This window comes from Culicoides brevitarsis, chromosome 3 (genome assembly GCF_036172545.1).
Source record: "Culicoides brevitarsis isolate CSIRO-B50_1 chromosome 3, AGI_CSIRO_Cbre_v1, whole genome shotgun sequence".
Classification (NCBI taxonomy): Eukaryota; Metazoa; Arthropoda; class Insecta; order Diptera; family Ceratopogonidae; genus Culicoides; species Culicoides brevitarsis.
Genome location: NC_087087.1, coordinates 34,165,826 through 34,237,914, shown reverse-complemented (window position 1 = coordinate 34,237,914; position 72,089 = coordinate 34,165,826). Strand labels below are relative to the sequence as shown.

At 24.2% G+C, this 72,089-nt stretch overlaps 2 protein-coding genes across 3 annotated transcripts; both read right to left on the bottom strand.

Annotated features, from left to right (window-relative positions):
- Positions 1-20,962: 20,962 nt before the first annotated feature.
- On the bottom strand, positions 20,963-41,763 carry LOC134835548 (inhibin beta chain). The gene is made up of 4 exons (XM_063850427.1): positions 40,683-41,763; positions 24,978-25,237; positions 21,593-21,784; positions 20,963-21,385 (listed from the first exon to the last, which is right to left on the bottom strand). The coding sequence occupies exons 1-4, from the start codon at positions 41,761-41,763 to the stop codon at positions 20,963-20,965; spliced, it is 1,956 nt and encodes a 651-aa protein (XP_063706497.1).
- A 22,939-nt stretch (positions 41,764-64,702) lies between these two features.
- Positions 64,703-71,067, bottom strand: LOC134834534 (uncharacterized). 2 transcript variants are annotated; one of them, XM_063849251.1, is made up of 4 exons: positions 69,967-71,067; positions 69,356-69,904; positions 66,900-66,997; positions 65,364-65,496 (listed from the first exon to the last, which is right to left on the bottom strand). In XM_063849251.1, exons 1-3 carry the CDS (start codon positions 70,031-70,033, stop codon positions 66,942-66,944), a joined length of 672 nt encoding a protein of 223 aa, XP_063705321.1. In that variant the 5' UTR covers positions 70,034-71,067; the 3' UTR covers positions 65,364-65,496; positions 66,900-66,941. The 2 variants fall into 2 exon arrangements, with proteins under 2 accessions (XP_063705320.1, XP_063705321.1); XM_063849250.1 differs by lacking the exon at positions 66,900-66,997 and having other exon boundaries at positions 64,703-65,496.
- Positions 71,068-72,089: the final 1,022 nt, after the last annotated feature.

Below are 72,089 nucleotides of genomic sequence, written 5' to 3'. Positions count from 1 at the left end.
ATTGTTCAATGTCGTTCGGTTTGCTGTGTAAGAAAATCTGATCGGATCGGAGAATTTATTATTATTTGTATTTATATATCCCGATAGTAAAACATTTCATATAAAATGCATGTCACTTTCATATGAACGACGTATATTCTCTGCGATTACCGGATTATCTTCGTCTCAGATGAAGATATTGTCGGGGCGCAGAAGGGTTTTTTTTTATCATTTTTTTCAAAGTTTTGATTGAAATCTAACCAATTTTTTATTTTTCTTATATTTACAGATGTTGGCAAAAAATGGAAAATCCGTCAAAAGATGATAAATTGACTCAAAATTCAGGGTTGAGATGATTTAAGGTAATCTAAGGCTTTAAAATTTTTTTACAGATTTCATTAATTCATGAAAAATTTTGAGTTATTCGATTTTCAAATTTCAAGTCACGTGGTTAAAATTTTCAAAAATGTGCATTAGGTCAAATTTTTTGAATATGAATCGGGTTGCAAATTTTAACTGTGCATTGGGACAATTTTTAAAATTATCAAATGGGCAAAAAAAAATGATAAAATAATGGATTTCATATCTCACGAAGTTTTGTAGGTCACGTGGTTTTAAAAACAAATAATATTTAAAGTTCAAAATAAATTAAACTTCCTTTCAGAAATTTTTTTAAAGTTATTTTAAATTTACAAAAAAATTTCTGAAAGGAAATTTAATTTAAGCTTTATAAATTATTTTTTTAAAAAAACCACGTGACCTATAAAACTTCGTGAGATATGAAATTCATCAAATTTTGAAATTTTTTAGCCCATTGGATATTTTAAAAATTTGTCCCAATGCAAATTTTAAAATTTTCAACCCATTTTATATTCAAAAAATTTGACCTAATGCACATTTCGAAAATTTTAACCACGTGGTTTGAAATTTTTTTTCAATAATTAATTTTATTCGAAACCCTTCAACTCAAAATTCCAACCCTGTTCTTTTGAATCGAATTCCTTGACAATATAACAACAACAACAACGGCAAAAACTCGGCATGATCACAATGATGGATTACTTAATCGATATAATCAAAATGTATTGTGTGTGTCGGCAAATAGTCCCCATTTGTGTGATGATTTATTTTGCGTTGTCGTACTTGTTCTCTTGTCGCACAACTAAATCACTCAAATCTTAATTTTATTTACTTTCAATCCTGATATCCAATGTTGACCCAGTGATAAACTCTTGGAATGAACTCAATTCGACACTTTTCAACCTAAATTTGTTGGCAATTTGTTATGTTTATCTTTTTAATCAACTTCGTCATTGTCGTTAAATTATTACCTTTTTTGTGGATTATTTTTTTTTCCGCCGCACAGTTACTTTTTATTTATTTTCATTTTGTATCTGAGCCATTTACATGCAACGAGCAACTAAAAATTTTCAAATTAAAGCCACAAAATTGATGATACGCTGGATAGGTTTGTGGTTAGTGTGCCATTGAAGCGCGCGGAGCAATCAAGCAACGCGCTACTGTGTTCGGAGTCACACAAAAAAAAAATTGTGCGTTCAACAAATATCATTATTATCATTATTGTGTTAACTGTTTTTTTTTTCTTTAATTTGATCTGCTAAACTACTTCCAAAAGGTGTGATGATATTGTTTTTTTTTCAACAGTTAACGAGTTGATGATGAGTTTTTATTTTGAGTTATTGACTGAATGAGTGGGTTAAATGTGTGGAGTGGCTTGAAAAGATGAGCAAAGAAGTAATTAATATTGAAGGTCGATGTAAATAGTAAAAAATGTTTCAAATTTCATCTCAGTTCAATATTGTAAAAAATTTTTTTTTTTCTATGAAAAATTTTTAAAAAATTGAACGTTAAAAAAAAAAATTTTTTTCATTAAAAAATAATTTTTAAAAAAATTAAATTTCATAAAAATTAATTTTAAAAAAAAATTTAAATGTCAATTCAAAAAAACAATTTAAAAATTTTTTTTAATTTCTAAAAAAATTTTAAAAAAATTCAATTTCAAGAAAAATCAAAAATAATTTTATTAAAATATAAAAATTTAAATTAATTAATTTCAAGAAAAAATAAAAAAAAATTAATTTTATTCAATTATAAAAATTTAAATTAATTTAATTTCAAGAAAAATAATAAAAATTAATTTTATTCAATTATAAAAATTTAAATTAATTTAATTTCAAGAAAAATAAAAAAAATTAATTTTATTCAATTATAAAAATTTAAATTAATTTAATTTCAAGAAAAATAATAAAAATTAATTTTATTCAATTAAAAAAATTTAAATTAATTTAATTTGAAGAAAAATAAAAAAAATAATTTTATTCAAAAAAATTAAAATTAATTAAATTAAAATATAAATTAAAAAATTATGAATTATTTCCAAAGATAATTTTAAAAAATTAAAAAAAAAATGAAACTGCTCACAAACACACAAGAACCTCGAATTAGCTGTTAAATATCAGTCAATCAAGTCACTCATTCGTTCCAACATTAAACAGAAATTAAACTTATTTACATTCATTACTGCATGTGTTGTGGTCGACTGAAAAAAAAAATATATAAAAAAACACAACTATTATTAAGAGGAAACACTTATATGCTTGACTCGTTTGTGTGTCTCTCTGCTGCTCTCTCGCTCTTTCTCTTTGTTGATGCAACGCACCACACAAAAACACTGAAGACACATATATAAATTAAGATAATTAAAATAATTTCTCATTCTATTGTTCTGCGCGATGTCTTCCTCCTTCATTGCTGACTAAACGATCAAGATTTTATAAAGTTGTAATTTTTTTTCGAGCCAGTATTGTTTCGTCTTTTAATAATAAATATTCAAGATTTTTTTTTCATAAGTGACGAAGTTCTTTTGTTGTTACATTAATAACAAAATTTTTAATAATAATAAAGAAAAAATTATTAAAGAAGCAGGAAATGTTCGAAAAAAAAATCTTCAGGTATTTTTTTTACTACTTAACTCAACAAAAGGTCACGTTAAATTTCAATCGAAGTAAAAAAGTGAACTTTAAAGTCATTTCTCTTCGAGTGTCGAGTGAATCTTCTCGCGTCAAAAATTTAAATAAATTAATAACAACATTAAATGAACAACACACAAAAAGCGATTCTACTTAAAAGGGCTCATCATTAAAAGTAACGGTTTGTGGCGTTTTGTTTGTTTGAATGGTTAAATACTCGGTTTGAAGAGAACAATGTGTGCTTAAAAGTTGTTAAAATGTACAGGAAATGCCTCTCAAAATATAAATTAAATAGAAAAAAAAAGTTGGAGAAATTAAAATGATTTAACGGGAGTGAAAGTTCAAGGTTCAGAAATTGTTGAAAATGTGTCTTTTTTGTGTGTTTTGATAGGAAAATGTCCTCAAGTGAGGATTTTATGGATGAAAAAAATATTATAGTAATTTTTAGATATTTTTTTTGTTACTATTTTAGTTTATTTTAAGCTTGAAATAACAAAAAAAATATTTTTTAATTTTTTTTGTCAAATTAAAGGAGAAAATTTACAATATTAACAAAAAAAATAAAAAATTTTATTTTTTTTAACTTAATTTAAAATTATATTTAAAAAAAATTAAATTAAATTAAAATTGATTTCTAAAAAGTTATAATTTTTTGTAAATTTTCATAAATTTCTTGGAATTTAATTAATAAAAAATATTTTTTTGAAAATTGTAGAATTTAAATTTAAAATTTTTATTATTTTTTTAAAAAATTAAAAATAAAAAAATATGAATAAATTCACAAAAAATCAAAAATATTTAAAATTTTTAATTTTTTCAAAATTTCGAGCCTTATTTTGAGAATTAATAATCATGGTTAAAACTTTATATTTAGAATAAAAAAAGTTAATTTTGTAAAAAAAATATTTAAATTAAATTATTTTATTTTAAAGTAAATATTATTTAAAAAAATAAATTAAATTAAAAATATTTTAATTTTTTGTAAATTTTCTTAATTTTAAAATTAAAAAAATTTTTAAAAATTTTATTTAAAATTTATTATTTTTTATTATTATAATTTAATAATTAAAAAAAAAAAAATATGAAAAAATTCTCAAGAAATCAAAAATATTTAAAATTTCATAATTTTCTCAAAATTTTAGCTTTTTATAAAATTTTTAAAATAATTCAAAATTTAATAAAATTTTATAAGTTAATTTTATAAAAAAAAATTCAATAATTATTTTTATTTAATAATTATTTATTTAAAATTTTTTCAAAAAAAAAAAAAAAAATTTAAAAAAATGATTTTTTTAGTAAAAAAAAATAAATTACTTTAAATTTATTTTAAAAAAGTATCAAATTTCGAGGTCATTTTAATTAAAAAAAAATTTAATTGAAGACAAACTTTTAATTAAAAATATTTCGAAGCTCTTCAAACAAAAAAAAAATGATGTAAAACTGAATTTTTATAACATTTAATAACATTTGAGCTTATTCAAAAAGTTATAAAAAAAATAATCCCAAAAAAGCATTAAAACTTTTTTTTTTGTAAAAAATTCTTTTAACTCATCATCGCCGTAGCACCCTCATCTACTAATCTAATCCCATTCCCGCCTCACATGCGAGTGAGTGACTTACATTTTTAATCTGATAAATAGATTACGTAATTCGAAAATTATATACGACAGACCTAACTAATAATAATGATAAAAATAATATTAAATGGCACAAACATGCAAACTACATTCCCCCAGCAGAGCAGAGCAACGCAACATAGGTCGGTCACAAACTCGATGTTTTTGTTGTTGTTGTTGTAATTTCGTTGTAGGTTTCGTCGTGTACTGAAAATGATTTGTGACCGCAAAACAGTTTTACCATTTTTTTTTTCATCCATTCGTACGTTTAATAACCTTTATGGCAGTCTTTAGTGTTATATGCATAAATTTTATATTTATTGGAATCTAACAACGGATTGAACATAACAACAAAGTATGTCGCTGTTGACCTGTATCCCGTTGAGAATAATCGACAAGAATTTATCTAATTACGATTATTATTTCGGCAAACATTTTCCAAATTAAATTCACTTGAGGGGATTTCTTTCATTTCATTTCTCAAAACTATTAGAAAAAAAAAAATTTTTTTTATGGCACTCGTTCATGTTAGAGTAAGGCACGGCGCTAGAAATCATGAAAACACCTTTTTTCGTGTAGAAATATTTTTAAAGTCAGAAAAACATGAGAGATGACACGCGTTTCTGCCATTAAGGAAGTTCTAACGTGTCTCAATGTCTTCGAGAGTGCGAAGAGAAAAGTGTGTCAAATTCCGATCGTTAAAAAAAAGTCTCAAGCCTCCATCGTCGTCTAATTGATAATTCATGACATTATTATATTACATGTACTTCAAAAGATGTCATCGAGAAGAAAAACCGCACTCTGTTATCGAAAGACGAGCGTATCGTGTCTCATCATCTCGTCACATCACACTTACGTAATGAAATTGTGTTTCCTTGAAGACAGAAAAAAATCTGATCAATCTTTTGTTTGACGCTTGGTCTTCACTTCACTTCACGACGACGACGACGACGATAACAACAACGGGAAACGAACGACAACGACGTCGATGAATATTACTGCAATAAATTACTATTCACACAAGAAATCCACAAAGAGTTTCGCACGACACAAAGGACATTTTTGATGTTTTTCCGCCGTTTGAACTGATTTTTGATGTTTGAAAGTCGTCTGTCTGTGAAAATTTAAAAAAAAATTATAAAAATTAATTTAAAAAAATATTAATTACGGAAATTCAAAAAAAAATTTTTTTTTGTTTTTGGAAAATTTTTAAAAATTATTAATTTTAACAAAATTAAAATTAAATAAAAAAATTAAATTATAAAAACTATTTAAAAAATTCTTGAAATTAAAAATTTTCCAAAATATATTTTTTTTTAATTTAAAAAAATTTTCCAAAAATTTTTTTTTTAGAAAAAATTTTACGTAGAAAATTTAAAATTTTAAAAATTGAAAATTATAAAAAATTCATTAAGAAGGAAAATTTTTTTCAAAAAAGATTAAAAATTAAAATTTTTAAAAAAAAAAAAAAAAAAGTTTAAGAATCAAATTAAAATTTCCCATATACTTGAAAAAAATTTTGAGTTATTTTTATAAAATTGTTAAAAATTCAAAAAGTATGAAAATTTTTATAAAAAATTTGATAAATTAATTTTCAATTAAATCAATAAACTTTTCTTCTAAAAACTCAAGAAAATTCAAAAAAAATTAAAAAATCAAAAAGTTAAAAAAAATAAAAATTTTAGGAAAATTTTGAATTTTTTTTTAAATTGAAAATTATTCAAAAAATTTTAAAAATTTGAATATTGAAAAAAAATTTCAGGAAAATTTGGGTTTTTAATCAAAAATTGTACAAAGTTCAAAAAGTTATGAAAATTTGAAATTTGTGAAAAAATTTTTTTAAATTATTATATGGAAATTTTTTTTGAAAAATCATTGAAAATTCAGAAAAATGAAAAAAAAAAATAATAAAAAATTTCACAAAAAGTAAAAATTTCATGAAAATCTAAAATACGTTTAAGCTCTTCGTTCAAAACGAGTCCTTTTTCGCTGTGACTAAAAGGAGCCCATTGTACATTATATGAAATATAATAAATTTTGCTGACATTTACGAAAATTTCTTGATTACGAGCAATGATAGCGTTCTCAAGCACACATTTCAAAGAAGAACAAAAGAAAGACGAACCACAATAGAAGTCTTAATGCCTTGTTGAATGTCGTCCTTTTTTTACATCAATATTCTAATCGCTTCGTGGGTGTGTGTTTGTATGACTCACCACTCATCAAAGTCACACAAAAAAAAGATAAGAACCTGTACTTGTTTGTTCGCTGTTGGTAAAGTAACAACCGCATAATAAATTGATGTGACGATGAGGTAAGTTGATGTGTGTGTGTGTGGAAAAACATACGGAAGCGCTATATTTAAACAAAAAAAAAGAAAAAAATGACGTAAAATCGCTAACAGCTGGTTTTACATTTACTTACACGAAAAAAAAAAATGAAGAAAAATTGGAGTGAAAGAAGTCGTCGACAGAATTGGGGTCATCGGTCACAGCTAAAAATAAATCTACACGGAGTTAAGCAACAATTGGAACAAACAAAAAAAAACTTGGAATGGATTTTTTTTTGGGAGAGAGAAAAATTTTTGTTTTGGAAGATATGACATCGCAAAAGTTATTTAGAGACAGAATGGAATGATGCCAAAATACCACTTGACTGACATCGACTCATGAAAAACTTGTAGAATTTCACATCGTTTTGGAGTGTGCGATTTATCAGTAAATGTTTGACCAACAACTGGAAATGTTGTTCAAAGTTTTGGACATCAATCAAAAATATTTTGTAAGTTTTTCATTGAGTGTTTTTTTTAATTTTTTAAAGCTAAAGAGCTTAAATATTTTTTAAAGGCAAAAAAATTTCACAATAATTTAGAATAATCTGAAATTTTTAATTTAATTTAATTTAAAAAAAAATTAACAAAAATTTTAATTGAAAAAAAACTAATAAAAATTTTATTTTAATTTAAAAAATAAATTAATAAAAATTTTAAATTTTTTATTAATTTAATTTAATTAAAAAATGTTATTTAATAATTTTTATTATCATTAAATTTATTTTTATTGTATTATAATTTATAAAATTCTCAAAGTACATTTTGAAATTTTTGCACAAAAAAAAAATAAAATAAAATAAATATTTTTTTTATTAAAATTCATTATTAAAAATATTAAATTAAATTATAATTAATAAAATTTTAATTAATTACTTTATTTTTTTTTTAATTTATTATTTTTTTTTTAATGCATTTAAATTCTTAATAAATTTTTGAATTCAATTTTTAGCTTCTGATTTTAAAATTTTATCAAATTTTCAACAATTAATGACTTTTTAAATAAAATAAAATAAAGAATCAAATTAAAGCCATCGTCAATTCTATTTCGAGATCAAATTTTTATAAAAAAAAATTAAAAAAAAATCTTTAAAAAATCATTAATTTTATATCTTTAAAAATTCTTTCAATCTCAATCAATTCTTTAAAAAATTCATAAAAATGCAATTTAAAAGAAATTTTCTAAAATTTAGGTCACTTTAAATGCCTTTTAAAAAATTTTTGACCAAAAATAGCAAATAAAAATCCATCCTACCATCATGCCGTTAGTTGTCTTCTCCCCTCTTGTTGTCCAAAAGCACTCCTAAAACACAAAAAAAAACCTTCACAAAGAAAAAATATAATTTGGGTGGGTGATCGCGTGTCATCAATTAACAAAATAAGTATAAAAAAGACAGAAAACAGCACAAATGAGGTTTCACATAATTTTTAATTAGTAAATAAATGAAATTAATTTCATTTTCTGACAATGAAGACGGCATTTATTGATTTTCCATTCCAATCCGCATGATTCCGTTCTAATGACTTTCGTACAATTTTCGTAACGACGAATCGAAGTAAAAAAAAAAAGATAATCGATAAAACATCGTTTTTGGACGAAATGTGCATCAATGTATCTCTGTGTGTGTGTTTATTAAATTAACGCATTAATTTAAACTTAAATGCGATAATAATTGAATCTACTTTTTTCTGAACTACTGCTGTTATTAATAAATTCTTCTTTTTACTCGCAGATAGAGTCGAGTCATGTTGGCGTGCTTTTATTATTAAAAGGGGTCGGCTAAAATAAATGAATTTTGATCTGTGTGATGACTTTTATTTAATTAACATTTGATTGACCCACGTTTAGAAGAGAAGTTTTTTTCTGTCCTGTTCATGTTGCACCAATAATTAAATTCCTTAACTACTCAATTACTCAAGCTCGTTGTCTTGAAACATAAATTTTAATCGCCTACCTTTCAAATTTTATAGCTACAATTTTTTTTCCTTCGTCGTCGACGACGTCGTTACTTCTGGGCTCGGCAAAATCATGCAACTCACATTTTTTTTTCGTGTTGAGCAATTAATTAGGTTGTTGTTGTTGTTCTATCCAGTCTAATGTCTCTAAAAAAAACAAAAAAAAAATTTAGAGACCAGTTTATGATTAACTCGGAAAAGCGTCGAATTTTGTGGCAAATTCCGGTTTGTGATTCATTCCCTTATCTCGTTTCAGCTGCATTTATTTTGCAAAAAGGTGAATTTGTTGTTCGAGACTCGGAGAGTGGGATTAAAATGTTTGTACACATGCAATGACGAATAAATTGTTCAATTATATTCTCAAGTGTTTGTTTTGCGCGTCGAGTACGATAGTAATAATGGCATTAAAAAGTGATTAAAACTCGTTGGATTTTGCTTGTAGTGCTTCATGCTTCTCTCTCTCTCTTCTGTCTTCTGCTGTGGAAATGTTGCGAAAATTTTTGCATATATATTACAATGTAACGCAACGCAATGCGGGGGAAATCGTATTTTCTCAGAAATTTTGACAGTTTAGACGTGTGTTTGAATTTGTGTCGCGCGAAAAAACAAATATTGTGTCATTTGGGAGTAAATTGCTTTTAATGTTGGTAATTCGTGAAAATGAGCTTTTAATTTGTTTGATTTTTAGAATTTTTTTAAAAATGAAAATTTTTTTCTTAAGTGCTTAAGTTTATAAAAAAATCTTAAGTTTTGTTTAGAGTTACAAAAATTTAAAGCTAAAAATTTAGCTAAATTTAAAAAAAAAATTAAATTTTTGAATATTTTTGAAAAAAGAAAATTTTAAACTGAAATAATTAAAGAAAAATTACAAATTAAGATTTTTTTGTATTTGACTTAAAAAAAACTTATTAAACAACTTAAAAACTTATGAAGCTTGAATTTGAGTAAAAACTTGAAATTTTAGGGCTTTAAAATCTTAATTTTAAAAATTAGTCAAAATTAAGCTTTTGAATATTTAGAAAGAAAATTTAAATTTCGAATTAAGTTTTTTTTATGTTTGACTTAAAAAACTTAAACAACTTAAGAGGCTTAAGTTTAAATAAAAATATTAAATTTTGTGATTTTAAAATTTTAACTTAAGAAATGAGTCGAAAATTAACTTTTTAAATTTTTTTGAAAAAAAATTTTTTTAAAAAATCAAAATTATTTTTTTTTTAAATATTAAGTTTTGTGACTTTATGAGTTTTAATTTAAAGTGAAGTAAAAAACTACTTTAAAATTAAACTAAAAATTATTAATAAAAAAATTGAAAATTTAAATGAAGAAAAAAATTTTAAACTTAAAGAAAAATTACAAATTAAGTTTTTGACTTAATTTAACTTAATATGATATATTCTTAAGTTTTAAGTCAAAAGTCAATATTTTTTGACTAAAAAGAATATTTGTTGCCTTTTAATCTTATTTATTTTTTAGTTAAAACTACATATACCTAATAAGAATGAAAAAAAATTTAAAAAAAATTTTTTTTTTGAATTCAGAATCTTAAAATTTATACAAATTTTGTAACGTTGAAAAACTTTGTAATAAGTAGCTCTAAATATTAGAGGTTTTTGTAAAGAAAATTTTTAAATATGTCCTTTAACTTTGAAGAAAATTAAGAAAATCTAATGTAAGCTTCATTGCATACCACAAGGAGTCAAAAAATCAAATTTTAGAAAAAAATATTTTAATTGCATAGTTTTAGGAGAAAATTTCTTAAATAATAAAAAATATTTTTTGGTAGAACGAAGTCGACAGGTCCTTTAGTTTTTAACATTTTCTTCAATTTTATCATTTAAAAAAAACTAAAAGCCTTTAAAAACATCTTTTACCGCGGATATGAATAAATCAATTGTAATCCCGTTATTTAATCACATTTCATTTCGTTACATCAACCATTCGTAATTAATTAAAAATTCATAATTTCCATGGCAATATTGTTGCAACACCCGCCGATAGTGATCTCCATAATTTTTCACATTCTGTTAACGCAACGATGTCATTTAATGAAAAACGGGAGTTAATTACAACTTAATTATGAACTGCGAACTGTAATTCGGTGAAATCCTGCGTTTTCTTCGGCATATAAGCGACGCTTCTTTAATTAGGTCAACGCAGCTCGATTCCATTAAAACGTAACACAAACCCGCTGTTATTCAGCTGAGAATAATAATAATCAAATAATTACAACAAACGACGACGATGACGACGAACAATATATAACCACACATTCGCACTATTGTTAGAGACAATTTCGTAAAAATTCCGTCAGAACAAAAGAACAACATTTGAAAAAAAAAATGAATAGGAACGAACATCATTCAGTTGCGCCACGTACATATGACATTGTTTGATATGCAAAATGATACAGAGACTCGGTCATGCATAATTCCGCTTCTTCTGACGTTTTTTTCTGTATGAATTTGACAATAGTTGCGATTATTCTCGTTTTTTTAGCTTTTTGTTAATTTAATTAATTAAATTTTATTTTTTTAGAACTTTAAAAAAAATATTTTTTTATCATTTTCCGCCGTAATCATCACAAATTTGAAGAAACAAAAGATTTTTCCAACAAGCAACACTCTCATCATTGTTATAAAAGTGCAATTTAGTAACAACAATCATTAATCAAACGTCTACAAAGTGACTGAATGATAAATCTTGCACTACAAGCCGAGCGGTGTACCCTGCAGTGGTAAGGTTTTTTTTTCATCTTCTTCCTCATTGTTGCTCTGAAATAAAAAAAAAATGTGAAAATGATGGCTCATCACATATATGGGAGGATGACGACGACGTCGGAGCTGCAACATATTTTTTCGGTATACATCTAAAAATTTGCTATTTTACCTGTGCATTAGTCGAGGTGAGCAAATTTTCAGGTGTGTATGAAAAGGTATACGAACCACAAGTGAAAATTAAAATGTTTTGTCAAGACTTAAAAAAAGAGACAAGAAAAAAGTGATAATTTGGCGAAAAAAAGGTTGTGATACATTTTATATAAAGTACGTGATGACAGGAGAAAATGATTTGCAAAAAAAATTAGATCATGTCTTAAATTTTTTTTTTAATGGTAAGAGAAGTAAGTTAAATCGTAAAAAGTCACTTTTGTCCATTATTTTATTAAATTGATATATTTGGTATTTTTTTTATTAAAAATTATATGCTTGGTTTGAATCAAAAGGTATAAATTTTTAAAATATAATAAAATTTTCATTTCATGAATTATTAAATTTTAATTAATTTTTAATTTAATTTAATTTTTTTATAATTATTTTTTCAAATTTTTCTATATTTTTTTATTATTTTTTAAATTTATTAATTTTGATTTTATTTAATTTTTTTATTTATTATTTTTCAATTATTTTTTTTATTTTATTTTATTTTTTTTTGTATTTAAAATTAAATAAAAAATTCTTTCTGTTTTAAAATTATCTTTCAAAGAAATCTAAAGTTTATTAAAATTTCATTAAAATCAATTTATGAAAAAAAAATTATAAAAAAATATTTTTATAATTTTTTTTTTAATTAAATTTATTAATTAATTTTATGTAATTTTTAATTAATTAATTAATTTGAATTAACAAATAAATAAAATTAAAAAAAAAATTATAAAAATTTTTTTTTTATTATTATTTTTTAAATTTAATTTATTAATTAATTTGAATTAACAAATAAATAAAATTTAATAAAATTAGTTAAAAAAATTTTTATTTATTTTTTTTTAAAATAAATGTTGATTTAAGATAAATTTTAAATATTTTATCATAAATGATAAAATAACATTAAATATGAAATAAATTAAATTTAGCTTTGAAATATTAATTTAATTTTTTTTTAATTTTTAAAGAAAAATTAAATTAAAAAAAAAAATAATAAATTCTTATCAACTTACCTTATACAAAAAAAAATTTAATGAAAAAAAATTTTTTTTCTAAATTCCCAAAAATTTTCATCCAATTAAATTTTCATTCTATGCCATCCTACTTCCGAAATAATTTTCTGCGAAATAAAACTTTTTTTTTCATTTTGCGCAATATTATAATGAGAACTCATGTCATTAATTCATTCATTTACACAAACAGGCAAGCGACACGATGCGGCATTGACATCAAGAAGAACGAGCAACCTTCCACAATCTTATCATAAAACTCATCTTTTATCTAACTTGAAGTGTATTTCTTGTGTCTTCGTCTAATTTTCTAACACCGCAGCAGCGGCAGCAGCAAGTAGTGAGCAAAATCATTATATTTGTCTTTGGAATACATAAATATATTAACAACTACGTTGACGACATGTTTCTCGCAATTTGTCACGCGCGCATCTTCTCATCGGGGAAAAAAGACGACGAAAGGGAACGGCGAACGAGGCAAAAAAGGAAAACAAGGACACCCACATAAGTTCACAAGTGGATATCGGTTGTTTGTTCTAAAAATATGTTAGAGTTGAGGGAAAGAAAAATACTTTTCAAACTGTTGCTGATCCTTCATTGATGATAAAATTGAGTGGTTTTCGTCGACCAACACACAAAACGACGACGACGACGAACGACATCAATATTGAAGCAAAAGTTTTTCATCATGATAAATAGGAGATGGTCGAACGACGACAAACAAGCAGCGCACTGTCCTCATTATTATTTATTGTACGGCACGATATGGACAACAAGGAGCTGCTCCATTAAAATAATGATAATAATAATAATAAAAACGATGTGAAAAATTGATATCAAATATTTATTGTAGTATTTTTAATTGAGACTGTCTACAAGTTTCGCAGGAGACGATTTCCTGCCCCGATAAGGAAGTCGAATGGATTTAACAAATAATCCGAGAATATTAAATGTGGCGAGATTATATCAAATATATATCAAGAAAATTTGTGAGAAATAAGAAAAAAAACTTTTGCTTTTGGAAAAATTATTATTGAGATAGGTAATTTTTTAAATAATTTTTTTTCAATTAATTTAAAATTAAAATTTAAAAAATAAATTAGTATTAATTATTTTTATTAATTAAAAAATTATTTTAATAATAAAAAAATGAATATTATAAAAAATTTATGTTTAAAAAAATATTTTTAAATTTTATGTTTTTTTTTTAATTTTATTTTATTAAATTTTATTTAATCTCTTTTTTTTAAATAAAACTAATAAAAAATTGATAATAAATTCAATTTATAAATATTATGTACTTTAAAAAATGTTCAAGTTAAAGAAAATTTAATTTAATAATAATAATAAGAAATTAAATTTAAAAACAAAAAATTATGAAAAAAAAATTAAAAATAATAAAAAAATAAAATTAGTTACAAAATAATTAATAAATTTTTAAATAATTAAAAAAATAAAATGTATTAATAAAAATAATTTAATTTAAAATAAATAAATAAAAAATTTAATAAAAAAATAAATATGAAAATTTTATAAAATTAAAATAATAATAAATTTCAGTTCATCAATTTTTCTTAATAAATTTTCGATTTAAAATAATTTTTTAAAACCCGTTAAATTTTATAGATTTTTTTTTAAATAAATTTTATTCAAAATAAATTAGTTTTTTTTACTAAAACTTTAAATTAATTACAAAATAATTAAAAATTAAATTTAAAAATATTTAAATAATTAAATTAAATAAAAATAAATCACTAAATTTGATTAAAATTAAGAAAAAAGTGAAATTACTCTCCCATTAACCAACCGACAACAACGAAAAAAAGCAACACATGTACAAAACAAATTATTTTTTAAATTGTGACCCAGTTGTTGCTCATTCAATCCATTTCACAGATTAATTGATAAAAAATTTATAGCTGATCAATGATTTTTGCCAACAAAGTTAGGTCAAACTCATGCGAGAGTTGACTCATGTAGTTTTAATTGTTGCCACAAAACACACATGCCGCCGTCGCCGCTGCACACACACACACAAGTTGTCGTGGTTGTGCGCATAAACAAAGCATTTCCAAACGGATCATTTTCAATTATGCAAATTTGTTTGTCTGACTCATTGAGGACATTATTATATCCAACGTTCTAGATATCCAATTTTTTTGTCGTCGTCGTCGTAGTTCGGAGAAACACACAGAAACACGGAAAATGAGGAAAAAATAGGAAAATAGGAAGAGAACGAGGGAGATTGAGTATATTAAATAGAAAACAATAAAGCAGGGTGGCTGAGTTGGCGCCAATTTTATCGAGTCTCCATCCCAATATCAACAAACGTAGAGCGACATGCCGCTGCTTATACGGGAAAAATCACCCACAACCATCATCATCGTCGTCGTCGTCGTCGTCGTGTTGCTGCTGCTGCAGAGCGGAGAGGATGAATGGAGGCAAAATCGAGTATTATACATTTTTATTGACTTACACAGTTTTATGTCCTCTTCATTGACATACATTTGCTCATTTCGTTTTTCGTGAGACACATTTCGTGTTTGTTGCCACGATAATTAATTAAGTTTTTTTCTCTGGTTCTCGTTATTTTAGGAGACAATGCGATGGAAACAATGAATGGACAATGAAATGGAAATTGAGTGATTAAAAGGAATAGAAAACAGTTTCAAAATCAAATCAAATGTCGCCTAAACAGAAAACGAGAGTTGGAGTACGAGAGACGATGGAAAAGTTGTAAATAGATGTAAAATGAATAAAATTAACATAATTTTCGTTTTAAAAGTTTTCGTATAGAATTTCGTCTCTTGAAGAAAGAAGAAGAAGAAATTAGAAATGGAATAAAAAAGTTTTTTGGAAAATCATGAATTTGAATGTTTTGTGAAGCGGAATCAGGAAACCTGTTGAATGTTGCTACAAAAAAAAGGAGTTTAAAAATGATTTTTTTTGTCATTTAAAAAATTTCGAAGTTATATTCAAATAATCATCAAAAAATGTATTTAAAGAGACAAAAATAAATAATAAGCTTAAAAATAAAAATTAAAAAAAATTAATTATTTAAAAAAAGTTTGTATAAAAATTTGATAAAATTTGTTTAAAAAAAGATTTTTAATAAAATTTTCATTTTTTCGATTCAAGTATTAGGTAAAGGTAAAAAAAATATTAAAAAATTAAAAAAAAATTAAATTAAAATAAATTTAAAAAGAAATTAAAAAAAAATTATTTGCAAAATTTAAAATCATTTAAAATAAAATTCAAAAAAAAATTTAAAATTAAAAAAAACAATTTAAAAAAAAAATTAAAATTAAAAAAAAAAAAAAAAGTAATTTAAATAATTTTTTTTAAACATTTTAAGACATTTGAGGGCAAAGTTAATAAAAAATTAAAATGAATTTAAAACCTAATAAAAATTTTATTTAAAAAAAGAGAAAAATATTTTTAAAAAATAATTTTAAGTTCTAAAAAATTTATTTAAAAATCAAGAAAGCTTATTTAAAAATTTAAAAAAAAATTTTTTTAAAATTTGATTTTTCTACTTTTTTGAGGCATTTAAAAGTAAAGTTGATAAAAAATAATTTTCAAAAAAATAATAAATAAAAATTAATTTTTATGAAAATAATTTGCAAAATTTAAAATTATTTTAAATAAATGGATATTTTTCAAAAAAATTAATTAAAAGAAAAATATTTTTTTAATAATAAAATTTTAATATTTTAAAATAAAAATAATAATAATAAAAAATAAAATTATTTAATTAATTTTTTTATTAATTAAAAAATTTAAGATGTTTAAAAAAATATTTTTAAAAAGTACAAAAAACATAAAAAATATTTTCTTCACTTCAAAGAAAAAATTGCTTCCAACAAAAATCTTTTTCTTGATTAAAAATAGAAACAATAATCCAATTAATTTACGATCGACACAAATTTTCATGAAATTTTCGATACAAAATTCCAACTAAAGAAACCAATTAATAATATTTCATCCACAAAACTCTTTTCATTAGAATTTTCGTATAAAATATTTCTTGCGAAAAACTATTTTTTGAATAGATTACGTACCAAAAACTGAAAATTTGAACATCATCTCGCAGAATCTTCAACAATAAAGTAAATTTACCCCCTGGAAGTTTACTTTACCGTCAAAATCTATGAAAATAAAACAAAAACTCGATCGAAAAATTTTCAATTTCTGCTCTTTTCACATGACTCAACTCATACGACGATATCGAGAAAACCCACGTAACACCTAAACTTTAATTAAACTCTCGGCGCAACAAATGCGAAAAATAAATACATGTCACATGACAATTTAGTCTTTTCGTGTGCAACGGAGGATTTTCTTATCAAAAATCCATAAAATTGAAAATGCATGACACTTATTAACTGCATTTTGTCGAGAATTTGCTCCAGTTTCAAACTAATTTAATTTCACACAAAATTACCTCCTCACATAATCATCAAAAAAGTTGCGAATGTCATCAGATAAAAACTTTTCCATATGCAGCCACATGAGAAACTAATCAAGGCAGCGGCAATCATCAAGTAACCACGAAAGAACCAATATTTGTTAGTTCAATTCAACCGTGATTCGAAAGAAATAACTTTAATTTGATTAAACTTTTCTTTTGCCTATTTTTCGTGCCTATATGCGAGCAATTTACAAGAAAAAGCGAAAAAAAAAGTAAATTCAATAAATTTCAAGTCGTGTCTTGGCAAGCGATTTATGTTCCTGCGATGCAAATAATTGGAAAGAAAGAAAGAAGTCGTATCGAATCGGAGATTAGTTCGTCGTGAATTTTCATAACAAATTGTCAAACATAAATTGACGCGAAACACTCCTTCATTATCCTTCATTAAACACACACAACACACCCTTTGAGCTGCCTGATCTACAAATATTTGCAGCGTCGAGCGTCGTTGGTGCCATATTTCTTCTCTCATTTACCGTCGACGACGACGACGAAACACTCACCCAACATATATCATAAAATTATTACATGGAGGAGTGCAGCAACAACAACAGCAAATGTAATAATCATCATCATAATAATAATCATCATAACACTTACTCTTACGGGCACACACACACACCGACACTCACAAAGTTTCATCGCGCGAAAGAACCAACTTGTTCATTTCGACATTCCTGCATATATATTCGGAACGATTTTCGTTGTAATTTACTGTGTGTAATATACTTGAGCTTTATGATTACTAAACGAGCGAGGAAATTTCTTTATTATGTGTCGTCCTCGTTGTCGTCGTACAGTTTGTAAGGAGGAAGAGGATATGCTAAAAAAAATTTTGAAAATTTTTTTGGACTCAATTTTTTAAAAATTAAATTGCTTTAAAATCTCCTCCAAATTTACCTAAAAATACAAAAAAAAATAATTAATTAATTTCGAGAAGAAAATTTTAAACCTGCTGAAAATCCTTTGGAGCCCATATTTAATGGAATCTTTTAAATATCCTCAAAAAGCCTTTATTCGATCCTCGAAAGTTAATGTGAAAATATAAAAAAATATTTGAAAATATTTTAAATAAATTAAATAAATAAAAAAATTAATTAATAAAAAATTAAATAAAAATTTATATTGAGAAAATGTTTTTGTTTCCATATTTTTTTTAAAGTAAAATAAAATAAAAAAATTTAAAAAAAATTAAAAAATTAAAATAAATAAATAAAAAATAAAATAATTAAAATTGTAAAAATTAATCAAACCTGAATTAAAAAATTATTACGTTTATTATATTGTAATGGAAGTTTTGTATATAAAAAAAATAATTAAGAGAATTAAGAAGTTTTTAATAAATAAATCTTTATTAAAATGGAATATTTTTTTTTTGTTTTATTTTCTTGGCTTTGATAATTTTACTTTAATTTTTATTTAATCAAATTAAATTAAATTAATTAAATTAAATTTAATTTTTTGATGAAAAACGAATAAAAATAGCAAATTTATGTTAAAAAGATATTAAACATGAACTTTTTTGTTTAACAATTAATAATTAATTAATTAATAATTAAATTTAACGGTCATCTGTTAGTTCTACTTTCCGCCGCATTATCCGGTTTTGGCGACAAACAGGATGTTGACAAGACCTACAGCGCCATCTGGCGACTTATCACTTTCATACGACCCATTTGTTTAATTCGTTATTGAAATCATAGATGGCGACATTTCCGTTTTAAAATCTGAATTAACGTGAGGCGAAATTGAATTTATCAATTTCATTCGTCTCATTTCATAGTAGCGCCATCTATCGGATTTGTCTTAAATCGGTAATAATCGGTTAGCACAATCGGTTAAATGAAATATTTTAATATAATTTTAATTTATTTAATATTAAATTAAAATAATTATAATGATAAAAATTATATTTTTTATTTATTATTTTTTAAATATTTTATTTTATTTTTATAAATATTTGAATAATTAAAATATTTTTTTAATTTATTTATAAATTATTAATAATTAATTTAATTAAATTATTTAATTTTAATTAATTTAATATTAATTATATTAAAATAAAATATTTTAAAATTTTATGAAAAAAAAATAAATATGAAAATTACTTACCAAAATAATTAAAACCCTTATATAATAAATTAAAATAAAAACTACAAAAATTTTTTTTAAATATTTTTTTTTATTATTTGAATTGAAATTATTTTTATTTAGGTTTTTATTTTTAAGAAAACTATTGCATTATAATTTTTTTTACTTTTTATTCATTTTTTATCAATTTTTTTTTGTTTCCTCATTATTATAGAGTATATTTTTTATTTGTTTTTTTTTCAGTGTTTTCTTTCTTTTTTGAAATATATTTGGTCTATCTAAATTAAAGATAAATTATTTTTAATCATTATTTTAGGTTGATCAATTTTTATTAATTTTAATGTTTTTTTTATAATTTATTTTTTATTTATATTCATTTCGTTCAAATCCATTTTTCATATAACTTTTATTTTTTTATGTAACTTTTGTAGTAATTGCAATGGATAATGAAAGATCACTTATTTTTGCCGCCATCTGATCCTTCATCTGATGAAATGTTTTTTTTTTTGGAGAAAGTTATATTCTATTTTTTTTAATATTTACAAGAAAAGCAAGAATTTAAACCACCAAGTTAATTCTTTTTTTATGTTTTTTGGTTTTCTTTCATATAATTTTATTTTTTTATGTTTAAAGTATATTTTTTTTGTAAAGGAACTTAAGTTGCATAATTAGAGCGTGTTTTTATTTTTTTTTTAATTTTAAAATTATTGCACTTTTTTTCGTATCAGCTTGTCAAGTCTTCGATAACAAATTTATTGCTTCAATTTTTTTTTACGTGAAAAATCATTCTCATCTTCTTAACTAAATCAGTCTTCGCAGCAAGTCACGCCAAGTATTTTTTTTTATTTTATTGTTTTTCATTAATTATTATTATTATTTTTTTTTTCAAAAATGAAACAAGGCCTACTTGTTCTTTTTTTATTATTGTACGGCAGTGCTGTTAACGAGTTATTATTATTTTATTTTTTTTTTTTTTTGGTCTTACAGGAGAATAATTCATATCAAGCGAGGAACTGAACTAATATAATAATAATAATTCATGGGGAAAAATTCAAAAAGAGCTAATTTTTTAATTAATTAAGAATTTTCTACATATTTTATTTTTTTTATTTTTGTACGAAGGTTAATTTTTTAATCAGGTTTATTTTTTTTATTGGTTGGCTTTGTTTGGTGTCTCTTTTATAGGATTTTTACATTATTTATATTTTTTTGGAATTTACTGGTCTTTTGAATAATATTTATTTTTTTTAATTATAATAAAACTTTTTTTTCTGGAAATGTTTTTTTTTATTTTTTTTTTAAATATAAGGTGTGGTTATAAATTTATTTTTTTAATTATTTTTTTTTAACTTTTCAAAAGTTTTCAAGATTTTTAAAATTTTTACAGGTTTGGATCATGGAAAAGCTATTTATATGAAAGGCGAGACATCGAGAGGATCGCCTAGCATAAAATGTGGATGTGTGAGAATTTACAGGATTTTTTTTTCTAATTTTTTTTTTTGCTTAATTTTAATGATCTTACAACGTACAAAATATTTTTTACTTTATTTTTTGTAATATCACAGACAGATTTTTTTTTAATTATTTTTTTTTATTATTTTTTTAGGGACACCCACATTCTTCGACAACCATCTTGGGGAGATCCCGCTTAATAATTTTCTCGTCAGGCCCGTAGTAGATGAGAGACATGCTCGAGAATTTCGTGGGGGCGCAACAGGGCTTCATGCCTTCCAACTTTTCGGCTTTGCGGTATTCTTCGATAAAATGCGTATGATATGAGGAATAGGTGTCGGGTGTTCGGAAGATGCCGGCACAGTCGCCGCGACAATAATTCGCGTAATAGCCGGGCGGCGCAAGGATCCAGTCATCCCAGCCGATTTCCTTGAAGGAAACGTAAAAGCGCTGCTTGCAACATTGTCCCTCGAGGGCGCCGTTGCATTCGAAGGCTCGTCGACGCACCCGTTTGATGATATTCGGTACGATGTGCACCACGAGAAACGGATGATTTTCACTCTGACTACTGCTGTTCGTGCTGTTCGAGTCCCGCCTGCCATCTTCGGAGAACGTGTGAACATGATTTTTGGGCATCGTTCGTTTGCTTTTCCGCGGCAACTGACTTTTCACGTTGTCGTTATACGAAAAATGATTATGCGGATCACGTGATTTCTTATTATTATTAATTATTTGATTGCTTTTTACGTTACTTAAATTTTTCCTATTATTAGAACTAATTTGCTCGGAATTGAACAGATGCACGACGACGCGACTTCCACAGCCAGAACAATCAATTAAGAGTCGTAATTTGCGATTTTTTCCTTCGGCATACCATTTGCCCAGTGCCGACGTCAAATTTATCTTCTGCCAGCCCAATTGACTCATTTTGATCTGCTGCAATGCAATCAAGTCCGTGGCACGATCAAAATCCTGTGAAAAAAACAAAAGTTAATGTCTTGTTTAGTCATGCAAAAAAAAAAAAAATTTTTTTTTTCGAGACAAATTATTTTTTTTTAAAGGAGATAAAAAATCTGAAAACAAAGCAAAAAAGTGACAAGTCATGAAAAAAAAATAAAATTCGCTCAGACCCTCTCACACTCCATGTTGGCAACATTTTCAGTCAAATGCACAACATTTGCCGCCATCCAGCGTGCCACATGTGACTCGCCGACATTTTTAAAGACGTGGACAAAAAATAATTGTGTCGTGTCAGTTCGTGTGTGTGTCTTATACGCAACGAGAAAAAAAAAAGAATTTTCCTATTGTTTCTTTTTTCTCTCAAATCTTTTAAGAATAAGAAAAAAATGAAAATAAAACAACAGACATAAATTACTTGCTTGTTTGTATAAATTTTGAAGAAATATAATAAAAATAATTTTTCTTCTGTTTCTCGATTAAAATAAATAAAATCGCCGTATGTTTTTCTCTTCTGCGCGCCCAAGTCAATAAATTTAAAAAAATTATATTTGAAGCTGGCCATTATTCATGCAATAAATATAAAAATGCATAACATTTATTCGTTTTTTGTCCTAAATGATTAATTAAAATCATAAATTTTACATTTTTAGTTCCAAGTCAAGCAAAAAAAAAAAAGAAAAAAATAGAAGGAAGCACAATATCCCATCGTAAGAGAGTGGTCAGTAATGGCAAAGTGCTTTTATGTCTTGAGGCTTGCGCATAAAATCAGATCTGTTTGTTTCCAATTTGAATATTCGTTTCGGTCGACCATTGTCCCCGTACACGAGACGACGCATGGAAGAAAATGTATAAATAATAATTGTAAACTAAAACAATAAATTTTAATTTGTCGTATCTAATAATGATAGAAATTAGAATAGATTATCGAATGTTTTGTCATGTTGCATGGAGGAAAGTCGTTGGAGGATGTTGCAATGTCAAAATGGAATTTTGTGATCCTTGAATTTGTTAAAATTTATAAGGATTTTTCATTAAAAATTGAAGAAAATTTCATGAAAATAAAAAATATTATTTTTTGTAAAAATAAATGTTAAATAATAAAAAATAAAAAATAATAAAAAAATTAAAATTTAAATAAAAAAAGAAGCTCATTTTAATTTTTTTTTTTAATTTTATAATTAATAAATTTTAAAATTTATTTTATAAAATTAAATTAATTCTACTTTTATAATTTTTTTTATTAATTTATATTCTTAATTAAAAAAAAAATAAAAAAATTAATATATTAAAAAAAATAAATATTCAAAATAATTTATTTATTTTTTTAATTTTATTAATTAAGAATAAAAACAAAACAAAAAATGTATAAAAATAAATTAATGAAACTTTATAAAAAACAAAATTAATAAAAAATATTTTAATTTAAAAATTAACAAAAAAATTTAACAAACATAAAATATTAAAAAAATTTTAATTTGCTAATTATGTATATTTTTCTAATTATTTATTAAAATCTTTAAGTTCAAAATAATTAAAATAATTAAAAGTTTAAAATAATCAAATAAAATAAAATAAAAATTAGTTAGAATAAATTAAAATACAAAAAAAAATTAAAATATATTTAATCAATTATGATTTTCTGTAATTTTTAAATTTAATTCTTTAAAATTTTACAAAATTTCAATAAAATTTAACTCCAAAAATTCATAAAAAATATTTTTTTTTTTTTAGTTAATTTTTATGTATAATATACAAATAAAATTTTAAGAAAAAATTAAAATTAAAAAAAACTAAAATTTTTAACTTCAAAAAAAATATTTTTTTTTTTTGATAACTTTTAAATATCTTAATTAAAATTCTAAAATATAATTAAAATTTAATTCATTTGTAGTAATAATAATAATTTATAATTTAATTAAAATACAAAAAAAATTAAAATCTATTAATCAAAAATTTAAAAAAAATATATAATATTATTTTACTTTGAGGAAAAAAAAATATTTTTTTTAATAATATCAAAAAGTTAGGTACTCATAAAAAAAAATAATTTTTACTTTTTCACATAATTTTTTATAAAATATAATAATTTATAAACAAAATAAAAATCAATATGATAAAAAATGTATCAAAAAATTTTTTTTTTTTCAATTTGAGAAAAAATAATTAAAAAAAAAATTTCAAAAATGTTAAAAAGTTGATGAAACGATCAGAAAAAATGAAAATTATAATTTTTTTAAACAATTTTCTATATAAAAATTAAATTTTGAACAAAAAAGACAAAATATTTAAAAAATGTTTAAAAATAATATTTTCACGAATCAAATCAATCCTAAAAGTCGAAAAAAACAAATGTCAAAATTTTCGCTGAAATCACAAAAAACCCACGGAACACGGTCAATTGAGCCGAAAACAAAAAGCCGGTTGACAGCAACTTGGTCACATGCTCGCCGATTTTAATCCATTTTCCAAGTCCTGGATCACATTCTGGCAGAAATCTTCCGTTCTAAGCAAATTTCGCAAGGCAAACGGAGAAAACAATGACAACAACAACAACAACAACATGTGCTCAAGCAACTTGCTTGCCCAGAAAGGAACACAACGAGAAAAAAAAATATTATATTTTATCTGTGCCAACACTCATTGGGCGCCATGTATGACACATTTCCACATTATTTGTACACTCGGCACACACGCCGACAACGAGCAACGAGGAGAGACTGTGTCGCTTCTTCTTCTTCTTTCTGTTCGGTTTCGGCATCGCAACGTACATTGTAGCATTTTCTCCGTACTTTATTTCTTCCTTTGGCTAGTCGACAAAATCAAATAATATAACATGAACTATTGTATAATACACCGCCGTTTTATTTTATTATTACATGGAAAATTACAACAAGAGGATTACAACGACGACGACAAAAAAATTATTTTTGGATGACCAAAAAATTTGCACGAAAGAGAGAGATTTACAACAATCGAACACTGTTCCGCTTCATATCGCCTCTATCTACACTCGGAACATGGCAATAAAGTAACAACATTATTATTATTTTTATTGCAACGAGAAATTATTACGAGTGAAGTGACTCGAATCCATATGCACTCGCAGCATAATTTTTTTTTTGCAAATAAAAAAAATAACATAAGGGGCAAATCTGCATTACATAAATTTACACAAGCTAAAAAATCCAGCTGTGTTAATTATTACCTTATCGTTCAAGTAGCCGCCGCCATAATTGTCGAATGGCTCAACGAGACGAAACACCCACAACGTCAGACTTTTCTTGTCGTGCTGATGCAGTCGACGAAACTTCTTCTTTTGCTGCGGCGTCGTTCCCGGTCTCAAATCGACTTTGATCCACAGCATCGCCATCCGCACCCGCAACTCCTGATGCATCAACGTCCTGTCATCTGTCGTCGTCGTCGAGATGGAAAACTCCAAAAGTCGTTGCCCGTTCAGCAATTTTCCTAAAAAAAAAAAAATTTACATAAATTATTCAAAATTTGTCAAAAAATCACGTAATTTGTAAAAAAAAGAAAATTTTATAAAAAAAAAGATTTGACGTAAGAAGATCAAAATACATTGTTTGTCCATAACTAATAGCATAACAAACATTTTCGAAGATTTTCTTTTGGACATTGTTGACTTTGTCTCTATAAATATTCTATATCTATTTATTTATGATTTGCCATGATGATACTATTATTATTTTCATTATTATTACGACGAAAAACATTTTTTTTTTTGAATGACAAAAAATATATAAAAATTATTTTTTTCTGATTTTTATTTATTGTGATAAAAAAAATCGGATGCCGACCGGCGAAATGTCGATAAAAAAATAAAATATTAGACCACAAGTTCGTGTCTCGCAACAAAAGGAAAAACTTTTCAATTTGTTGAGCACCAAAAGTACTATTAGAAACAACAAAAAAAAGTTACAAAAGTAAATGGAAAAGTGTTGTGAGAGGAGTTGGAAAAGTAACTGTCATCAAATTGGCGGTTAAGAAACTAATTCAAGATATTCAAGGAGTTCATAAAAGGATGGAATTATATCTCTCGTTTTTTATCTGCTTGATATCGAGATTGACCTTCAAAGGGGCGAAATTGGCTTTTTCTGCGAAAAAATTGTCGAGACGACGAAACTAAAAAAAAATTATGGAATATAATTGGGTATTAATAATAATAATAAAAAATAAAGATTTTTTCATTAGGCGAATGTGAATGTTTTTGCATGAAAATGTGAGGGAAATTGTTATGAAATTATTTTTGTAATTATTTAAACATTTTTTTATACAATTTTTTTTTTAAATATTTATTTTTTTTTTCAATTTAATTAGGGAAAATTTTAATAAAAATATTAAAATTAAAATTTAAAAAATATTTTATTTATTATGATATATTTTTAAATAAAAATTTGATTGATAATAATAAATCAATTATGTTAATTTATTAATTTTTTTTTTTAAATATATTGTATGAATAATTTTTTTTAATCAATTTTTTGTTTTTTTTTCTTATTTATTTATTTTTTTTGAAAATAAAAAATTATATTTAAAAAATTGAATTCCATTTCAACATTCAACATTCATCAAGGAAAAATTTTAAAATAACACTTAAAATTTTGTTTTAAATTTCTAAATAAATAAAATGAATAAAAAAAAATATAAAAAAATTTAAAAAAATATTTGAATTATTATTTTTTCAACATTATAATAATAGCAATTTTATATAATTTTTTTATTTTATATTAAATTAATATTTTTTATTTAATTTTTCTACTTTATATAAAATTAATAATCTTCCTTGATTCGAAATGAATGTAGAAAAAAAAAATTAAAGGAAATTGGTTTTTTTTCAAATTATTTATAAAAAAAAATAATATTACGATATTAATTATCAAAAAAAGTTGAACAAATTTTTAATTTGAAAAAAAAAATAATTTTTTAAATTTTTTTTTCAATATTCATTTCGAATTAAAAGAAAAAAAATTATACCCATTAAGTATAAAAATTAAATTAAAAATGAAAAAAATAAAAATTAAATATTAAAATTGTTAAAAATAATGAAAAAAAAATTGAAATTAGATAGTTAATATTCTTTTTTAAATAAATAATAAATATTTTTTATGTTGATGAGACATTTTTATAATTATTTTTTTATTTTAATTAATTTATTTTCTAACTGTTCAATTTTTTGAAAAAAAAATAAATAAATAATGGAACAAATTTTTTTTCATCTCGATTTTATATTTTTTTTCTATATTTATCTAATTTTGAAAAAGAAATCGAAATTTCTCTCAAAAATATACTTTACGACCTTTTCTTAATATGAATGTTAGAACTTTTATTCTCATCTCGATAAGATAAATAAAGAATAAAAATCCCGATCAATGACCAAACATTTCCATCAAAAATTCTCAAATCCTAACTTCATCTCATCGAAAGTTCCCCTAAACGATCAATTCAAAACTTTTTCGCCTGAAGCAAAAAAAAAAAGTTTGAATGAACCGCATCATATCACACTTTTCACATTTATTGTCAAAAATTAACCAGACTTAATATTCCATAACAATTTCGCTTGTAACGAAAAAAAAAGAAGAAAAAGCCAAGTTTTGTGTGTGTTGTAAATAAACCACGTAAACGCGTGCCATGCCTCATCCACGCATTGATGTAACTGCCGTGGCGATGTCTGTACGTCGTCGTTCGTGTGCTGCGGTGCGATGTGGTTGATTGTGAAGTTGAGAATAAGATCAAAACAATAATAATAAAATCTTAACCAAGTGTAACAGACTGAAAGGTCAATGATGTCTACCGCACACACACTGCTTTTTTTTGCTTCTGTTCGTTATTACATCAAGAAAAAAAGTTGAAGAAAAAAAAATAAAAACGTTACTTTTGATTATTACTAAATATCGGATCGAAAATTTTCTTGCTTACATAAGACGAAAAAAGGCGAAAAATTTGTTAGGCACGCACGAAAAAGCCGCCAGACAAAATTTTATGATTGCGCCTTTTGCCACATATTAAAAGATTTTAATCTATTTTGTCTCTTTCGCAACTCAACAAACACTTTCGACAGATGTGATTAGCTTTTTTCTTGTTTTTCTGCCTTATTTTTCACTCCGTGCAACACAAATAATAACGTTGTTAACACGTGATTTGTGTGCATGTTTTTCACATGTTTGGTAAATATTTACTCCGAACTCCGAGGCGATGATAAATTTGACGTGTGTGGAGACGCCATGTCTTTTTAACGCAATTCGATTCAATTCATCGGAAAACCGCCAATTTGTAAGACGACAATAAAGAATAAATTACAAAAGTTCCCCCGCCGCACAATAAAAATGCTTAAAAACCGGCAAAAAGAAATCCATTTTATCTGCATAATGTCGAAACATGTGAAAAGGAGGAAAAAATATCGGAGACGACAGTTACTCACACACATTCCGTAAGTTAGTCATAAATCTTGTAAAAAAAATCCTTTTAAATTTGTGTGTATAGGTCAGGGTTTGTGCGATGCCAGCGAACGAAAAAAAAATTTCTTATGGTTTTTTTTCACTTCCTTCTATTTTTTTTCCTTTTTTTATTCGCCGTAAAGTAAGAATAGCTATTTTACTATTACTAGGTAAGTGGATCAACGTCGTCGTCGTCTTCGGTTGTCGTTGTCTTTGTCGTCATTCGCAAGCAAACAATAGCTAAAGTAGATTATTTTTATGGTAAAAACGACACATAAAAAAATGTAACCGCGTGCCTTTATTACTAGTTTGTCTCAGTTTTTATGATTATTTTATTAGGAAAATTTTTGCGCGTTCCTCACTTTTTTTTTCGTTGTTGTTGTAATTTTTACGGGCGCAGAAAGTGATGAATTACAATGGATTTTCTTGTTATGTTGAAAATGTTTGACAAGTTGAGGAAAATATTTTTTGTCATTTTAAGTGTAAAACTAAAATTTTTAATATGAAATATATTTTAATAATTATTTTTTTTTTTTAAATTATCAAATAAAATAATTTTTTTTTTTCGATTTTCTAAAATAAAAAAAAAAAAAATTAAATTTTATTTTATTTTAATTTATTTTTTTTATTTTTATTATTTTTTTTATTTTTTAATTTTTTATTTTTATTTTAATTTTAATTAAAATATAAAAATAAATTTGGTAATAAGATAAAAAAATTAAATTTATAATTAGAAAAACAACAAAATATTATTATTTTTTTTAAGTTCAATTTTTTATAATTTTCATTTTTTTCAATGAGCTTTAAGGAAAATGTACTGAAATGAAAATATAATTTTCTCACAAAATAAAGAAAAAATTAGAAAGATTAGAAATTAATATTTATTTTCAAAAAATTTTGAGTTTGCTGATAATAAAAATGACAAAAAAAAAATAATTAAATTAAAAATTATTACGAATATTAACAAAATTTTATACTTTTAATTTTTTATAACATTATTTAATAAAATAATAAATAAAATTGAAGTTAACAACTTTTTTAAATAATTAATAAATCGAAGTAAAACTTATTTAATAGAAATATAATATTTAAGATAATAAAATGATAATAAAAAAAAATCAAATACGAGAAAAAAATCTAAAGAGATACAAAAAAATCTTTAGTTGTTTTTAGAATTATAAATTTAAATTATTTTTAAATTTATTATTATATCTTTTTCAATACTTTAATTATTTTAATTATTAACTTAACTTATTTTCAGAATATTTTTTAAACTGCTTATTGATTTTTGAAAAAGATATTCAGAAAAATTTGGATAATTTTTTAAAGAATTTTTTATAAAAATCTTAAAATAATTTTAAATTTCACATTTATTTCAGTCAAATTTTTTGAAAAAATTAAAAAATAATTTTAAATAATTTCTCAATTTTATTTCATTCGAAAAAAAATTTTTTTGTATTTGTAAAAAACGTATTTTTTTACGTAAAACGTAACGTACATTCAAATTAAAACAATATGGGTTATTTTTTTTTAGGTGCAATATGTTCATTGATCCATCAAAATTAGATTTTTGAAGAAATAAAAAAAATTTTTTTTTCCTTGACCGTTTTAAGAAAAAAAAAATAAAAAATGAAATTTTTCACTTTTGATGGATTTTAAATTGAAAAAATTGTATTTTTTTACGTATTTTTTACGTATTTTCAAATTAAAATTTTTTAATTTTTTTATATGCATATGGGTTATTTTTTTTTTTAGATGCATATGTTGACATATATGCAGGTCGGTTTTTTTTAAATTTTTTTCTCATAATAAATTTTAATTTTAAATTAAAGGTAATAGAAGAAATAATTTAAAAAAAAAATAAAGAAAAATCATAAAAATAAATTTTATAAAAAATAATTTTAATTTATAATTTTAAAAATAATTTAAAAATTTTTTTTTTGATCTCTTTAGATTTACTTTTCTATTATTCTTTATTTTTTTTAAATTTTTTTTTCATTGTTTTTATATTTTAAATTATTTCAAAAAATTTTAAGATAAATAACAATTAAAAATAATTATTTTAAAAAATATATTTAAATTTTCTCTTTATACAACGAAAAAAAAAATAAATAAATAAAATATTTCTAATTTTAAATCAAAATACCCTTCTCATGCTATCACATTGCAACTAACTGTCCTTCTTTAATTTCCTCCATCATAATCATTAAACAACAATAAGCTAATAATTATACTAATCCATTTATGACATTTTCCAGTTTTATGACAAATCCGCTAATTTTATTGTATTATTTTTGCTTTAAGCAAATTAAATTTAAAACAAAAAAAAAAGACGAAAAGCTTATAATGACAATAGGATCAAAAAACTGCACACACACACACAGACTGGCATTGCTTGAGCTTGAATGAACACCGAACAGGGAACAGAACACGGAAAAGTATGACATGCATTTTGCATGCTTTTCTACTCCTCGACTCGGACCGACATCGACATGGATAATAGAGTTAAATAATAACAAAAAAAAAAGTGCACACGAGGAGGGGAGGTTTGTAGAAATATAAAATGATTATAATATCCAATGAATACTATTAAGTTTTTTTTTCAGTTGTTGTTGTTGTTGTTGTATTATTGCTGCGAGCGAACATGCTTTAAACATATGTGAAAATAAATAGATATTTATTTGCCTAGCGCTGTTCGTCGTCGTTCGTGTTTTATTTCTCCGTTACGAAAAATTATCGAGTGTAGAGCCATACGCATAATAATAAGGGATAGGGCTCGTTGCTGGTAGCTTATATGTGAGGTTATAATAAAATGATAAACATAACGTTCATTTTAGACTAGACACGATCGATTGTGTGGCGACGCCGCGACGGCACTACAACACTACACACATACGGAATTCGGGTAGCTTCTACTTTTACAGGACACAGTAGAGAGTGCGATGATGATAGCACGTGGTGTTTCATTCCGATACTATTTTTGCCGTTGCCTGGTCATTCGTTTCTCCAACACAACGACGACGACGAGAATTTTTTTTTTTGCTTTTTCTGTGAAACTGAGAGAATTTCATACAGAGCGAAAATTCCTGATGTTTTTTTTTGTGCCGCTTTGTAATGCGTGCAAACTCACTTGTACTTGTCATATTTCTCGGGCTGCCTTTAGTAACACAAATATCGTGTTTTATTATCATATTTTATACATTTTATTGTGTAAACTCTCTTCTTCGTGATCGATCGACCGTCAAAAAAATTACTTTTTCTTACAGTCCTCCGTACAATGATGTGCGGTTTGGAAAACAGAAAAAAAAAGAAAAACTGCAGTAGTAATAACGCGGCAACATTGTTGTACTCTCTCTCTCTCTCTCTTTCTCGGCTAATGTACTTCTTCTTCTTCTTGTTCTTCTGCTTTTACTTCTTGTTGGAAAAATTGCATTTCTCGGTTTTGTGTATAAGGCTATTTATTATTACTTTAAATGGTTAAAAAAAAGAAGGAAAAAATATTGAATGATATTTGTTTTGAGAAGAAAAAACGAATGACTTTACCGCATTTTGATGAGTTTTGGGGGTTTTTACATTTTTTTACTCCTCAAAGCACAAATTTCACATTTTATTACTCCTCAAAGTCAAATTTTCACATTTTAGTACTCCTCATATTTTATTTGATCGATTTATAGATCATGAAGAGTAAGATTTTTTAATGGTTCAAATCATTTTTGTAAAATTTTTACATTTTCTTACTCCTCAAAACACAAATTTCACATATTGATACTCCTCGAACTTTAATTCATTGTCTCTTGAAACAAATTTTCATATAAACGTAATTCACAATTTCGTACTCCTTATTTAAAAAAAATTCACATTTTAGTACTCCTCACTTTTCAATCTGTTACTCTTCGTAAAAAAATTTAACTTTAAATTTTTTTCATAATTAGTTTAATCGTTCAAATGACTTTTCGTCCAAAATTTTCTTATTTTGATAATTCTTATTTCACAATTTTGTACTCCTCATTAAATATTTTTCACTTCTTTATACTCCTCACTTTACAATTTCACACTCCTTATGACATTTTTAAATTTTTATTTTAACGCGAAAATCTTTTCTTATAAATTTCTTTAAATTGATCCGTATCCTTAAATTTATTACTTTTTGGCAATCCTCATTATTTTTATTATTAATACTCCTCTTTATTTTTTTACTTTTAATTCTTCTCATAATGTAGAAATTGATCGTTAAATTGTTCAAAATGATCCAAAATATTTTTTTCTGTCAAAATTTTCACATTTTGTTACTCCTCATTTCAAAATTTCATAATCCTTGTTAAAATTTTAACTTTTTCTTTATTTTTTTTTACACTTTGGTAATCCTTATATCACAATTTAGTATTCCTCGTGAAAATTTTTTACTTTTAATTTTTTTTACAGTTCGAAAATCTTCCTTTTAATCGTTCAAAATAATCCAAAATAATAATTTTATTAAAATTTTCACATTTTAGTACTCCTCATTTCACATTTTAATACTCCTCATGCACAAATTTCAATAAAAAATTAATTTTTTAAACAAATTTCACTTCAAAGCCATCATATCGCGCAAAATCTCGTAATTTTTCTGTGAAATGCAATAAAAAAATGAACAAAAAGAAGGAAATAAAGTACTGGTTACTTGCTTCGTCAACTTTTTGCTGCTGCTTCTTTGTTGTTATTGAATAAGCAATTACTTAGAAACATGCATTATTACTTATGATTGCCTTCAATGTCGTTACTGCCAAAGTGTTACACAATTTTTAACACGAAGGACGCTTGATGGATGACTTTAACCGAATGACAAGGCTGAATTTGCATTCAGTTGCATTTGAAAAATTGCTCTTATGGCGTTAAGGGACCTTCGGAGTCAATCATCTGGTTTTTCTCATTTTGACAAATTGAGTGAAATTTTTCCGTAGGGAGGAAAAAAAGATTTCCTTGTCAATTCGGATCATCATAACAATCGTAAAAAAGCACAATTCATCATAATTTTAATAACATCTTAATTTCTCTTAGCATAAATACAACTCATTCATAATGAGCTTAGTAGGGCAATCAAGAGAAAACCTCAATATTACCAATTTATACAACACAACAAAAAATCGTATACAATAAACAAACAAAACATCAATATCATCCCCAATACTTATAATCCCTCCCCTCTTTCGTGTCTCTCGAGATTCTCGTTCTTTTTTTTTGTAGAACGTAATTTATCATCAACCCAAATATATCAGACTCCAAAAAGATATAATTTCTAACTTGATTATATTCCAATTTATTTGCAGTTATGGACCGGAGCGGAGCAGCATATCGTTCGTATCATCATTGATTTTGGCCGAAAATGCCAACGAGACGCTATAACAACAATATGGGAGTCACGTGTTTTAAAGTGTCTGTGTGCCGTATATTAAATGGACATTGAACAAGAAACTAGTCACATGTTATTAATGACTTCATAAATATCGGAGAAACAAGGTGAGCCTTGAAATATTTTCATCCTCGTGAAATTGATGGTTTGCTTTTTTTGGTAATTTACGGAAAATATTTTTTAATTTTTTTTTTATCTTTTTAATTTTTTTTTTTTTTGAATTTATTTTTTAATTTTTATAAAATTTTTAGAATTTTTTAAAACAATTTTTAAGTTAGGCTCAAAATTAATTTTTAATTATTAAATTATTTAATTTTTAATTATTAATTAATTTAATTTTTAATTATTTTTGTTTTAATTAAAAAAAAAATCTCAAATAAATTTTCAAAAATAAAATTAAAATTTTTAAAACCTGAAATTTTTTAAAAATAACTTTTTCTTTTTTTCTTAACATAAGAAATATTTTTTTTTTAATTTTAATTTATATATTTAATATAATTAATTATTTTCATTTAAAATTTCAATAAATAAATTTACTTAAAATAATAAAAAATTTAATTTTAAAACAATTTTTTAATATTTTTTTTATTTTTTTTTTTATAAAATATTTTTTTTTTTTAAATTAATAAAATTTCATTTTAATTATATATTTTTAAAATTTATTTAAAAAAAATATTTTAATAAAAATAAATTTTAAATATTTTAATAAATATAAATTTTTAATAAAGTTTTAAATAATTTTTTATTTAATGTTTTTTATCAATATTAAAATTTTAAATTAAATTAATTTTATTTTTTAATTGTTTAACAATCATCTTATCTTGAATGTTTCTTTAAAAAAATATATATATATAAAAAAATTTCAAAAAATTAAAAATTATTTTTTTTTTATTTTCAAGTGAATTTGGTCAAATTTTAGCAAATTTTGAAGAATTAAATTTTATTAATTAATTTATTTTTATTTTTTTTCTATAAATTTTTAAAATTTTATTCTTCAAAATTTGACCAAATTCACTTGAAAATTAAAAAAAAAAATAAAATTTTAATTTTTATTTTTCAGTTTTTTTTAAGAAACATTCAAGCTGAGCTGCCCGTTAAACCATTAAAAAATGGAATAAACCGAATGTAATTTATTAAAGAAATATTTTTCTCACTTCAGAATATTTCACAATCAACATAAAATACGTGGCCTTGCATTTCGAATAACAAACTGTAAATATAAACAACTTTATCACTCTAAGCAAGAAAAATTATAATTTATCATTTTACATTAACTGACATGAATTCGCCGGAGACGAAGTACATCTGCAAATAAAAAGCAGTAAAAGACGCCATGGAAGACGAAGAAGAAAACTTTTCATACCCCAGAAAATTCATTAAAAATGCATTTTGTTTTATTATCAAGCAATTAAATCCTTAGATATTGTTTGTAAATCAATATGCGTCACGTTGCCCATGCACACACACACACAAGTCACACTGAATATTTTAAATGACATGAATGAGCAAAGAATTGAGAGAAGGGGCTTTATCTGCAAAAATACGCATCGTGTAGACAATATTATATTTTTTTTGTGTCGTACATGCAAACAACAAAATATCAATGCATCTTTTAATGTCGTTGGCCAAATGCCCAAAATTTTAAGAGATGTTCGCTTTTTGGAGAGATGGACATTTTTAAAAACGAACAAAACTTTCTTCTTCGTCGTACAAACATGGGCAAACGCAACGTTGTTAGTTTATTAAATAATAAAAATCTTTTTTTTTTGGGCACTGCACTGTCTTCGTCGCTCGTCGGTTCGTCGTTCGTTCATTTTTCGTCGTCGTCGTCTTGATGAGGCATGGAAAAAAAGAAAGATTTCGCCTGAAAATGAACACATGCATAAATAAACGTTCAGGTGTGGAAAGAACAAACGGTGCCAATGCATGATTTCCGATGAGGCGAAACAAAAGAAAAATTTCTCACAAGGTGATGTGCATGATAAATGTGCCCCAATTTTCGTCTGAAAGAAGAAAATTCCATACATGGGGGAGAATTGCATATGTTTCGGAATTATTATTCGGAGGAGACGAGATAAGAAGAACAACACTCTTTCTCAATAAATACGAAATAATGGACAAAATATCCTTCAACTCGACAAAATTTATTTTTAACGAGAGACATAAATTGCTTAAAGTTGTTTGGAGATTAGGCGAGATTTGAGATGTGATAAGTGAGCCAAGGACTTGAATTGATTTCGAAATACCTTTTGTGAAATTTTTTTTATCAAAACGGTAAGTTGCTCTTAAAATTTAATTTTTTTTATATTCATCCAAAAATTAAAAAAAAATAATTTTAAAGAAAATTTTAATTTTTAATTTATTTAATTAATTAAATACGATTAGAATTTTAATAAATAAATTTACTTTAAATAATATAATTTTAACTCAATTTTGAAACAATTTGTTGAATATTTAATTTTTTATTATTTTTTTAAAGTTGAATTTTAAATCAAATCAAGCTCATAATTTTTTTTTTATTTAAATTTTTTTAATAAAATTTTTATTCAAATTATAATAAAATTTACATAAATAAATAAAATTTTTAATAATTTTTTTTTAAACAAATTAATTTAAATATTTTTTTTTTTAAATTTCAAATTTTTATTCAAAAATAAAAAAAAATAATTTTCATGTTAAAAATAGATAAAAATTATTACAAAAATATACGAACATAAAATTGACAAAAAAGTTATCCAAAAATATTTTATTTTATTTTATTGATATATAATTTATTTTGTCAAATATCAATTGAAATATTCTTAATACTGACTCTCTATTCATTTTCAATGATTAAAATAAATAAAAATAAAATATTTTATTTTTTTTCGAAAATTTTATTAAAATTATGTTAAAATAAGGGTAAAAATTATGAAAAATTTGGCAAAACATTTATGTTCATATATTTTTAAAATTATTTTTTGTCAATTTTTGACATAAAAAAATAAAATTTCTTTTAAAAATTAGTTTTTTCCTTAAAAATTTTCTTTAAGAACTTAAAAAATTAATATTTTTATTATTTTTTTTTTTGTTTTGCCAGAAAAAAAATTTTTTTTTTTTTGAAAATTTTAATATGTATAATTTTTAAATATTTTAATTCCATTATTGTTAATTATTTATAACAAAAAATTACTTTAAAAAACAATTTTAAATATTTTTATTTTAATAAGAAAATTTCTTCAAAGGGAAAAATTAAATTTTATAAAATTTTCGCCCATCTTCCATCAGACATTCTGTCGTCATCAAAAAATTTTGTCCAAAAATTATGTAAATTCCTCCATACAATTCAATTTGTCCATTTGCAAACCGACCAACCAACCAACCGACAGAAGCAAAAAAAGGCAAAACAACAAATCCTGATTAATTCTGATTGTCTCCTCAAATAAAGCATTTCCTACTGCGAGTCAAACTCTTTTGCATGTGCAGTGCATTCCGGCTTGACATATATTAAAAATAATAATAAAAGCTTTTAAAAACCGGACAAGTATTTGGAAAACGAACCTACCACAACCATATTTTCCGACATATTTATTTCCAATTTTTTTTTTCGAATATTATTACTGCTCGTGTGTCGTGTTTAAGTGTGTTACCATGTTGTCAGTAGCGTTGTTACTTTGCACAAAAATATGGTTGGTTGAACTTGCCAACAGTTATAAAAAGGAATCAATTCGCAAAAGTTTTGCTCTTTTTTTTTTGTCTTTTTTCGGTTCAGAACAACACAAAATCGAGTCGTTGTAAAAATTTTTGTGCGAGGAAATAGAAAATAAGAAGAAAATAATAAAAATGTTACTCGAACATGGTTTTGTCTTCTCTCTTCTGATGTAATTCAATACGCACCACGAGTCATACAACAAACATAAATTTTATCCGAGCGCCGAGCAGCAAAAAAAGCGAACAAATCGAATGGATTTTCCTTATTTTTGATTTTTACGAACCGTGCAGTAAAGTGCATTTTTCGTCTTCTTTTATTATCATCTTTGTGAAGACAATTGAATTCAACATAAAACTTTATATTACTTTTGTTTGTCGTTGCCGCACGAGAGGAACACGAGACAACATGCGAAAAACAACAGGAATTTATAGACAAAGTGTGTGTAGCAAAAGTTTTTCTTCAAGTTTTTTGCTCGCTCGCTCATTCGGTTACATGACATCACAAGTAAGTATTTGTTAATTTACAGAAAGAAATCTCGCTACATTGTAGACAAGTTGTGTGAATTTACTGCTGGTACGGAAGTCACAAAGTAGACAACAAGTAAAACTTTTTAAAGACTTCGAGTGAAAAGGATCTTTATGGCAGCATAAAATGCGTAAAAAAAAGTTAATTGACTTACTTTGAAGTAAAAGTCATTTTTAAGTCAACTTAAAAAAAATCTTAATTTAAAAAAATAATTTTTTTTTACAAAATTTAATTTTTGTTTTAGAAAAAATTATATTTCCATAAAAAAATTTTTTTTTCGAAATTTTGATATTTTTTGAAAAAAGTTGATGTTTCAAAAAAAAATATTTTAAAAATAAATTTATTTTTTATTTTATTTTTTTTTTAAAAAAAAATATAAAAAAAACTTAAATTTAAAATAAAAAAAATTTTTTTACAAAAAAAATCATAAAAATTATTGATTTTATTTTAAAATTTAAAAAAAAACGTAAAATTAAAATAAAAATATTTTTTTTAACAAAATTAAATAATTTTTGGTTAAAAAAAAATATTTTTTTTCAATTTCAATTTTCCCACAAAATTATTGAAAAACAAAAAAAAATAATTTTTGATTTTTAATTAAAATTTTATTTTTTTTTTTTAATTATTTACTTTTTTTTCAATTCGAATTTTAAAATTTTTTTCGAATCAAAAAAAAATTAAATTAATTTTTTTTTTTATTTTTAAAAAAAAAAAAAAAAATATATATTTTCTCAAATAATAATAATTAAATAGCAAAAAAAAAGTTAATTTTTAATTTATTTTAAAGAAAATTTTTGACTTACGAAAATTAAAAAAAAAAATTGAAAAAATGAAAAGTTATAAATTAATTTATTATTGCTTAAGTCAAAAGTTAAAATATTAAGTCAAATTATCTTAACTTAAGCTTAAAAAGTCATTTAAGTCAAAATATGTTAACTTAAGTTTAAGTTGAAGTTTTTTTTTTGACTTAAATCTTTTAACTTAAGCTAAAGTCGAAAGCTTTTTATCACAATATCATAACTTAAGCTTAAGTTAAAAGTTTAAGTCAAATCTTTAAAGTAAAAAAAATATGAATTCAGCCTAAATTTAAAGTTTTAATTAACTTAAAAACTTACAACTTAAGCTCTAAAGTAAAAAAAACTTTAATTTTAACTCAAGTTAAGTTTTAAGTCAAAAAAAATTTCAACTTAAGCTGACTTAAGCATATTTTTGATTATTTTGCTTTAAATTTTAAGAAATTAAGTCTCATGAGTCTGTAAAAGTAAAAGTCGAACAAATTTTCATCCCTGTCGGTGAATGCACGAAAAATAAATTGTTTAACTCATGCTGTCAAATAGTTTTCACCTCCTTAACTTAGCACACACACACACGTAGCTATTATTAGCAGTAATGCACCCGACACACGCCCATAGTAAAAACTTTTTTGTTTGTTATTGAAAAGGAAATAGTTTAAAGAAATCGAAAATTAAACAACCTTGAAAAGAATGTTTTTCCTCCGTTTTTTCTTTTTCTTCGTCGTTCCCGTTTTTTCCCTACTTACACTCGTCAGTGTCACGAAGCATGATCGATAACCTTTGCAAAATTGCAATTAGTCGGGATTAAGTCAACAAATAATTAGTCGAAGGCGATAAATAGACACTTTTGAGTTAATGAAACATTTTTTGCCCTTTCCTTTATTTTTTTTTCAGCTCTCGACCGAAGAAGATTAACGATCGGATTAAATAAATTTATGTCTGGACAAGTCACTGACTGCTTGCCTGCTCGACGACGAACAATAATCCCTTTTGTCAATATCTATGGAGAAAGAAATTTTTTTTTATGGCGAGGATGGCGTCAGGTGTATTTAATTAATTGCCCCGAAGGATCAAGTTACATGTTTTTTTTTCGCGCGACGACGATTTCTATCAATTTTATGAAAAAAAATATGATGATGAACGAGGTAAACAATGATTAGAAGAGTATTTTTTTTTTGCAAGAAATGACGTCAAATGAGGTCAATTTTTGTATGAAAAATAATTTTTGGAGAAATTTTTTTAAAAGATTCGATCAAAAATTGAGCGAAATTTAAATTTTTAAGTCATTTGACTCTTTTCAAGTTAATAGAATTCAAAAATATTAAAAAAATTAAAATTAATTAAATTTTATTTAAATTTTTTAAAAATTAAATCCCGCGCCAAAATTTAAAACAATTAACATTTAAAAAAAACAAATTTGAAAAAAAAATTAATTTTATTTTTTTAATTTTTTTAATTACTTTTCTTATTTTTTTTTACAAAAGATAAATAATTTAAAAAAATTTAAATTTAAAAATTTTTTAAAAAAAATTATTTAATTATTTTTTATTTGAGAAAAAATTCGCAAAATTAATTTAATTTAATTTTTAAAAAAATTTAAATATTTTAAATAAATTTTTTTTTAAATAAATATTAAAATAATTTTGAACAAAAATTAAATTAAAAAAAAAATAAATTTTAATTTAATTAAAAAAAATTTAAATATTTTAAAAATTTTAAAATTTTAAAAATTTAAAAAAATTTAAAACTTTAATTAAAAAAATTTAAAATTAATTTAATTTATATTTTTTCAAAATTTAAATATTTTTTTTTAAATTGATAATCGAGATAAGAATTTTAGCTCGATTTAAATATTTTAAAAATCTTTTAAGTATTTGACTCAATATCTAATTAATTTCAATAAATTTATTTCCAGCTTTTCAGACAGAAATATTGAAGAAAATTTTAAGAAATATGTTCAAAAAAATAAATTTTTCAGTCAAATCAGGTAAATTTTAAATTTTTCACGTGATTAAATTTAAAAATAAAAATTTAAAAAAATAATTTTCAGACTTACCTTTTCCCGCAAACGCAATAATCTCGCTGGTTTTGGCGTAAAAGTCTTCAGGTTCGGGCTCCTGCTCCGGGGGAAACTCTTGTCGTGGATATGCCTCACTTTCCATCGTCGTCGCATCCTGTTGACTACTGTAGCCCGGATGATGTTTCTCGAATTCTTGCCTTTCGTAAAATTGATTGGTCATTTTATGATCCACTCTCCCGCTCGTGTCGTCGTCGGCACTCAAAACGAGAAAATTCCGCGCATTCTGATGCTCGTTACTCTGATTGTTGTCGTACATGAATGCGGCGCGATTTATTGTCTCGAGCACAATGTCACGCGGCACGGTATGCGTTACGTGCGGCTTCGCCTTTAATCCTAATTTCGATAAAATTTGGGCCTTAATTGCCTTCAATCGGATCTCCGTGATGATTTTTTGATCGATTTGCTGCTGGCTTGATTGCTTCTTGTCTTTCTTAGCGTTAAGATAGTTATAATTATCGTTACGAGTAGGTTCAATAGTATTAGCGGGAAAAAGTTCAGCGGAATTAGGAGAGAATGAGGAGGAAGAGGAAGAAGAAGATGATGATAAGTCACTGTAATTCTTATTATAATAATTATTTTTAGTCATATTTCTAGTTTTAGCGTTAGATGACGAGTCATTCACGTAATCGTAGTAGTTTAATTTTACATAAGTGCAATTATTGTTGCTATTTGGCGTGATTTTCGGCGCTTTCATGCGATGCAGACTCCGTTCGAGCCGCACAAAATCACAATTACTAACTAACAGGGGCGCGTCGTTGCGACAACCGACCAACGTCGGACTACTCAACCAAATAAATCCAAGAAATATCCATAGCAAGTTACTATCTAGCAGACTACGTCGTCTATTTGAGTGCTTATTGTATCTCGTATTGTCCCTTTGTCGCCTCACGGGCCTTAAATTACGTTTAACACTACTTTTACTTCGTTGGCTAATATTGTCATCGTCGAAATTTTGGCTTGAACCCGGCCCAGGTCCCGGAGGCCCCGGATACGAACACGACGAAAACATCAGCCAATACATCTTCAAGTGCTTCACTTGCTTACTTGTCTTTGTCATTTTTTTTTTTTATTTTTTTAAACTTTTTGTTTTTATTTTTTTCTCACATTGTTCAGTATTCGAGTTTATTTTGTGTGTGACAACTTCACAAAAAAGTTCAAGTTTATGAAACGGACTGAATAATTTTTCTACGAAACTTTTCCCTAAATATTTATTTATTTTTTTCGCATGTCGAACGTGGTTGCTGCTTGCTGCATTCGATGAATGTCAAATTTTTCATCTGAAAAAAAAAATAAAAAAATTTTTCGGTCAAATTTTCAGGCCAAGGTTTAGAATTTTTTTAAATGACAAAAAAAATTGTCAAATTAATCGATAATTTCGCGTACTTGTTGAATTATTGCACCTTACTTGATGTTCGTTGAGTTTTTACCGCCGCTGCCGGTTTGCGAGGTTGATTAAAATTTAATAAAAAAAAAAATGTAAAAAACACGCGACACCGAGAAACAGAGAAAGTCCTGCGATGTGCTTCAATCGACAAAATGAACTAATCGCATGTTATTGTCTCTTTTTCCAATTGCAATAATGGTCGTCCACACTAATACAAATAATAATAAAAATGATGATAATTTCATTGCATTTTGTTGTGTAGGAGTGTACGAGGTGCCCTCTTCGATATACAAACACACACGAAGCACAATGGGCTTTAATTTGATTTTGAAAATCTAAAAAAAAAATTAAAAAATTAAAAAAAAATAGAAAAAATTAAAAAAAAAAAAAAAATTTTAAAAATAAAAAAAATTAAAATTAAAAAAAATTAAAAAAATAAAAAAAAGAAATTTTTTAATGAAGATTTACGTTAAAATCTGGTCAAATCAAAATTTTATTAAATTTTGTTTTTAATAATTTTTTTTAATATCAATTCTCAATCGAAATTTTGATGATAGAATTGATCTTTAAGAAAAAAAAAAAATTTCACAAAAATTTTTTTTAAAGATTATACTTAATTTACGTTAAAATTTTGCAAAAAGCCATAAGGTTTTATTTATTTATATTTTTTTTTTAATAATAATTCTTAAAGGAAATTTTTGATAAATAAAATTAAAATAAAAAAATAAAAAACTAAAATTCATGAAAATCTAAAAAATTTTTGCTTTTAATTTTTAAAAAAATTTAAATTTGAAAATTTTTTTTTATCAAATAATAATAAAAATTATTAACAAACAATAAAAAAATTTAAACAAAAATAATTTTTAAAAAAAATGTTATTTAAATTTTTGTAATTGTTTTTTAATAATTTTTATTCTAATTTTAAATGAATTCAAAAAATGTTTTTGCTTAACTTTTCAATAAAAAAAAAATAATTTAAAAATTATTTTGTTGCTTTCTGAAACTAAATTTTTCTCATTTTCAAAAAAAAATTAAGTGAGTGTCAAAAAAATTTTTTTAATTAAAATAAAAATTTTTTTAAAAAAATTTTCGCCCACTGTGCATCAGGTTCATTCTCGCGCGCGCTGGAAAAATTCCGTGTATGCCAAAGGTGCATCGATGTTGCCATAGCAAGCAAAGTGAATGAACAAATTGAAAATTATATAATGTGTGTGTGTGTCACCATGCAGTTTGTGCATCAGTAGTCAATAATAATAATTGAAAGCGACTAATGAAGTGCACGCTTTTCGCTAATTTTTAATTCGAAGCATGTGACGCGATGTGTCAATCCCATCCACGCCATGCCGCTTTATTGTCGCAACAGCACGAAAAAAAAACCGAAAACAAGGAAAGTGCATTGCACGTCAACCATACACGGCAAAAAATTCGATTTTATCGTCCTCCGCATGCACGACGACGTACCGTACGAGAACCATTGGAAAAGTTGGAAAGTAGTAAATTTTCATTGATCAATGAAACGAAACTTGTTAATGTGTGAATCTTGCAAAAATTGTTAAAAATTTTTATGCGCGTTTTAATGCTTTATAATGGAAATTGCTGCTTTTGTTGTCTTCATGTGTGTGTTTGTGTCTGCTTTTTTATCGTGAGGGAGTTGCCGGCTAAATGGCGAGAAAGGATTCTTGCAAATTAGTTTCTATTTGTTGCAGTTTCACGATAATCGGGTTAGACTTGTTTTCAACGTGATTTGATTGAAGGATTAAAAAATTGTTTTGATTGCTAAATTTATTAAAAATATATTTTTTCCTTTTTTTTAAGCTTTCCACAAATAAAATTAAAAAAAAATTTAAATTAATATTTCACGAAAAAAAAATTTAAATTTTTTATAATTTTTTAATATTTTTTTTTTAACAAAAAAAAATAATTTTTAAAAATTTATTATTTTTATTTTTCTTATTATTTTAAGTTGATTGAAAACTTGAAACTAAAAAAAAAATAAATAATTAATTTAAAAATTTTGCATTAACTTTTTGATTTTTTTTTTAATAATTTTATTTTTTTTTCGAGCAATAAAAAAAATCTAAATATTTTTTTATTTTTCCAAATATTTAAAAAAATCTTAATAAATTAATTTAATTTAATAATTATAAAAATTTTTTTAAATAAAAAAACTAAAATAAAAATAAGTTAATTCAACAAAAATTTTAATTTTTCAACAAAAAAAAATAGCTCAAAATTTAAAAAAAAAATTTCTCTATAATTAAATTTTAAATTAAAAAAAAAATAATTAATAAAAAAAATATTTAATGAATAATTTTAATTTTTTTCGAGCACAAAGAAAATTATTTTAAAAAATTTAATTTTTATTATTTTTCTAAATATTTTAAATTGGTTGAAAAACAGACCTAAAATTATTAAATAATTGACAAAAATTTTTTTTTGTAAAATTTTGAAAAAAAATACTTTAAAAAATTTTTCATGTTATTCACTTGTATTAAATTAATTATTAATTTTTTTTAACAATTTTTAGACTAAAAAAATTATTTCTAATAAAATTTAAAAAAAAATTAAATTCTTACCATAACATTTTCAACATTTCCTTGCAAAATTAATCCAATTTTCTCCCATAAATTGCACTTTTTTTTTAATTTCTTAATTTTTTCTTAAATCCTTATTTTATCAAGTATTTTATTCAGTCTCACAAATCGTCGGGAAAAAACATCCTCTTATTGCATTTTATTAAATAACTTTATTCGTGCACCGCAACATTGACCACTAAAATAGCTATTGCATGTTTTTCTGTCATTTCTTTGTCTCTGATAAAATATAATAATTTTTTTTTTCATATCCTTGCACTTGCTTATTTCTTACATAAGAACAATTTAAATTTTATTTAGGTATACCGCAAAAATTGACTTGTTTTTGTTCCAAAGACGTTCACAGCTCCGCAAAAAAAAATTTTTTTTTTTTGCACTTTTTTTTTATTTTTTGCCACGATACTGAATATTGTCATGCAACATTTTCATATTTTTTTTCTTTGTGTGTTATATAAAAGCATGTTTCGAAATTCATTGGAAAAAAGTTGGTGTAGTTTTGTGTTAGTAGAAGTAGGAGGAGGAGAAAACCGGCATTTTTCACACTATATTATTATTTCATTAAATTCTCTCGTATTTCCAATTGACTGCACGTTTTATTTTAAACACTTTTTGTAATCTGCACTCTTTTTTTTTTTTTGCTGTGTGTATATGACGATACGAGCGCAGTTACATACACTTTTTAGCACACGTGTTTTTCACGCTTCCCTTTTTCGTTGCTGCTGCTCGATGAGTCATCGTCGTTAAAGTTCATTTTTTAAAAAGTTTTTTTTTTGTAATTTATCTGTAGATTAGGAAAAAATATTTTTTTGTCAGAAAATTCATTTAGATTTCACCATAGCGAGCACGTAGTTTAAATTTTTTGAATAAATTCAGATTTTTTTTTTATTAAAATTCACCATTAATTTATGATGAGAAAATAATTTATTTCCAATTTTTCACCAATTAATTTTTTTTTAATAATTTCTGTTTAATTTTTGAAATAATTAATTTTTGTGATTTTTTTAAAAATTAATTTATTCAATTTTTAATTCTTTTTAATATGTTTCAACTACGGCTACGTCTAAACTACTGTATATTGTGATGATTTTTCTGCGATATTTCAATCCTAACTAGTTTGTCGGACAAAAATTTTCAGTTTTTCTTGTACAATTGTGATACATTTCGTGCCGCGTTCGTGCGCCATATACAGACCCCTACACACATACGGAGCCAGAGACAGTTCCTCACTCACAACTATTTTCATCTTTCCATAGGAAAATCATCAGCAGGAGATATTTTTCCCCAATAGGATATTGAACGACATACCATGTACGGGATTTGTCTCTCCGCCATTCGTACGTCGTTCTCGATAGTTTTCCTCTTTTTCCTCTATATGGAGAGACTTCATCATCGAGGAGAAACTATACGTGATTTTTGTCTTGTTTCATATTATTAGTTTTTTTTTGTTGTGTGAAGGGATTCTTCTATTGTATAACATTTTTCGTGCTGTAGTCGCATGAAACAACATTCATTATAATAGACAAAAATTCCACTGTAACAATTATTTCGTATTGCTCACTCGTCCTCCTCCGCATCACGCCGGACTTTTTTTTCCCTCTATTGAAACTTTTTCTCGTACAGAAGAGCAATTTGCGAAAAGTAAGGCAATAATGTTGTTACAGACGATGAATGGATGTTATTACAAAAGATTGAATTTCGGTTAAAAATTTTAAGCGATTATCATAAAGTTTGATTGGAATTAGCATTGTCAAGATGATGGTATTAAGTTTTATTCGGCACATGTTAAGTTAATTTGAATGATTTGCCGAAGAGAGAGGGGAAAAGTAGAGAGAGAGCACTTTAGACTCGGAAAAATTAAGCGACAAACCTCAAAATTTTTTGCAAATCTTTTTTTTACGGGATTATCTTAAACTAATCATCACAATATTATAAAACTTTTTTTTTCTATTTTTTTCAGATCAATTTGACATGGGGATTAAGTGATGTGAAACTTGCACCTTGAAATTTAAGAAAAAAAAATTCTAATACGAAAAAAGGATCTAATTGGAAATATGTTGTCATAATTTCTTCATAATTGGTTTCACTTGCTAGCGTGGGAAAAGTTGTAAAACAAAAACAAAAAATAAACAATAAAGCAGTAAGACTTTAAACAATTTTTTTTTTACATATGGACAATGGACAATGGCTCAGCAAGTGCAAGATTTGGATTTGAATATTAACACGTACTTTGGAAAGGATTTCTCACGTTCCTGTTTGTTGTTTACAAAGGAATCTGTTTTTGTTTCTTTATGGATTTTAAGGTAAGTTTTAAAATTTGCAATGATGAAAGAAGTCTTACTGTTAAACTAAAGAGTAAATATATTTGAAAGAATATTAGATGATGAAGAGACTTTTTCGATAATACACTTCCAAAAGTTACTAAAGAAGAGTTAATATCAAAGACGAAGAAATACGATTTGCTCTGTCAGAGAAACAAGGCAAAACTAATAAATAAAAACCTATAAAAAAGGATATACTACATGAATTCTTTCACATGAGTTGATGAAGAGACTTGACATGAAGACAGAGAACATGAAGAAAGAGACAATTTCGAATATTTCTGAAGGTAAGTTGACTAAAGCAAACTATTCTAAAAGCACACCTTTTGTTGATGGCGGAGACTTCAATACTCACAATGTTCTTTGGGGAAGCGAACTTCAAAATCTCAGAACCATGAAAAGATCAAAGACAACATTTTAAACGAAACACTTAACTTAACAATAATTAGCTGTATGGGAGAAGCAAGTCAAAACTAATAAATCTACAATTAAAAGCTAAATTAAGCTATACCCAACAATAAGACGAATATTTGAAATATCTCATATAGAAGGTCTAAACGAATCATAATTCCTTAATTCGCTTCACAAAAGTTCAGCAAGCATTTACAAAACTCATAAAATCTTTTTTTGGACATAAACTATCCAGAGGACCAGAAGACTGTAACTGAAATGACAAATGTAAAACAAGACGGTAATAAAATATGAAGTACAGATATAAATAAAACCACTTGACGATCAAATATTTCATAAAAACAGAAATTTCGTCAAATTTTTCTGAATTAATTTTCTCATATATAACAAATTCTCATAAAAAATAGTAAAAATATAAAAAACTATGATTTACATTTCTTAATTAAACTTTTATGGAATTAATCCATATAATTCTGTTCGGTAAAAACTTCACCCTCCAATTAATAAGAACTTCATTAACAAGCAGTTTCCATAAAAATCTCGAAATCTGCTGTCCTCACAGCTATTTACGTCAATTAGCATTTTGTTATCATCATTTACCATGATTGAAATTTGATTCTCTATACTACGTACACTTGCGAAAAACTATTACAATTCTTGGAAATAGAAAAGAAAATGATGATACAATAAACGATGCTGCTAAATAAATGAAGCAATTGATATCTTAAAGACAATTCCTGGAAATCTCTTGAAATATTCGTCTACAGATTTTTTGTTCTTTATGTAACATCTTCATAAGTATTGGATTATAATCCACATTATTATTGTTATTATTTGTGTGATACACACAGAGAAAAAAATCTAGACTTGACAGACAAAAATATACATTTTTCTTTTTGCGATTATTTCTCGTATTATTTGTTTAAGTTATTGAGGCTTCGGCACTCAAACACTCTCATCGAGAAATCGAGTGGGGTATGTTTTGTACACAAAATCGAGCTTCGTAAATGGGACAAGAAATTATCTCATCCTATCTTCGAGCTCTTTTCTTTGTGTGTAACAATAATGTCTTGTCGTACATCTTCTTTCATATTTCTTGTGTCTCCGCGTTATGATATATGACGAAGCTCCAACATAAAGTACAAGGCGTTGTAATTTGCATTTCTTTTATCGCTCGATTTTTTTTTTATATTACGCTTTTTATTGTTCTCGAAAGTTATCACCACATAAAAGTATTTTCTGGCGAATTAGTACAGCGAGGAAAAAAAGGTTGTTTGCTCGACAGCTTTAAACTCAGCTCGAGGCAAAGATCCAGACAATTGGACTACAAAGTTGTACAATTTACATACGAATTCCCGAAACATAATTTATTCAAAAGTTGAACAAAAATACACACAGTAATCGTAGTTAACAGCTGAAATGAAAAAAAGTAAAAACAGAGTAGGGAAACAAAACTGACAAGCCTCGTACAGCGCGAAAGTTGATAAATTTTTGCCTACATTCACTTAACAAAAACTGTCGTAAAGCAACAAAAAAATATTCTAGGTGATTAATTAATAAAGATGATTCAATTTTTAGCTGCAATATTTGCACATACACACACAAACTCACATGCTATTTTTCCACATGCTTCCCTCGTTGCCAAAAAATTTTCACACAATAATAAATAATATTCAACTGTATATACGGCAGCATTCATTGTCCGTGTATATACCCGAGAGCATGACCATGTGTATATGAAAAGCATCTCTGAAAATAGTTTTTCAGTTTATTTTATTTTTTTTTGTTCGTTGGAAAAACATTCCGTAGCGAGTTTAGTTCTCTGATTCCTAACAAAATATTTGTGTGTTCGTGCTCATTTTGCTCTCATCGTTCCATAGATAGAAATATAGGGAGGAAAATCGTTTTCTCCATCATCATCTCCATCATCTCCATACACACGGACATTTCATCCAAAATAAATTGAGTTGGAATGTTCTGATTTTTTTTTTCAAAAACGCACGTTTGTCGTTGTTTTGTTGTCTGACAGACAAAAGTACCGGACTTTTTCAATAAAACCAATCTTTTTGGGGAATCCGTTTCTGAATTTGCTTATCTTCGTTTTGAACATTATGGAGTTTTGTTTGTAATATTTACGCATAAATTGCCTCATTTTCTATTGTTTGAGAGCATATTTGTGAGAGAGAAAGATGAATAATTTAGATGTTTTGTTGGAAGAAAAAAAAAGTTTTCTTCTGAACGATGAACGATTTGTATGATGACTTTTGATAAGAATATTATCATGATAAAAAGTTAGTGATGACAAGCAAAGGCGAAATTGTTTTCCATACATTCAAGTTTACGGAAAATTGATTTTTGGGGTAATTTTGGAAAAAGTTTGAGGTTTCAAGTCAACAAATTGACAAAAAAAAAACTTTTTTTAAAGTGTTGTTTGAAGTACAAAACATTCAAAGGAACTTTTTTTTATCTTTAAATTTTATTTTTTGCTTTTTAAGCAAAAATTTATCTTTTTAAATATTTTTATTTCCTTTTATTAAAGAAAAATGCTTTTAAAAATTAAAAAAAAAAAATTTTTTTTATGATTTTTTTTTTATAATTTTATAAATTATATTTTTAAGCAAAATTTATATTTTAAAAAATAAAATAAAATCTTAAAAAAACTTTTAAAAAATTATGATAAAAAAAAAATATTTTTAGATTATTTTTTTTTTTTTAATTTTTTTAAAATAATTTTTATTTAAAATTAAAAAAAATATTTATCTGTAATTTTTTAAAATAATTTAAAATAAAAAAATAATTTTTTTATAAAAATTTATTATTTAAAATTTTTGTTAAAATTTAAAAAAATATTTTTAAATTTTTTATAATTTTATTTTTTTTTAAGCAATTTTTAAGCAAATATATATCTTTATTAAAAAAAAATAAAAAAAAATTATTTTATAATTTTTTCACAATTTTAACCAAAAATTAAAAAAAAAAAATATTGATAAAATGATTTTTTTATTTTGATAATTTTTTTTTAAAAAAATCAGAAAATTTTTTTTAATTAAAATTAAAAAAAATCTTAAAAAAAATAATTTTATTAAAAAATAATTTTCTAATCAATAAAATAATTAAAAAAAGTTAAAGAAAAATTTTTGGATGATTTTTTAAAAATTTTATTTTTTTTACAATTTTTTTAATAATTTTTATATTTTCTTCTATTTTAGGATTGGCAAATAAATTCAACTTGATAAGAAATCAACTTAAGACGCCTTGAGGAAAAATGCTGAACAAAGAAAATTAAGCTAAAATTGACCAAGTCAGAAAATTTATCTTAAAAATATATTTTTATGCTTTTAAAACTAATTTTCATCTCAATTTTAATATTTTTTTTTTAATAATTTCAAACCATTCAAATATTTTTTTTTCTTTAAAAAAACTTTCATCTAATGTCAACTTTTACTTTTACGTTAGAAATCATTCAAAAAACGACTTTTAAAATTAAATTTTGTACAAATTCAGTTTTAAATATCTTAATTATGAGAGTACGAAACAATAGCTGCGACAGTCTGATTCGTGTTCAAACATGCCCAAATGACACAGAAACGCTAAAAATGAGACGGCAAAAACTTTAATCGCTGCATTGTCTTGCATACCGACCAAAGATCAGCCCAAAACTCAGACTCATCCAATTATTCTGGAATTTCCGGTCAACAAAGCACGAACCTTGCAAAAATCGGCGCGAATTAAAAAAAAAATACTCACCTCCCAATTTTTGTTAATGAAATCACAGCTGGAATCGAATCGGATCAAATCAAAATCTTCAATGGTATCAAAAATTTCTTCTTCAATTTGTTTTGGTTTCAAATATCTCAAAAGTCATCCGAATGCGAGATAATGATCGTCGTCATTAATGATCGAAAATTCTTCTTGAATACGATACGTTTGACAAAAGCCACTCTGTCTATCTTATCTCGGAGCGCGGAACAATTCGAAAGCGCATGTTATTTATATCTATCAAAAGTTCATAATCATTCAATTACATCAATCGCCGACGACTCGGAATGACCACCTACTCCTCGCATCACACGCGCGTTCTAATACGCTCATTAGAGACTTACACTCGAACAGGTTTACATGACAGATGAGCTCTCTTGTTGTAGTAGTCGGTCAACAAGAATCAAATTACATCCAAACAAAAATAGAGAGAGAGACGAGAAAAAACCGACTAATTTATTATTATCATAGTCATATATTCCAACATTTTATTATTTCTCGTCTTTTTTTTTCTTTATCTTTCGGAACACACAACGGAGACCCCGAAAAAAAAAATGCATTCATCGCGCTGGGTTGTTTGCTCTCACTCTGACTTGCTTGCTTGCTCAGGTTGTGCCACACAACAAATTCCTTCTTCGTCTTCTTTGTACTTTTTTTTACGACGGAGACACATAACATTTCTTACATTGTTCTTGTCACGTTTTATAACTGGTTCCAGTTTTCGGTCCTACTTAGAATATTTTTAACAAAACATAATAATAAAAATAAAATTGTCCACCATTCTTTCATTCGTCTCTTTTTTTTCGATGCGAGCAATGTTTGTGTCCCACGCCAAATGTTACTCACATGACTTGTGTTTTTTTTCTCTCGTAGTCGTCGTCGTTGTTGGTTTTATTGTGAAAAGTTGATGTTTTGCAGCTGAAATTATTCACGAGACATTATTTTAATTTTTTTTTGTGTTTATGGTTTTGAACAAAAATTAATTTTTTTTAAATAAAAAATAAAGCAAAAATTTAAATTTAATTTTTAGTTGGTTTGTATAAAAATAACTAATAAATAATTGTATAACAATAAGAAGATTTTTTGCGAAAAAAAAATTAAAAATTTTTACAAAAAAAATCTAAAAAAAATTTTAAAGTTGATTTTTTTATTAAAAAAAAAATTTGAGAAAAATAAATTTCATTAAAAAGTTGATATTTTCATAAATTTTAAATAATTATTTCATACATTGTTTTTAATAAAAAAAATAATTGAAATAATTATATTAAAATTCGTTCAAAATTACAATTTAATAATGAAAAAAAATTTAAATTAATTAATTAAATTTTTTTCTTCATTTTTATTTAATTAAAATAATTTTTAAAATTATTTTATTTTATTAAAAATAATAATAAATTAATAATAATTTTTTAAATTTATTTACTTTAAATAAATATTTTCTAAATAATTTTAAATTTAATTTTTTTGACGAATAAAAACAATAAATTCATTAAAAAAGGAAAAAAATCCAATTCATTAATTTAATAAAATTTTTAAAAAAATAAAAAAAAAATTTTTTATCACAATTATTTTTTTAATTTCAATAATATTTTTTTTTTATTAATTAATTAAATTTAATCATTTATTTTTTTTTAATTATTAAAAATTATTTTTCAAATAATTAAATAAATAATTAAATAAAAAAATTATTAAAATAATTTCAAATAATTTTAAATAAAAAAAATTTTTTTTTTTTTACATTTTTATGTTTTTGTAATGATTTTCAGATTTTTTTTTTATACCTATCTTTATTTATTAATTTATTTTTTTTATAAGTTATTTTTTATAATAAAAAAGAAAAATAAAAATTTTTTTTCGATTTCTCACAAAAATTTTTATTTCACGAAACATTAACTTTTTACAATGAGCGCATTTGTATGTGACACACTGTAAGGTCGAAAATATTCTAAGGAATTGACCAAAAATTCTGGTTTTAACAGAGAATTGTACTGAAAAAAATTACAAAAGAAGGGAAATAATTGGAGCAAAATATTTGTTGTTGGTTTTTCATTAAAAAATTCAAAGACGACGAAAAAAGTTAAATTTAAAAAAATAACATTTCTTTTCTGACAACTTTATTACGAAAAGACCTTTTTTCAATGACGATGATGATAACAGATGTCTTGAGGTTTTTTTCTCACGTTGCACATTGCACATTAAAACGAAACGAGAATAAGAAGAAGAAGGTCATTTGAATACGGGAGACTTTCCCGTAAAAGAAAAAATTAAAAATTGTGGAATTCCCCTAAAAAGTAATCCTGGCTTCTGCCAACGAGACAACGACGACAGAGCAAAAAAGGAACTAATGATTGTGAGAAAAAAAATTCACGAAACAAAAGAAACAAACACAAATTTATGACGATTGATGACCTGCTAAGCGGCTAACAAAAGATTTACCACACAGACTGTAAAATTGATTCTCATTCAAGTAACAAACAAATTGTGTACCAAAAAAGAAAAAATGAAAAAAAAATCGACAGAGAGAGAATATAGACATTAATAATGACCATTTACCTACCTGTTTATACATCATTTCGTTCTGCTTTTGTAAATATTTGCCGATAAAATGAGATAATTACAGGGGACAGAACAACAAATTAACAATAAAAAGGTACAATATCTATCACCAACTTGGACTTTATTATTAGTCTGTGTGTTGTGCTAAATACAAGGCGGTCAATTTTCTTTTCTCCGCTCCGACAACAAATCAAAGGAGCTCTCTCTCCCTTTGATCTCGACACAAAAATAACTAATTCGTCTCTAAATTGACTTCTCGGCGTGTTTCATTATTATTATTAGGCCACTCCAATTTTTTTCGAAAATTTTGTCCCATGCCCCATTTTAAAATTCGAAAGTACAAAATGGGGCAAAATAAAAAAAAATAAAAATTTCATCAAAATTTTTTTCATATTTTTTCGAGAAATTTAAAAAAAATTAATTTTCAATTTTTAAGAAATTTTGTTGTGAAAAACGAAATTTAACATGAATTTTCTTCTTTAAAAATATTTTAAAAAAAAATATTTTTCAAAATGGGGCAAAAAAATAAAAAAAAAGTTTTGAAATATTTTTTTATACAAAATGAAAATTTCATACAAAAAAATTTAAACAAAAAAGTTTCATAGAAATAACTGTCAAAAAATTTTCAAAAATAATTTTTTGGAAAAATTTTTGAGAACGAAATTCATGCTAAATTTCAAAAATTCCAAAAAATTTAAATTTTTAAAAAAAAAAAAAAAAAAAAATTTAAAATTTAAAAAAAAAAATTAAATTCAAAAAAAAAAAAATTGAAAAAAAAAAAAATTAAAATTTTTAAAAAAAATTTTCAAAATTTCTTGAAAAAATATGAAAAATTTGTCAATTTTGATGAAATTTTCAACTTTTTTTTTTATTTTGCCCCATTATTTTTATTTATTTTTTTTAATGGGCATGGGACAAATAATTAAAAAAAAAATTTGGAACGGCCTTATCCGAAAAATAAATAATAAAAAAATACGAACGAAGGTGATTGTTAATGTGATAATTTTGCAGACCCCCCTTGACTGTATCCGTGCTTTTTGTCCAATTTTCGGACTTATTTTTACGAAAAATTGATGAGCAACAAAAATAATAAAAGAGATGCATCGTAAAATCGGCATGTTCTGAAATCAGCCAGAAATAATTTGATTTTAAACAAAACTAATCAATTCTGTGATACACGTCGTAAAAATCTTCAAAACTTTTTCCTTTTTCCTGTCTGCAGCTCGTCGTCGTCGTCGTCGATGAATCAAACTTTATCATTCATCAATTTTCCCATTCAAGCGACTTGTCGTCATAAAAGTAAGTGATTTCATATTTTTTTTTATTTGATTTCAAGGTCTGAATGGAATCTCGGGAGAAGTTATGTAAAGTTTATTTGTTTGGACTCGTAATAAAAGTAGGCGTGAAAGTAGAACAAAGCCGTTAAACAATTAAAAACGTAAAACTTTTGGAATATCTCTCGCACTTTACTGTGAAGTTTATTAGGTGTGAATTGCTTTAATTTTTTGATTACTCACAAAAAAAACTCTCGTTGTTTGTTTTAAGTTGTTTAATTTTGTTCTACTTTGCTTTACTTTTTAGAACCTGCCATGGGAAAGAATTTTCATGACTTTTTAAATTTCTACCAAAATTTTATTTTATTGATTTTCAAAACTTTTCCTTATCTCGTCGAGACAGTTTTATCATTCAGCATTCAGTCAAGCAAAAATCTCTTAATTTTGCCAACAAACTTGTCACATGAGAGATAAAAAAAAGAGAAAAATTAAAGGATGATGATTCAATTTGGATAGAACGGTAAGATGATTAAAGATTTTTTTTTTCAAAAGTGATGAAAAGGAGATTTTTTGGGAGAGAGACAATAAAGAGACATGAATACAAAGGATTATGTGAGGTCCATTAACTTTTCATTGTTGGTATTGTCGGAGGTCGAACCGAAACTAATTGGTAGAAATAACAGTAAATAAAGTGATTTCAGGAGGTATTGGGTGTTAATGGGAATTTTGTGAGTCATTAAAGGAAGATTTGCGAAAAAAAAGCTTCTGTCTGAAGAAATTTGATTTTTTAATTGATTTGTTTTTTTTTTTTTTTTAATTTTTAATTATTTTTAAAAAAAAAATTTAATAAAATTTAAATAAAAAATAAAAATAAATTTAAAAAAAATTTAAAAAACCTTTAAAATCTTCTTAAATTTTTTTTTTTATTATTTTATTTCTTATTTTTTTCTTTTATTTTTATAATTTTTTTTTTTTGTAAAATAATTATTTATTTTAAATTTTATTTCAAAAATATTGTTATTTTTTTAAATATTAAATTTTTAAAATTTATAAATTTTTTTTTATTATTTCATTTGAAATTATTATTTTTTTTTTTTTTTTCTTTAAAAATATTATATTACATTTTTTAAAGTTTTAATTAAAAAATTATTTAAAAAATTAATTAATTATTCTTTAATTTAATTTAAATTTATTTAACTTAACTTAGTTATTTTATTTAATAATTAAAAAAATAATTAATATTTTTTTCAAAAAGAGAAAAAAAATATAAAATTAAATGAAGCAAATAATAACATAATGTTGTTACAAAAGAAAAAAATAATAATAAATTTTAAAAGTTTCAAATATTGAAGATAAAAATAAATTTTTTTAAAAAATTTAGAATAAAATAAAAAAAAATATAATTTAAAAAACAAACGTCAGAAAATAAATGAAAAAAAATTAAAAATTGTTTAAAATTTATAATGTTCATTTTTTTATTTTTTTTTTTATTTATTTTTTTTTTTTTTACAGCAAAAACAAAAAATTTAGAACGACTTAAAAATAACCCTCAAAGAAGAATTTGGCTGCAAAATATACGATACCTAAAAACACAGAATAAGCCATAAAAGCATGGCGCCTAAACGAAACCGAAGCTAAATATAACTTCCAACAGAGATGGATCATCAGCTAAATTCATCACGTGCCCAAATTCTCTCTAAACAAGATTTTACAGGATACTTGAACTCACAAAAATTTTCGTAAAAAAAAAATTAAAAAAAAAATCAAACTCCGACACTGCAAAAAATAAAAAGGTAAGTATATAATTTGTTTCTCCATGTTCTGTTCATCCATGTTGTTGTTGTTTTGCTGCAACTTCAACCACTGCTGCTGATATGGCGGCTGCTGTCTAAAATTTAAAATATTTTAATTGCATTCCGAATTGTTTTTTTTTTTTTTGCTCCAAAAATATTTTCGTCTGAAAAAAATAAATCAAGCGTTGCATTCATAAATATGAATTTTTTGCGTTGCACTCATCATATGCTTCAATTTTTTTCAAAGAAATTTTTTTTTCAACAGGTGTCGAAGCTGCATCTCCTTTGCGCGCGTCTCATCAAGAATTCAGCACTCGATCTTCCGTTTGCGCTACGAGACTCGGCAAATCAACGCTTGACCAACTTCCTTAATCCGCTGCTCATCGATGACTCACCTGTCACCTGTATTTATTACCCAACAACGACGACGACGACACATGGGTACGATATGCAAAAAAGACAAAAAAAAACTGTCTCAAAACTGTATATTGACCGGCTCTTCATTAAAAATGTTGAATTTTTTGCGTTTCTTACACAACTGAAGGCAGCAAGAGGTAATGAACTCAAAACCCCGAAAAAACTACATTTTTATATATTTCACATCTGTGCCTCATTCCATTACTTACCATAACTCAATGTAATTCGGTTATAACTCAAATATCGCCAGACACACTTGTTAGTAATTTGCTGCGTATCGATGGTCGTCGCTTCGTCGTCGGTAGTGTTTTAAACACTAGAATGCACAAAAATAACACAAGAAGACAATGAATGCAACACACTTCGTCATTCTTGCGTCTTTTTTTTTCCATCGTTTGCACCGAAATTCTTGCTCGTATCGAACAAACGAAAGGAACGACGAAAAAAACGGTGAATAATAAAATACTCGAATTTTTATACAAAAATTTTTCAAAAAAACAAATAAGCTGTTAATAAAAAATTGTGCATCGACAAGCAGGTAAAAGACAGCAAGACAAAAGGGGAAGAAACTATAAACAATATGTTACCATTGTCGACGTCGTCGTCGTCGATCGTCGTCATTTGCACAGCAACAAAAAAAAAGTGACTCGTGCCATCGTTGTTATTGCTCCGTGCACTCATTATTGCAGCACAAGAAGAAGTTACTGAAGCATTTAATCCGCTTTCTTGCGAGAGTGTGCTAAAAACAAAAGGCTGATGAACAATTTTTTATAATGCTTCTGGTCAGAGTTAAATGCGAGATGCTTGAATAACTGAATGTAATTAGGCTGTTGCAATTTTATTTTTAAATTTATTATCCTATTTATTTTTTTAATTAAAAAAAAAATTAAAAAAAAAATTAAAAAAAAATGAATTTAAAATTTTTAAAAATTAAATTTTTTGACAATTAAAAAAAATTTTTAAAGAATTTTTGAAAATTTTTTTTTTTTTATTTTTTTAAAATTTTTAAATATTTTTAAAGAAATAAAATTCAATTTAATTAAAATTTTTTTATTAATTTTTTAAAATATTTTAAATTTTTTAATTTTAATAATTTAAATGAACTTTACAGAAAATATTTTGTATCAAAACAAAAATATTAAGTTCATAATTTTTTTTTTTACTTTCAAAGAATATTAAAAATTTTTCTCCGTTTTTAATGAAATAATTTATATATAAAAAAAATAATAAATATTTAAGTAATTAAAATCTAAATTTTCAAAATACAATTTTAATAAAAATTTTTATTTTTTTTTATAATTTTTGAAAATTTTTATAATTTTTTTAAAAATAAATTAAAATGAATTCTTATTGAACATATTTGTAAACAAAAATTATAAGTTCAAAAATTTTTATTAAATTTCAATGAATTTTCACGATTTGTAAATAAAAAAATTATAAATTAAAATATATAAAATAATTTGAATTAAGATAAATAAATTTTAAGAAATATTTTAATAATTAAAATCTAAATTTTCAAAATTCATTTTTTTTTTTATTTTTTTTTAATTTTTTATTTAATTTTTTAGAATTTTAAAAGAATTTTCACAGAAAATATTTGTAAACAAAAAATAATTTCAAAAAATTACATTTTAAATAAAATAATAATAGGCATAAATTAAGATAAAAAAATAAAAATAATTAATTTTTAAAATTAAAAATTTTAATTCGAAATTAAAAATTTTTAAATATTTTTATTTAAAAAAAATTATTAGGTAAAAAGTTATGAAAAAAATTTTACATTGTAAAATAAAAAAAAATATAAATAAATAAAATACTTACCAAAAAATCATTGAATAAAAAATTTAAAAACAAAAATTGTAACAGCCTATATTATCATGAAGGAAGAAAAAAATAAAACACTTGTTTCATTAATTTTTAATTGAAGGCATTTTCTTTCATTTTTTGTTTTATTAATATTAATATTATTATTTTCGAATTTATACACTTTTACACAAGTACAGTAGCCTCACATATCATAAGAGCACTACTGATTGTCATAAAATATACGAGTTTTGGTTAAGTTTTTTGTTTAATATTAAATTTCTTTAAATAATATGTTATATTTTAAAAGTAATACCCAGATAAACTATTCTTTTGGAACATCTTTAGTATATTTTTTTTATATATATTTTTATTATATATGTATCGCGTTTCACTGTCAAAGTAGTTATACATGATTAACTGGTTATTGTTATTATTATTTTTTATAATAATATTTATTAATTTGGTTAACTATCGCTTATAACTTAATTTTTCAAAATTTTTTTAAGTCTAACTGTTACTTAAATATCTCCGAATAAAATAAAATAAAATAATATATAATTAATTAATAATGCTTGGATTTACATTTTCATCAGACTTTTTTTGCTTATAAAATATTCAACCAAGATCTCCTTTTTACATTTTTTTTATTTTTCTTTCAATACTTATCGTTCCGAAAATTTAGATAAATAAATACTATTCTACATTTTTTTAATTAATTTAATTTTTTTTAAATAATAAGCCAAAAATAATTCACAAAATTCAACGCATTCAGATTTTTTTGTTTTTTTTTTTAATATAAGTTAATAATTATAAGTTAATATTTTTTTTAAATCATTTTAAATACAAACGGTCTTGGACTCACTCACACGAGATCAAGAAAAAAGTTTATTTTTTAGTTCCTAAAGTACGACAAAGTCTTGTTCTTGATATTTTTATGGAAGTAGAAGTAGTCTTGTAGGAATGTATATTTAAATTTGTTAAACTCTCTTATCAAATTTTTCAATAACTTTAAAAAAAACGAAAAAAAAAATTAGAACTCACTGACCGCTAAAAATGTCAAGTCATCTTTAAAGTCTAAATATTTTTTTCTGCTTGAGCAACCCTGAGGTTTAGACCGTATAAACATAAAATGTAGGTACATCTAAAAATTTATGTATAAAAAATGTCACCTAATTTGTTACACACAAAAGCAGTAATTACAACACTTTCCCTTCGTTTCTTCTTCTTCGTTTTTTTTAAAGCATTTTTACAACATTTTATCCATTTTTGTAACAAAATGGAAAGAAAAGAAAAAAATTCATGTCATCATGCGCTTTAATAATGATAGACATTCTGAACTAGAGTAGAAATTTACATAAAAAGCGACAAAAAAGAATATTTATAATAATTATTACAATTATATTTTGTGTTTACAATTTATCGTAAGCATGATGATTATTATGTAAAAAAACTAAAAAAAAATATTTAGAAGAAAACAAAATGATGTACAAAAAATGTGTTTAAAAAGAAGAAGGGTAAAGCAGCTCTCTCAAGAATGAAATGAGAGAATTCAGTTATTTATGTGTGTTTAATTACTGTTATTACAAGTTGTTGTTGTTGTATTGTTCTTACAGACAGACAAAGTATATTAATAAAAAAAAATATAAAATTATGATAAAACAAAAGTTAAACGCGATAAACTTTTACAAGTGGTTGGATGGAATTCATATATTATGTACAGAATATGCTTATGGGTAATATTAATTTTTTAATTGTACAGTGTGTTTTTTTTATTTACAAAAAAATGAGAATTTAAAAGAAATTAAATTAAAAAATTTTTTTTTATATTTTTTTAAGATTTTCACAAAAATTTATTTTTATTTAATTTTTTTTTTAATTTAATTTTTGTTTCATAAAATATTATTTTTTTTATTTTAATTTTTTATGAGAAAAAAATTAAAGTATATTTTATTAATAGAAAAATTATTTTTATTTTGAAATTTAAAATTTTTATTAAAAAAAAATATTTTAAAAAATAAAATTATTTTTTTTTTTTAATAAAACATTTATTTTTTGATTTCTATCAAAAAAAAATTTTTGAAAAAATTAAAATAAATTTTCTTAATAAAATAACTATTTTTTTTCATATTTAATTTTATATCAATGAAAAAATTTTTTTTAATAAATTTCATTAAAATAATATTTTTTTTTATTTTTAATTTCTTTTGAAAAAAAAAATAAAAATTTTATAAGTTCAATATTTTCAGTTTGAAATTTTAAATTTAATTTTTTTTAACAAAAAATTCTTAATAAAATAATTATTTAAATAAAAAAATAATAATTTCTTTAAAAAAAAAATTGAAAAATATTTTAATTTTTTTTAAATAAATTTTCTTTATAAAATATTTATTTTTTTCAAATTTAATTTTTTGAATGAATGATGAATTTTTATTAAAAAAATTAATTTTATTAATAAAATATTTTTTTAAAATTTTTTTCTATAAAAAAAAATTAAAATTAAAAAAAAATAAAATTTTTGTCAATTTTGTGACAATCTTAAAAATTTCCAAAAAAGACAATTTCTCTAACAAAAAAGTACTTCTGCAAAAATTTCCAAAAAAATAATTAAAATTCACAAGAAATGATCCATTTTAAATGGGATTTACCAACAATACAATTGTCACAGAAAAATATTAGATCAATTACCAACAATAAGATTTGTTCAAAAAAATAAAAAAAAAGATCTTGCAAAAATAATCGATTATTGGCTCAGGTATTTAACCATTACTCGAAGCAAAACTTTTTAAAGGATAATCCCGTGATTAGAAATGAAAAATATTTAAAAAATATTTACGAAAAATATTATTTTTTTTTCATAAATACCATAAGAGATTATAATCTCCTTAAATATTTATTTTTATTTTTTTTTCTCGTTTTGGTCGATCAAGCACATCGACTCGACTTCTTCTTATTGGCAATTGATTGATATTATAATAATCCATAAGCAGCTGCTAAATGTCTTCGGTTGTCGGTAAACCTTTAATATTATTATTATATGGTTGGTATTACCAAGAGAGGTTGAAAAATGAACACACTGTACAAAAAAATTGTAAAAAAAGAAATAATAATTATCATTGTTATCTTTATATCGTTTTTTTTTAGTATATTTCTACCTATTTTTTCAAGAATTATATTTGGTTTGATTGTTTTGTGATGATTATTTAGTATTTTATACAGTTTTGTTACAACTAGCTTATAAGTATAAATTGGACGTGTATGTTTGCATTTTGATGTACTTGTAAAAAAATCGTGTTTGTGTATATTTATAATTTAATTGCTTTTCGTTATCATTATTTTTTCATTTTTTTTTCTTCTACTTTAAATAGTAATAATTATATGTTTAAAAAATGTGTTTGTTTTATTGGTGTGGTTTTCGAGACCAACGACAATTTACGCTAAAATGCAATTCACATTGTATTTTTTTTATTTTTTATTGTATTAAGTACAAGGCAGTGTTGTTTCTTTATTTTAAAATTTTTTTAAAAATTTTTGCTTGAGTTAATATATTTTTTTTTAATATTATTTAGACACGTAACTGGAAGTAGCAAGTGAGTGTCGTGATGTATGAGAGTTAGTTTGCATGAGGAAGAGAAAAAAAAATAATAATTCAAAAAAAAAATGATCGAAAAATTCAATGAAGCGTGCATGTTTGTTTAATTTTTTGTTTATTATTATTATTATATTCGATATCATCACCTCATTTAAAATTATATCGTAATAAACACCTGTGACCTGTCAAGTATTGAATTACATACCAGACTAAAATTTAACCCGAAAAACTCTTAATTATATCACTTTTGTCTTCTTCCTTTCATTTTTTTTTTTGCATAATTTTTGTACAACAAAAAAATTAAAATAAATAAATAAAATAATAAAAAAGAGAGAAGTAAGTAGTGAAGAGGAACAAAAACTCCTACAGTTTCCTGAACTGTATCAAATTATATTCTTTAAGGTTAATTAATTGCCCGAAATTAATGAGTTGAGTATCTTCGAAGAATAAATAAATTAAGCTATTGTTTATTTTTTTTTTGCTCTTTGTCTGTTTTTTTATAAGATTTTTTTTTTTTGACAATTCATTAAAAAAAAATATAAATATTTTTTTTAACAGATTACGATCGGTACTTTTTTTTTGAGATCGTCTCAAATTTCGTGATGTTGTATGAGTTGTGATGTGATGTGTGTGTGTGTTAACATATTTTATTACAAGAACGTGCGCTTTATTTTCAAAGCAGTTGTCGAGATCATCTTGTTAGTAAGCGTGCGGCGTGCCGTGGGTGGGAATGTTAGGACTTTTGGTTATATTTTTCTCTTATCTTTTTTTTATTTCTTTTCTTTTTTCTTTTTTTTAGATCAAATCCAAAACCTACTTTGATTTAATATTATTTTTTTGTTTTTATCAATTGACTGTTATTAATTATTTTTTTTTTTCTAATAATAATTTTATTTTATTTATTTTAAGTTAATATGTATAAAAGGCGATTGGACGTATTTTGATTTTTTCGTTTTTCATTTTTTTTATCTCCTGAATTATTTTTTTTTATTTTTTTTTTTTTAATTTTAGGTCGAACCAAATTTTTTTCTATGTTTCTCTATTGTCTCATTTTACAAGTCAAAAATCCAAAATAAAAAAAAAGTTGAAATTTTCATCTAAATTTACGGTTTTTGGTATTTTTCATAGTTTTCCAAGAAATTTTTTAAAATAATTTTATTTTTTAAGAATTTTGTATCAAAAAAAAATTGTACATGAATTTTCTTCTCTAAAAATATTTTCAAAATAATTATTTTTCAAAATTTATTGACATTTATTTTTTTTGTAAATTTTCAAAAATTTTAAAAAAATATTTTAAAATTTCAAGAATTTTTGCATTGAAAAATTAAATTTGATATGAATTTTCTTCTTTTAAAATATTTTTTAAAAAATTATTTTTTAATATTTTTTCATAATTATTTTTACGAAATTTTTTTGTTTAAATTTTTAACTTGAAATTTTTTTAGATCAATTTTAAATTTTTAAATCTCAATATTTTTACCATAAAAAAATTAAATATTCAATAATTACCAAAATTTTTTTAAATTTTGTCATTTTGTATGAAAAAGTATTTCAAAACTTTTTTTTTATTTTAAATTTTGAAAAAAAATCTTTTGGGACAAAAACATAAAAAAATGGAACGGCCTTACGGTATTAAATTTAATTATTTTATAAAAAAAATTATCAAAAATAATTAAATTCATGTAACACATAAACTTTTCATTTTTCATCAATTTTTCCAAACAAAAACAATAAAATTAAATAAAAAGTAATAATTTAAATAATATTTGAATAAAAAATGAAAAGTTTATATGTTACCGCAGTGAGTTAAATATTTTACAAGTTTTTTTAAATTTAATATTAAATTAATGAGATTCAGATGCGGAATTTTTTTTTTCAGTATTATTAAATTATATTATTAACACTTGTCGACTTAAACACTAATCAAATATAATTTATCTCTAAATATTTTTATTAATAGTTCTTTTTTTTAATAATTATTAATAATAATATTTTATTTACCGTTTTTTAAATAATTTTTATTTATTTATAATTTATTATGAATGAATGTTCCCTTGATTTTATAATCTTACTTTTTTTATTATTATTTATGGACGATTGTTTAATAATAATAGTTTAATATAATCATAGTAAATGTGATTGTTTGTGTTTTTTTTGTATGTGTGTACGAAAAAGTGAATCAAAAAATAATATTTTTGGTATCGTCTAGTGATTGTTAGCGATTTTTGTTGTTATTAATGTGTTTGATATACTTGAGTAACTTTTTTTTTAATACTTTTTTTTAATAATAATAATAATACAAAAAATAATAGTTTTAGTAATGTATAAGGAAAAATAATTTTTTGAGTTTAGTGGCTTTTAGGGGGAGTGATGTGATGTGAGGGAACATAGAGCAGAAAAGAAGAGAAAAAAAAAATAATAATAAATATTATATACGAACACAAAATTGACGAGGTAAATATTTGGTGTCCGGTTGCACGAGTAGGAGAACAAATATATATATATAAATAGTATAATACACATTTTTTTTTATCCTTAAGGAGAGGACGTTATTGTTTGCTTTGCTTTCATCATCATCATTATAATCAACATCTCATCGGTAGTCGGTCGGAAGTTTCCTGATTTCTTTTATTTGTTCTCATTGTTTGGTTGAGTAGCATCTGTTTCTGTCTAATCTTTTGTATTTGTTGTTGTTGTTTTTGTTGAAATTCGGTGTAGTAGCAGCAGCAGTAAAGGTATTCATCATAATTTTTGTTGTTGTCAATTTTCTACATTTGGCAGTAACATAAATTTTTACATAAAATACAACTATCACAACAGCCAGCGATGCAACGAGTCCATATTGTATGCTGGCAACATGTAACATTATATGCTTGTTGGATCGCATTTCTGTGGAGGAAGAAAGAAAAGAAGAAGGTAAGAATGATGATTTTACACATATTTGTAGATGTAGGGCGTCATCCATTTACGGCGTCGGATTTTATTTTATTTTTTTTTTTAATAAATTTTCTTAATAAAATATTAATTTTTTTTAATTTCAATTTCTATTTAAAAAAATTAAAATAAAAATTTTATTAATACAATATTTATTTTTAATTAAAAAATTATTATTTGAAAAAAAGTAAAATAAATTTTATTAATGAAACATTTATTTATGTTTTAATTAAAATTTAAATTTCTATTAAAAAATTAAATAAATTCTATTATTTAAAAAAAATATTTTTTTTTTAATTTTATATAAAAAAAAAAAAAAATTATTTAAATATTTTTTATTTTTTAATTTTTCTTTAAAAAAATATTAAATAAAAAATTAAAAAAAAATTCAATTAAAAAATTTAAAAATATTTAAAAAAAATTTAAAAAAATATTTTTTTTAATTTAAATTTCTATTAAAAAAAAAATAAAATTATTTTTATTAATAAAAAATTTTTAATAAAATTAATTTAAAAATTTTTAATAAAATTAATTTAAAATTTTTAATTTTAAATTTTTTAATATTTTTTTTTTTTCAATAAATTTTCTTAATAAAATATTTAAATTTTAAATAATAGAAAAATATTTTTTTTCTATTTTGATTTTTTTTATAAAAATATTTTTAAAAAATTTTTAAAAAAAATATTTTTTTTTTATTTTAAACTTCCGAAGCAGTAAATGGATGGCGCCATAGATGCACAAACGAATAAAAATAACAGGTAAGAATATTTTTGTTTGCTGCCAGAATGAGATGAAAGAAGGAAGATAGAGAGGCACACACATTCGGATGGAAAAAAAGGTGAATGAAGAAGAAAAGAAGAATGGAAAGAAGAAAAAAAAATTATATATTGTAACACATGATGTGCGAATAAGGCACGTGTGTGTCGATTCTTTTGGGTAAATTTGATCTGGATGCGAGAGTAATTTAATTTGTATCACGATGTGCATCACAAGGCAGCAGCATATTATGGATGGAAGGGAATGTGCCGCATGCAGCCAGACGTCGTCGTCATCGTACACCTTGCATGCATTTTTATACATTTTTATACTAAATGTGTGCAATATGGTCTTTTTCTTTTGTTATAAAAAAATTTTTTTTTTATTCAGTCCTTGCTTCTTCTTTTAATCATGATTGCTGATGATGAACGCGCACATATGGTGAATAAATAAAAAGTTTGTTGTGCTCGTGTGTGCGTGTTAAATTCTAGACAACTACTTAGGTAGGCATTTCATTTAATTTAAATCGTTAAAAGTGCATTAGATGGTAGCGATAGAGGAGAAAAAATTAGAAATTTATAAAAAAAAATCAAAGGACTCACTTTAAAGCTTGAATTTTTTTGGACTAACTATGCCAGCTCAGACTACTTTTGACTGTTTCGAAATTGGAAAAAGCGCTCTTGCGCCACTTTTGCACGTCCTGCAATAAAAGAGGGAATCGATTACATTTCTACTAATCTAAGATCTACTTTTAATCTACTTAAAAATATAATAAAAATAATAAAAGTCTGTCCCGCAGAGAGAGACGTTTTTGCAAAAACACACATTTTTGCGAAAATTCCCCCTAAATCTCCCGTCCTAATAATAATAAATAACGTGCGTGCCGCCACGAAATTCTTCTTAACATTTTTTTTTTGTTTGTTTCGTTCAACATACATTCATTCATTCAATTATATCATTATATATTTATAGAGTCTAAAACGTACTGCTGCAGTTCATAATAATAATTGAGTTTGAGTTTATATAGCAATTTACTTTTTTGAGAAATCATCTGTATTTTTGTGCGTCTCGTGCGGAGTCCGTTCCGAAGAGTCAGAAAAAAGTGCAAAAAACGGAAGTACTTCCGGCACGACGCAAACAAAGAAGTTTCGGAAGCTTTGGAGAGTCAAAAATGCATTCTTGGAACGATGCAAGAAGAAAATGGCCGGATATTGAGTATGAGTCATCGTTCATATCTTGAAAAAGTGATCAGACAGAGGTTTATTGTATGTTATAGATAGACATGATAAGGCATCAACGTGACTGTGGGGAGTCTCGAAAAGAACAATTTAGTTCCTTTTGAAGTATGAAAGTGACAAAATTTATTAATTTTATTTTTTTTTTATTTTTTTTATATGGGCAAAATTTTATAAAAAAAAATTACTTTGATCTTTTTGTGTTTAAAAAAATAATAAAAAAAAATTAAATATTTTTTTTATAAAAATTGACAAAAAATAAATTTAAAAAAAAATATTTGTTTTAGTTGGGAAAAAATTGAAAATAATTACTTTGATTTTTTTTGTTTTAAAAAAAATAATATAAGCAAATTAAAGATATTTAAAAAAATTAAAAATTTTACTTTTATAAAAATTTACGAAGATTTTTAATTCGAATATTTTTATAATATAAAAAATTATTTAACCTGAGATTTAATAATAATTTTAATTTAAATTAGAAAAAAATAATTTTTAAAATTTTTAAATAAAAAAAAAATTGAACGGCAATTTAAGATGAAATTTTTAAATTTCTTTCTCCCATAAGATTTTTTATTTTAAACAAAAAACAATTTTTGAGAATTTTAAAATATTTAAGAAAAAATTATAAAATATTAATTGCCAAAAATTTTGAAATAAATTTAAATTTTTATAAAAATTTTTGAAATTTAAACAATTTTTTATCGTTTATTAATATTTTTTTATTAAAATAATTATTTGAACTGAGATTTGATATTTTAAAAAAAATTTTTAAAGAATTATATGAAATTGAAAGAGTTTTTAATTAAAAAGAAACATATAAAAAAAATTGCCAAAAATTTCGATAAAATTCATTAAATGAAAAAAAATTGAAAATTTATTTTTTAAAGAATTTTTTATATATTTTTTAAATTGAACTTGAATTTCATAGAATTTTGAATTTAAAAAAAATATAAAAAAAATATTTATTCAATTTATTGGTCAAAATAGAAAATTTTATTTTTAAAACCAAAAAGGCAATTTTTATTAAAGTTTTGTAATTTTTTTGTCTTATTAATTTCTTGAATTAATAAATGTTTAAAAATTAAATTAATTTAAAAAAAAGCAATTTGGATGAAATTTTTTAATTTTTTTTTGTCTTAATAAATTTTTAAATGGATGAAAATTTAAATTAATTCTCCAAATAAATAAAATAAAAACAAAAAATATAAAATTTAAAAATAATTTCATCACATTGAATAATAATAACTTTTCTCCTTATGATTCACAATATTGCGAAAAATTCATAAAATACGCGCGCGTCATCTCAAAATCTTTACAAAAGTCGGTATTTCCCAGCAACAACATTTTTTTTGTGTGTTGTAAATAAATATTTTCGGATAAATTAACGTGTAAAAGCGAGCGACTTCGTCTGCAGCGGGCACAGCAGCAGCGCAAAGTAAAATGTAAACGGAGTACAAAACCACAAAATAAATCGATAATAATAAGTATTTGGATTTCTTGTGTTGATGTTTTTTTTCGTGTGTGTGCCAACTCTAACAACTAACCAACAACAACCATCATCATTCATTATGTTATTTAAATAAATGCATTTGCGAAAAACTACACACGAACCGGTCGGTTATAGGAATAAAAAGGGATTCGTAAAAAAAAATTTTTTAAAGGAAGGAATGTCGAACAACAACAAAAAAGGGACTTGTACGTGATTTTTTTGTGGTTGTCTGATCACTTTGATCTATTGTCGTGTGAGGGAAATGTGTGGTCTAATCACGCAAAACGTATCGGGACGTGTCACAGACAAAAAAAAAAAAAAAAGGAAAACTTACTCGTACTGTAGGAACCTTCGAGGTACTTGTCTTCGCATCTTTCGCCGTAAAATCCGTCGGCGCACAGACAGGATAGCAGCGTAAAGTTCTGCTGAATCGTGTAGTTAAAACAAATGCCGTTGTTGAGGCAGTAGTGCTTGCGATACGCGCTCGTGCAATTTGAGTCATTGAGTGTTATGGTACTTGCACCACTCGGTCTGCTACTGTTAATGTTGTCATTCGTACTACTCGTACTTGTTGTCGTTGAAGAAGATGATGTTGATGATGATGTTGTCACAGATGCGACGCCAGGTGCTACCGATGGTCGTGCCGAAGACGACGACGACGACGACGACGGAAGAATTTTGTGTACAGATGGAAGTTGTTTATCCGTAAATGTTACAGATGGTGTCGTTTTGCTGCTGCTGTTGGGTAAGCGTGCCGATTTCGACGACGATAAGACATCCTCTTCGCCCCGTGGATGATTCAGTATTCGAGGGTCGTGTGTTCGAATGATGGTCGATGATGAGGGCGGCCTCCGTTGTGGCATTCTTCTGCTCGAACAACAATCTAAAACGCATAAATTTCAATAAAAAAAAATTTTTTTTTCTTTAAACAATTCTAAAACTTACGTGTGAACGTCACAATTGTTGACAGCAACACGAATGCAATGGTGTGTGCTAGGAAGGTGTATTTCATATTTTGTGTTATAAAATAATAAATAAATTGTGTGTAAATAGTTCCGATTCCTTCCTCTCTTTCCTCAGCACATTGTTCGTTTTTTGTTTGAGTGTGTGTGTGTGTGTGATGTATATCCGCAGTTGTCGTAATAATTTTATTCCAAAATGGAAAAAATATTAACAGCTCGGACTTTTTACTTCTATTTCGCTACAAAAACTACCACGAAGGAACATCATAAGGCCATTTAACTTTTTCACTATTTTTTTTTTTTTTTTTTTTTTAATTGATCAACAGTACTTTTGCACTCTACTACTCGCTCGAGCGACGACGAATAAATTTTATTTACTTTTTTTTTATTACTTTATTAAATATTTTTTTGTGATTGCATGTCAGAGCTTCATTCTTTTTTATGTTTCTGCGGCGGCGAGGACTATATTTTGCCAAAAACTTGATTTATTGAGGTTTGCTCAGGTACTCCTCCGTAGGTATTAGACATGCATGTTAGAAATTCCTTTACAATTCTTTTATTATTCTCTATTGATGTGTTGTTTATGTTATTATTTTTTTATTTGGTTAAACTGTGACATTGTATTCGGAACTTAATTGATAAATTTTTTTTTCACTATTTTTTTTGTACACTTTTTTTTCACTTTTTCCGATTAGTTGCACAAGAGTTTGTAATTGTAATTTTTTAGTTGTAGTTGTGTGGTAGTGTGAATGAAGAGTATTATTTAAAAAGTTTTAATTTTTCTCTGTTTTATTAAATTAAACATGTACTTTTTTTTTCTTTTACGCGAAATTCACTGCCCGATTTTTTTATTTTGATTTTTTGCGGAAATTTATTTTTTTTGAAAAAAAAAATTTTTTTTTCTTTTGGCTCTCAAGCAGAACGAACGGGCTTTTTAGTAGCTTCAGCAGAATACGCGAAAATCACGAATTTGAACTTTTAGCAAAGGCGATAAATAGTAACTTAGGACAACTTGGAGTGATCGATCGACGACAAATATTGTTTAGCGAAAAATCACACGGAATGAAATGCTCTGCGACTGATGTGTTCGATGATTTTTTTTGATGTGTGGTAAAAAAGACTCTGGGCTTTAATGTGTGGGACGGGTAGGTTTGCTAATTCGGGGTTTTCTGTACGTTGTCGCTACGTTGTACGTCTCATAGCTGCACGTGATATACGTTGTCATGGCTGTATTGATATACACTTATGGCAGAACGAAACGTATGGGGCTTGTTAATTCAATTGATTTGCCGTTATGCTAATTCAACGAAAGTTGAGGTACAGTGTTTCGACGAAAATAAAAACTCAATTGATTTTTTTTCGCGGAAATCCGTGAGACGTGTAAAAGTGAAAAGTAACCCGTTGATGTCGTTCTACATGAGAAAAAAATTTTTTTTTTGTTTAAAATACTTAAAAATGCGAAGGAAAAATCTAATTGATAATATTTTTATGTAAAATCTAATTTTTTTTATTTTATTTTTTAAAAAAAAGTTTTTTATGCTCCTGTAGTATGATGTCATTTACTTACATCAGAATTAAGAATTTATGAAAATTTTTTCAATGTTTTTCACGAAATTCCTTCGCAAATTTAAGAAAAATTTGAAAAAAATCCAAGTTTTTATTTTACAAATTTAAAAATAAATTTTTTCATTTTTTTAAGAAAATTATGAAATTTTTCATTTCATTTTCATAATTTCAAGTTTTTTTCGAGTTTTTCAATTTATTTGAAAAAATGTATTTTATACTTTTTTTATGTAAATATCTCAACGGCGACAACGTGACTTCCCTCGAATCGACCTTCATAATCTGCCGAGCAACGGTCCATGACTGCCTGCAAAAAGTGTCGGATGCCATTATACGCATCCTCGGGCCCGTTTACATAAAGTTGCCACAGACACAGAAGAATGGATTAGAATTTCGAACGAATTCGAAAAGAAAACCGGATTCCCTCATATCCTTAGGGCCATCGAAGGCAAGCACTGCACCATCAAGAAGCCGTCTGAAAATAGAAATTTGTATGTCCAAGTCGGCAGTTATGGCTCCGATTTCGACGGAGGCATCTTCAAA

What these genes read in the sequence shown, in the direction of transcription:
- LOC134835548 (XM_063850427.1), bottom strand. Translation starts at nt 41,763, where the DNA reads ATGACAAAGACAAGTAAGCAAGTGAAGCACTTGAAGATGTATTGGCTG. An exon ending in GCGGCTACTTGAACGATAAG is followed by an intron (nt 21,785 to 24,977) that starts GTAATAATTAAC and finishes TTTTTTTCACAG; the next exon opens with GATTTTGATCGTGCCACGGA. An exon ending in ATCTGTTCAATTCCGAGCAA is followed by an intron (nt 21,386 to 21,592) that starts ATTAGTTCTAAT and finishes AACAGCACGAAC; the next exon opens with AGCAGTAGTCAGAGTGAAAA.
- LOC134834534 (XM_063849250.1), bottom strand. Translation starts at nt 70,033, where the DNA reads ATGAAATACACCTTCCTAGCACACACCATTGCATTCGTGTTGCTGTCA. An exon ending in AACAATTGTGACGTTCACAC is followed by an intron (nt 69,905 to 69,966) that starts GTAAGTTTTAGA and finishes TATGCGTTTTAG; the next exon opens with ATTGTTGTTCGAGCAGAAGA. An exon ending in CGAAGGTTCCTACAGTACGA is followed by an intron (nt 65,497 to 69,355) that starts GTAAGTTTTCCT and finishes CTTCCTCCACAG; the next exon opens with AAATGCGATCCAACAAGCAT.